The sequence below is a fragment of the Crotalus tigris genome, unplaced genomic scaffold, assembly GCF_016545835.1.
Source record: "Crotalus tigris isolate CLP2741 ecotype Arizona unplaced genomic scaffold, ASM1654583v1 scf7180000018395.510130, whole genome shotgun sequence".
Taxonomy (NCBI): Eukaryota; Metazoa; Chordata; class Lepidosauria; order Squamata; family Viperidae; genus Crotalus; species Crotalus tigris.
Window position 1 is genome coordinate 267,051 of NW_024096979.1, and position 72,089 is coordinate 339,139.

At 41.9% G+C, this 72,089-nt stretch overlaps 1 protein-coding gene across 4 annotated transcripts; it reads left to right on the plus strand.

The window, feature by feature from the left end:
- Positions 1-1,721: 1,721 nt before the first annotated feature.
- On the plus strand, positions 1,722-48,129 carry SENP5 (SUMO specific peptidase 5). 4 transcript variants are annotated; one of them, XR_005557765.1, is made up of 11 exons: positions 1,766-1,898; positions 12,035-13,569; positions 22,179-22,284; positions 22,404-22,551; positions 27,674-27,721; positions 28,999-29,076; positions 38,302-38,439; positions 39,896-39,979; positions 41,988-42,103; positions 47,094-47,144; positions 47,263-47,333. XR_005557765.1 is itself a non-coding variant. In XM_039351997.1 (10 exons), exons 2-10 carry the CDS (start codon positions 12,066-12,068, stop codon positions 47,371-47,373), a joined length of 2,268 nt encoding a protein of 755 aa, XP_039207931.1. In that variant the 5' UTR covers positions 1,722-1,785; positions 12,035-12,065. The 4 variants fall into 4 exon arrangements, 3 of the variants coding, with proteins under 3 accessions (XP_039207931.1, XP_039207930.1, XP_039207929.1); XM_039351997.1 differs by lacking the exon at positions 41,988-42,103 and having other exon boundaries at positions 1,722-1,785; positions 47,263-47,373; XM_039351996.1 differs by lacking the exon at positions 41,988-42,103 and having other exon boundaries at positions 47,263-47,373.
- The last annotated feature ends 23,960 nt before the right edge of the window (positions 48,130-72,089 follow it).

The window sequence follows — 72,089 nt, forward strand, 5'->3', positions numbered from 1 at the left end:
TGTGTTTCCTTGACCTGTAACCAAGTCTTAGTTGGCAAAACTGAACTAATCATATATTCTCCCTCCATCTCTCCACTATTGTCAGACCTTTGGATAAGAAATCCTTTCTTGGATTTCAGACAACATCTAGAAATGTTTTTTTTCCTAATGTCTAATATGTCATCTAAACTCTTGTATTCCCAGAACATACCTAGCCCTGTTAGTAAAAGCAATATTGGCTTCACTTGCAAAACAAGCTAAGTTTGGCTAGTGTTCCTCTAAATTTGTCTTTGCGTGTAGTTAGTGGGTGATATAAAACCAGACAATTTGATTAATGTATGCTTTGGTACATTGCATCACTCCAGAAACTGGGTGAACTAAAAACCAGGCTATTCACACCAGAGTCACAAGCTAGCTAGCGACATTCAGCTTGGATTGCTGTGTGACACAAACCCATTTAAGTCGATTTCTGGTTTAAGGGGTTGTGCAATCCTTGGATGAAGTATATGAACATTGACTCTAATGATTTAAATGACGTTAAATATATAAATATATAATAATAGGGCTAGCCCTGGTTCCCAGAAGTTAAAAACAAAAGAGACTTGCTGCATAAGACATTCTGGTTTGTTCAATGACCAAAGTGCAGGAGAAGTCAGAAAGATCAGATCTGCCAGAACATCATCCTCTCCGTTCAGGTTTCCATACAGGTTATGCTCACCCCTGAATAAATGTTTCTAGCTTCTGCATCTTCCAGGTTCGAGGCACTTTCTGCAGAGCTGCTGCTTTGGGTGAATGAGAACACACAGACATATCTCACAACCACCACAGACCTGGTACCAATACAAATCAGCTGTCCTTTTCCTGCATTTCAGAGAAACCTTTCGCTATTCCATACAAAATTGGAAACATTGAAGTTCCTGGTCCAATTCTGTGGAACTGATAAAACCACTTGTCCTTCCTTAAAAATGTGACTTGAAACAAAGATTAGCCCTTAGGTTAATATTTTACTTCTAACTTGGGGTGTCATGGCTGCAGTATTTCAGACTCCATTTCAAGAGTCCTGATTTATTTACTGGTTGAATTTATATCCCAACAACCTTATAAGGTAGGTTGGGCTGAGAGTGGCTGCCAGTTTCAAGCTTGAGGTCAAATAAGGACTTTAGTGTTTAACTTAGCGTTAAAGGTCGAAGTCTTCACCTTTAGAAAACAATGCCCTTAAAGGTTATTTCCAAACTTTCTAATAAGCAGAGTTCAAATGTTTCTACAATGAATCCATGAACTCCCTCTGCTGACGTTCAAACAAATACGCCATCCCTCATTCAGACATTCAGCAGAAACACGTAACTAAGGACCGTTAAGCGCACAAGCAGAATGCCCCGCCCACAAACAGGGACGGGGCTTCCTCTCTTGCCCTCTTCTGTTTTCTTATTGGACATCCGAAAGGGAGAGAAAAACCGCCTATATCCTAGCAACGGGAAATCAATCGCGCAGGCGCACCGGTATCTCAGTCGCCAAAAGCTGGATTTTCTCGCGCAGGCGCCTTACTTCCTCTCCCCTCTATGAGAAATGACGGGAGCGCTTCCTCCTTTCTTCTTTCTTCAGTGCCCCGCCCCCTACCGAATCCAAGTTCCTCCTCCCTCCCGCTCTCTTGCGCAGAGACGCCTGCGCAGAACGCCCCTCCGTCTCGCCTTCCTTCTCTTTTCCGCCCCCCCGCCCCGCCCTTCGCTTCCGAGGTTTTGTCGCTGAAGAATGACGTAGGCCGCTGGGGCCGGTCGCTGCCGTGTAGGTTGTGGGAGCCTGACCCACGTGAGTCGTCGTTGCCGAGGCGGTTGCCGGGTGCTGTCGCTCAGGGGAGGGGGGGAACGGGAGCGGGGGGAGACCAGCCCTTCTCGGAGGCCGGGATGCGCCCAGCGACGAAGGTACGCGCCGGACGGGCAGCGGGAGGGGGCGTGGTGATCCGGGGGCTCGCGTGCCTTCCTCCCCCGCGCCTCCTGGGGGGGGGCACCGGTGGGTAGGGTCGGCTTTCGGCCAAGTGGACGTCCGTCCTCCGGCATATTAGACGGAATCCTCCTAGGGGCGGAGGGGGGGTTTCCCGTGGGAAGTGGGGGTCCTGCTCCCCGTGAGGGCCTAACTTCGGGGGAGGGATTGGCTGAGAGGGCGGCGGGGCTTCCTGCGAGGATGGGCACCCCACGTCCAGTGAGGGATGCAGGTGTCTCCTGGGGGGGTGGTGTTTCTGTCCTCCCGAAGCGCCTTTATTCGGGTCATCTCCAGGCTCATCTCGGCCTGTTTCTAATTAAATCTGTCTTGACAAGAGCCCCCCATCCCGATGAACTCGGTAACCCGGAGCGCGGGGTGAGTGCAACCCATTTCCTTGGTTGGATTTTAAGGTGCCACCAAAAGCTCCGAGGGACTTGATGCAACAAACTAACATGGCTTCCCCAATGCAATCTCTCCCTCTCTTTCTCAATAGAATCCGAAGGTCCAGCCATTAGAACCTGATGCAAAAGTCCTAACGCTCGTGACCTCTGTTTATTTGTGATACTCGCTGCCAAATAAAACCCCAACCTGCGAAATTTTCATGGTTTTTTTTTTTTTTGTGCTCTTAGAGGTATGTTTTGGTAGCAAGAACTGGTTGGAGCTCTTAACACAAAACACTGCTGGTTTAGCTCTGTCCTCTCTCTCCTTCAATAATATTACTTTAAATGAAAAGGCAGGTTTTTTTTCCTGTTAAATAACTGGCGGTCAGAATTTCTTCCGTAGCAGTAGCACTTAGACTTATATACCACTTCATGGTGCTTTACAGCCCTATGCATATCTGTTTCATCCATTGATCTGCAGGAACTGGAACTTTCCCATAAAGGAAAATTATGCATAAGAATGTGTGAGGAAATCAGAAATTGACAGTGAAGATTAGAGCTCCAGAAAGGAGTGACTGCATATGCATGCTGGGGAGAGTTAGGGAAAACTAAAACAGATTGTGAATCAGTGTTTTCTACTGAGATTACTTTTCTCCGAAGGTGTGGAGAAGATAAATATGGAAAGGGGAGTGAAATTAATGATATATTTAATTTCATAAAGAAGATTCAGAGAATGTAAATACATGCTTTTATAAAAGCACATTTTCAGTAATCTAACAATAAAAGAAATGCTTATCTAAGATTTTCCAGTGAAAATATCAGAATAGGGAGTAGTTCTATATTTAAGAAAGCAGGGGTGAACATGATAAGTTGCTGCTGCCAAGCAGATTTTTTTTAACTTTTCTGCTGAGAATTTTTCACAAGATGTGTGAAAAGGCTATTTAGAAGTACTTCTTGTATTTTTTTTTTCAAAGGCAAGCACTTTATTCCTCTTGGCTGCAGGGAAAACACAGAACTGTTAAAAGCACTTCAATATATTTTGGTATAGTTACATTCAAGGAAGTACTAAGATCCAGATCCTATCCTCATAATGTTTGAGTTATTAAATAAAAGTGATGATTAGGGTTGAAATCAAATTAAATCAGACATTTAATTTATGGAACGTGCTTCCACAAGTTATGCTGACAGTTGCTAATAGGTGGATTTAAGGCGGATAAGACGACCTGTAATGCTGGTAGAAGCTCCTAGTCAGGAGAAATCTCTTTATGTCTTCTTCGTGGTTCTCAAGGGACACCTGATAGATCATTATGAAGTTGGTGACTGATGTTGATCTTCATGGATGGTTGGTCTGATTCCACAGATTTTACAGTGCTCAGAAAATGTCAAAGCCATTTTCATATTTCAGATTTTTTTTTTTTTACCGAATCCGATGTGAAGAGATAGAACTGATGTAATGGTCACTGGTGACTATGCATGCTTGTACTAATTGTACTGACATACTTAAGAAGCTGAATAAGAATAAATGGGTGAGTGTTACATTGGCAGCTTATGCTTACATGGAAACAACTGTTTCTTGGTCTTGTTTGTTAAATGGAACTTACATGGAAACAACTGTTTCTTGGTCTTGTTTATTAAATGGAAGGATAGGAAGCATAAAGATTTTATATTATAAAATTCTGTTAGCCAAAGAACAAAGCTATTTTGTAGGTAGAAGAACTAGATGTGCTTAGGGCCTGGCTTAGGAAATTATTTTTAGGGCAGTCTTTCTTTCACACTTAATTCTTTTCCCCTTGCACAAAGAAAAGTCTGATTAGGAGACCCAGACAGGGACTTACCAGACACTGATCAGTTTAGGTCCAAAAACATGTAGATTTTCAAGTTCATAGTCAGTGCATTAAATCAGTGGTTCTCAGCCTTTTCTTCACCACGGACCCCCTTTAAGTACCTTTTGTGGCCATGGGTCATGGCCATGGACCCCCAAGAGTTAAGATTTAAATCATAATATTTTTTCGAGCCTTTGCAGACCCCTTGTGATGACATTGTGTGCCCCTAGGGCTCTGCAGAGCACAGGTTGAGAACCACGTCATTAAGTTAAAAGCAAAGAACTGCACCCTACTCTATGTATGTTGAAAATGGTATTGCAGGGAAGAGCACAACGCTGGTAAATTCATTGCACTGCTTGCCTTCATAATCTGAGGTCTGGCATGTACTTACAAGTCAGATTTCTCTGACTTTGGGACAATGTCTATGTTGCAGCATATTTTAGGGTGTGACAAACTTGTAATTTAGCAATTTTAAACAGGTTAGTATTTAACAGATTACTTGACAGCCATAGGCAATTGGGAAAGTGATGCAGGAGAGTATACGGAGCTCCATGTTGATGACTGAGTTGGCTGGAAAAACAACAGATCCCTCCTCTGGTTCCTTGCCATCTGCAGAGGGAGAAATTCTCCTGCTTGAGCAGGGGGCTGGACTAGAAGACCTCCAAGGTCCCTTCCAGCTCTGTTCTATTCATATTCTCTCTGCAACCAGCAGAGAAAGATCAAACATTCCATCCTTCAGAGGTTGACCATTTCTTTATGGACAAGTAAACCTTGCAGACTATAAATCTGTTATCTGATTTTTAAAGTTGAGTTTAGAATTTTGGCAGAAAGCCTTTCTGTTCAAAAGGTTTTTTGTGGAGCAGGAGACAGGCCTATAATATTGAGGTGAGGGGTAAGAAACCCGAAAGATAAGGATCCTGGTTTATGCAAATTTTGAATGTAGCCTATTTATTACATTGCTGGAAAACTAGTGTATTTAAAGGCCAGGATGGCTTGAATTTAATTTTACAAAGGATGAGCTGGTGCACAGACAGAGCTCTCTTTTCTAAAGGAAGTGATGAAATTATCCTTATTTACAGTTGAGAACAATGAACTTAAAATGCGCAGTTCTCTCTCTGCCAGTGTCTTATTTTTGGAGGATGAACTGAAGGTTTTGACTTGTGTGCAAATTTTTTAAAAATGGTTTCGAACAATAACATCTCAGATACTTTTCTTTGTTTCTGGGTAGATCAGACTTCTTCCATTGGATGTTTTTCAGATATTTTGGCTTTAATTTCTGCTTACAGTGCAGTCTGAGCAGATTTGAAGGGCAACAAGTCAAAAAAGGATTTTATAAACCAATATTCCAATTTGTTTTTGAAATGCATTTGTTTTCCTTCTGAATTTTAGAGCAGTCATTTTCAGTGACTATCAGCTAGACTAAAGTGGAAGAAAGTTAAGTGTAGTCAATCTCTAGTCATTCTTTTTCTGTGCTGTTTTACCTCTCCAGAACGTTGTGCTGCAATATTGCTTCAGTACTTTTATATTTTAGTGATTGTCCCATGTAGCAAAACTGCTTAGATAACTAGAATTCTTTTGCCACATTTTCCAGTAGTTCCCTGGCAATGAGTAATTGTCCACTTCTACTTGTGTTGCTCTTGTTACTTGCCAATATGTGGTCAGTCAGTAACTATTTACACAAGAATAAAATATACAATTTTACAAGAATGTGCAAGTTAGTTCAACAAGAGATTACTAATAATTGCCCTTTAAATATATAAAGCATGCAATGCCATGGCTGGTCTTCTGATATTTTGGGCCTTTGAGAAATAGCTTGACTCACTACCAGGAAAATGTATTAGAGTGAAACCTTGGTTAAGTCTGAGCTGAATATGTTTCAGAATTTCTACATTTGCAGTTCCTTGGAAAACAAAAGCAAGTCAATGCTACATTTTATCTAACATCCAACATAAGCATTCCGAAACAAAAACAAAACTGCGTGCTTGATCAAATTTGGGAATCTTCACATATTCACCTGATTGATTTATCTATTCAGGGATAGGGCCTCAAGTCATAATTGTCTTTTCAGATGAATTTTCTGTTGCCTTTGATTAGACATGCCAGCGAATAACAAAGCAAAGATAAACCAGAGCACAATAATAATAATCAGAATATTAAAAATATAATACTCATACTTAGCCAAGATAGGCACCCACAACCAATTCAGGCTGAAGGCATATTTGAAGCATGCTCCAATCTGTATGGAGCCTGATTCTCTATGGTCCAGATCCCACGTAATCATGGGGAAGAAAAGTTGCAGCAGATCCTCTTCAGGTGCTTGGGGTGAATGGACAGAATCAACTTTTTTTTGTAATATTTTATTTTCTAATTTTACATTTAAGTATTTAAAAAGCAACGTGGTGGCTGGGTTAATAATTCAATAACATACAAAAACCTTTAGTACAAATCTCAAACTACCACATCAAATATTTCCTCTCCTTTTCCCTTAATATCTGCTGTCTCATATTTAAACTAATACAATTCTTATTATAGCCATTAAGTAAAGATAGCATTGTTACATTTATCAATAAATTTTAGCTTATACATATCCTAGTTACTTTAGCATTCAATCTTTATAAACAGTCACTGTCCCTTAGTTTTTCCCAATTTTTAGTTTCCCGTCAATATTTAAATTTAACATTTGATATTTATAATTTCCAAATTTTTGGTAACCAAAGTTTCCTTTACCACAATTCTTAACTGTCAGTGCTTTTAGGTCATCAACTAGATCTCCCTCTGTTATTATATATATTATTTGAAATAAAAGAAACCATCCAGTCACCATTTTTTTGGAAGGGCTAATAAATCGTCTATTATTCCAGATCCCCATAATTGTCCTGGTATGTTTATCTTCCCTTCGGTCTGTTCTTCTTGCTCCTCAAATTTCTTCTGGTTTATATAGAAAGTTTTCCATTTTCAATGTTGTCAGACCCTTTTCTGGACTTTCCATTGACTGTATTTGTTGGTCAGTTGAATCCTCTGTCATAGTATTTAATTGTTGTACTTCTTCTCTTCTGTTTTGTGTAGTTGATTCTTTAGTTGTAGTCAAAATCTGAGTTCGTATATCTAGGCTGACATCTTGTTCTTTTCTGTAGCATCTTATTTCATCACAAGCTGAAAGAATGGTTTCATGTATTGCTTTTAACATCAGGAGAATCTGTTCCTGGTCTTCATCCATATTCTCTTAGTAGTGTATTAAATTAAGAGCTTTAAAGTCAGAGAATGAAAATAATTTTATAACTGAGTATGGAACACAGCTGAGCTTCTCACAGCTGATAATTGTCAAGGTTGAAAAAGTCTTATCTGTAGTCTGGGCTTCCAGCCAAGCCTCCTTTAGATAATAACAAGTTATAATATCAAACTTAGCCACAAGATGTCATCAATGCCATTTAAGTTTTTTTAAGTTTTTATAATCCCTTTTCCTATTTTATTTCTTTTTTGTAAATAAAAACCAAGGTCTTTGATAAGGATAAGAAATCTATTGGTCTCCAAATTCTAGAAGCATATAAATCCAGTTAGATTTAGGTTATTCTTTCAGTGTTTTAACTCCCCTGGATAGTCAGTCGCCGCTATTCTTCTTTCCTCACGGGGGAAGATACTTTGGGCAGCTTTTGCAGGAGGAAAAAAAATATTTGGGATTAAAGATCTGACCCAGTCTCATCTGCGCTGCTTTGGAGAGCCTGGTGGGAAATTTGACTTCGGCTGTCTGCAACCTAGTGACGAGCTATATTTCTATGGCCAGTCTTTTGTCCGCCGGTTTGGAGGGCTTCCCCGGATCGAGCGGGAGGGCTACCGTCCTCCCGCGATCAAGCGGGGATCCCCTCCTTGCTGGTTGCCCCTACAGGACGACTTTTGACCCTTTCCAGGGTCTCCCAGCAGTGCGAAATTGAACACGGAAGACGGAGCTTGCCTTCCAGCGGCTGCAGCGGCTACAATAGCAAACCGGAAGTCGGACAGAATCAACTTTGCATGACAACTCCTGTTGTATCCTAGTGGAACGTGGTAACAATATCTGTAGTAGTTTATTTTGTTAACATTTCTCTGCCACCTATCTCACCGTGGGGCTACTCTAGGCAGCTTACAATAATAAAAAGGAAGAAAAGGAAAGAAGTAAACAGAACTAAAATAATAGAATAAAATAAAGCATGACAAAGGAACACAATGGGAATAACACAATATTTATTTATATCCCGCCGTTATTATTTTTATAAACAATGCAAGGCGGCAAACATATTTAATACTGCTTCCTCTTCCTATTTCTCCGCAACAACCACCGTGTGAGGTGGGTTGGACTGAGGGAGAATGACTGGCCCAAACGTACCCAGCCAGCTTTAAGGCTTAGGATGGGACTTATACTCACAGTTTCTTGGTTCCTAGCCTGATGTCTTAATCAGCACATTTTGCATTTAGAACAGTGGTTCTCAACCTTTTTAATGCCGCGACCCCCAACCGGTTGTAAATCGAGGACTACTCAACCGGTCGTAAGTCGAGGACTACTCAACTGGTGCAGCACCGTTTGCAGAATGGGACTTTTGGCGGGCTCAGCAGGGCAGAGACAGCCTGGACAATTCCTTTTGGCTTTTGAAAGCCAATAGAATTGGACTCTATTCAAGAGAGTCTATTCTATTCGCTTTCAAAAACCAATAGAATAAAAGGGAGTAGCACAGCTAAGGAAAAGGGGGAAAAAAATGGTGGGCTGCGTTGTTTGGCGACCCCCGTGAAATGGTCGTTCGACCCCAAATGGGGTCCCGACCCACAGGTTGAGAACCACTGATTTAGAACATTCTTGAAAACAGAAACTGTTAGGGGAAAACAGTGCTTCATTATAAACCTTGGACTTCTAACTTCCTTTAAATATGTGCAGTTTCTCTGTAGATTAAGGCTAAAATACCATGGAGCAGCCTGCCTATTTTTGTGGTGCTAAAATAGAGCAAGAGGAAGCAGCGAAGTGCTGCTTTTAAGTTCCTGTTTTTCATGTTCGTATCCCTTTTGAACATTTGAGGTACTTTTTTGAGTTTTGTTCGATAAACACACATTCAGAAAAGATTTGCTTCATTTAAAGCTCAGAACATAACACTTTTGGATTCGGATCTTGTTACAAATGATTTAAATATATATATCTCAGTTACAGCATTATTCCAGATTGGAGAAATAAGCATCAGACGTATTGGGGGAAAAAAAAACTTCACGATTTTTAGAAATCTTGTACTACTGAACAAATATGATTTTGTAGCCTGTGATTTGTGTACGTCCTGGATAACGTTGCAATTTTGCAATCCTCCATTGGCTGCCTTCAGAGGAATTAAAAGGGATGTTCTTTTTTAACTTACCAAGCATCTGTCCTCCATAAGTCTTTAATTTTTGTAAACCAGTTCAGAAGATTTCCTCAAAATAAATACATTGTATAGGTACATTTTTTTTCTGTCCATCAGTCCTTTTTCTGCATCTTCTCCCCCCCCTCTTTTTTTTTTTTACTACTGTACTGCAAGGTGGAGTTGAACAAGCTCTGCACTATTAGCTCTCAGTGGTAAAGATGACCTTGATAGGACAAAAGCTGATTGCTTCAGTCACCTGCTGTAATAAAAGATCATCTCACCTGTGTTCGGCTCCTACATTTACATATCATCACCGTATCAGTACAGATGGCTTCAAGATTGGCTTACTGAGGTGATGCCTTCAAAGGATGTGATAGTTATACACAAATGGCAGTGATTGAGTTATATAGGCCACAGTTACGAAAGTGGTCTTCAGTATAAATGGTGCAGTATTGGGATTTTCCGTTAGAACAGCTAGTTCAGCTTTTGGTACCCGATTAAAGGGTTTAAGGAACAGTGATCTGAAATATCTGAAAGGCATCGGGGGATGGGGGGGCAGGGGTGTGGATGGATAGTTTAGGAGAGACATCACTAAAGAAACACGATTAAAACTGTTTGGGAGTGAGATTGTATTCGGGTCATCATTGATAGAACAGATGTCAAATGTTCAAATCAAAACTCTTCCCATACTTCTTCGAATGGATAGCTCAGTTCCCCACTTGTCCCTGTAATGCAGACATGTCAAACACAAGGCCCAAGGGCCGGATGCGCCCCGCGAAGCCATCCTGGAAACAGGGAACGGCCCCCCGTTGCCTTGGCTCTGACCCAGGCCGGCCTGGAGCCAAGGTAAAATTTTGTGGTGGCCATCTATGCTGAAACGCATTCAGTCTTAGCTTCACAAGGCCGTCTGGAAACAGCGAGGAACCAGCCCCTGCCACATCGGCCCCGCCCCCTGGGTGCATGCTGGGGAGGTGTCACCCTTTGTGAGGAATGAAGAAATGGACCATGCCTTGGCGCTTCCCCTGTCCCGCCCCCTTCTGCCAGAGACCCTCAGATCTGTCCCACTCCTGCCCAGGCCCCCACAGGCCCCCTTGACGCGAACGATGTAGAGCTGGCCATGCCCACCCAGTAGGCCACTCCCACTCCCTCCACGCCCACCCAGTAGGCCAAACCCACCCTGGCCACATCCATCTGGCCCCCCAAGGGCAACTGCAATGCTGATGCGGCCCTCAATGAAATTGAGTTTGACACCCCTGCTGTAATCAGTTACTGTGAATAACAACTGTTGTCTGGATGCACAGTGGTTTGCCTAAGGGTGCCTAGTGATTTCATGGCTGGGGTATTTGAATGGTCTCTTCTTAGCTATGGCCCTCTTAGGTTTACTCTTGAAATATGTTGCCTCACACCCAGCTAGGCACGTAGTCTAGAATAGGGTAGAAGTCTTTTAAGATGGTTTTTAATATTTTTGGATAAACATGAAGATATAGAGAAAGCATCGAGGGCCAAGATAGTGAAAAGAAAATTATTGGGGCGAAAAAGTCAATGCTTCTGTGAAAATAGGGTGAAGTTGGGAATTGGCATAAAGCAGAGAAAGGGATTAGGTCTTGTGTTTCCAGTATTCTACCAATAAGCAGGGTGCAAGGCTAGTTGTGACGTATTAGTGGGTTTTATCAAATAGCAATAGCACTTAGACTTATATACCACTTCATTATGCTTTACAGCCCTCTCTAAGCGGCTGACAGAGTCACCATATTTGCCCCCAACAATCTGGGTCCCCATTTTATTGACCTCGGAAGGTTGGAAGGCTGAGTTGACTTTGAGCCGGTCAGAACCAAACTCATGGCAGCGGGCAGAGTTTGCCTGCAATACTGGATTCTAACTGCTGTGCCACCGTGGCTCTTCCTTCTTTAGAAAGAACTTTAGAAAGAAAGTTATTGTGACTCCACCTAGCAAAAGTATATTTTTCTTTTAGGGAGCAAATTCTAAGCCATTACAGATGGTTGTCAAGTTACAGCAGTTTGTTTAGTGACCTTTTGGTTACTACAACAGTGAAAAAAGTTTTTTCACACCTACAACTGTTGCAGCATCTCCATGGTCATAATTCAGATTGGCAACTGGCTCATGTTTATGACAGTTGCAGCGTCCCTGGGCCACATGTTCACCTTTTGCGACCTGCTGACAAGCAAAGTCAATGGGGAAAACAGATTCACTTAACAACCGTATGACTAACTTGACTGCGGTGTTTACTTAACAACTGTGGCAAGAAACGTCATAAAATGGGGCAAAATTCACTAAACAAATGCCTCACTGAACAACAGAAATTTTGGGCTGAGTTGTGGACTTCAACTCCCAGAATTCCTCAGCCAGCGTGCCTGGCTGAGGAATTCTGGGAGTTGAAGTCCACACGTCATAAAAAGGCCAAGTTTGAAGACCCCCCTGGCCTATACATTACTGGAGAATAGTCAATGAGACAACCTGCATCTATTCTCTTGTGTAATTCTGTTCCTCTTTTTATTTGCAGCTGCACTTTGGGATCATAATGCTGCAGAAAAATGAAAGAGCATAGTCAAAACTTGCAGTGGAGAAGTCGGTTGCTGGCCAGTCGTCGAACATGGACTGCGGGACTTTGGGGGCCGAGGCCACACTGCTTCCAAAAGAGGCGTCCTCCTCTACGTAGAAGAAGGAAGCAAAGCAGTCTGACATCTTTCAGTGTGCAACAAATTAAACCATACAAAAGGAGGGCTCTTCTGTACCAGAGAAGCTGGATTCCTGATGAGTTTTTTAATATAAATCTGCCAGTTGGACTTATTCAGAATTGTACCTGTCCACAAAATAGATTCAAAATCCCTTTCTCCCGCTGTAGAACACCCTATTCAGGGTCGAGGGGCCTTGGCCGGACACCTTGCCAGAGTGAGCTTCTGGCTAAATATATTAGCTTAGGGGTTGAGTCAGAGGTTTGTCAAGACAAGCAATACAGCCCTGAGGCCAGCATTACTGGTTTGTCCATTAAAAGGGGACGTCGCGTTCCGAGTGGGGGAGGCCACCATCGTAATGGAGGCAAAAACGAAATCATAATTCTAGATAACTCTGCAAGGAAATATTGTTGTCGAGGACTGAAGCCAAATGGAACTTGCGGCCTCTTGAATGTCCGAAGGCCTACATTTAACCAGCGTACTTTAAAAGGAGTCCTATTTATGATGCATAAAAAACTTTCTCTGGTTAAGTTTCGAATTAGAATTGCGAAATCTCCTCCCCAGCTTCGGAGAGGCAAACCGTGTAAATTGAACAAAAGCAGACCGAGTTGGGCGGCGAAAGTAACAAGAGATTGGCGAGAGGATCAGCGCTCGGAGGCCTTGGCGGAGGATCGCGGGGCCTCGCTTCCTTCTCGGAAATCCAAGCGTAGCTCTCCTTGGGACCTATTCTGCTTCTCAGATATGAACAATAACATGCCAGGACCACTTATTGAGGAGAGTCAAATGTGTCGACCTGATGCTTGCCTTATGCAGGAGAGACTGTTTCACGGTAGGGAGCTCCATTACAAGAACCTTGCGCCCCGAGACCAAAATGGTATCGCGGAAACCTGCCTGCTGCCAGAGTCGCACGGAAGTCCCTCAGGGACAGAGGCCGTGCCCAGGGTGGACGCGGGGGAGATGCCATCCTTGGACCGCTCTCCCGAAGACATTTTCATCTCCGTGACGGAAAAGGAAATCTCAGTTTCAGGTCACGAGGAGGAAGAATCCAACCAGGTTATGGGCGCTGATGAGGTGGTCCTTCAGCCTTCCAAGTTGGCTTTGGGCACAAGTGACGATTGCACTAACGGGCCTGTCACGGAGTCGGTCCAGAACGAAGACTGCCGTAGTCAGATGGAAGTGGAAGGGCCTATCGGCACGGACGTCTTTGGCGCAGAGCTCTTAGATCACCTGTACTGTAAGAGCCCTCTTGACGAGCCTCTGAGAGGAAGCACGGGACAGAAATCAGGGACTCCCAAAGGTGGCAAAAGGAGCAGTCAGAAAGTGTCTTGTGTCAGTGATGAGCAATTGGCTGCGTGGCTCTGTGGTACTTGCCTACTTTTTTATTTTTCCTTACGTGATTGAGTGTTTTGCTAGGTCAGGGGTAGGCAACCTCGGCTCTTTTGTGACTCATGGACTTCAACTCCCAGAATTCCTGAGCCAGCATGGCTCAGCTTGGAAACCTTTCCCTTTCCCCTCAGCATGGCTGGCTCAGGAATTCTGGGAGTTGAAGTCCACGAGTCATAAAAGAGCCAAGGTTGCCTGCCCCTGTGTTAGGTGTAGTCATTGTGGGATGAAGTTCAGACGCTGCTTGTAGAGCAATTTATCCTCACTCTATAACAGTGTTTCTCAACCTTGACAATTTTAAGGCATATGGACTTCAACTCCCAGAATTCCACAGCCAGCATTGCTGGCTGTGGAATTCTGGGAGTTGAAGTCCACATGCCTTAAAATTGTCAAGGTTGAGAAACACTGCTCTATAAAGAAGGATTATCCTTTTTTGTACAGGTAGTCCTTGGCTCCCGACCACAGTTGAGCCCCAAAATTTCTGTTGCTAACCGAGACGTTTGTTCAGCGAGTTGTGCCCCATTTTACAACTTTCCTTGCCACATTTGTTAAGCGAATCGCTGCAGTGGTTAAATTAGTAAACTCAGTTGCTAAAGGGAATCTGGCTTTCCCATTGCTTGTTGGAAGGTCACAAAAGGGACTCCCATAACCCCCGCAACTGTCATAAATATGAAGCAGTTGTCAAGCATCCGAATGTAAATCATGTCACCCTGGAGATGCTGCAGCGGTCATAAGTGTGAAAAACGGTCATAAAGTCACTTTTTTCAGTGCTCTTGTAACTTTGAACAGTCACTGAATGAACTGTCAATAATAATAATAATAATAATAATAATAATAATAATGGACCTTGGAGGTCATCTAGTCCAACCCCCTGCTCAGGCAGGAAACCCTATACCATTTCAGACAAATGGCTGTCCAGTCTCTTCTTAAAATACTTCCAGGGTTGGAGCATTCACAGCTTCTGGAGGCAGGTTGTTCCACTGATTAATTGTTCTAACTGTCAGAAAATAAGTCGAGGACTACCTGTAATTGGACAGTAATGTGGATGTGCTGTGCTTTTCATCTGAAGTCAAAAAGAAGGCATAGGTATGCTACCAATAACTCCTTAAATTTAAATGGTATTTCTCTGGGAGCCTGGGAGAAGACACAGTTTATTTAATGGGGTGCCAATAGAATGTCTTCGTGTCTGTTCAAAGCCCATTTTCGACTTTAGATCCTATTTGTGGTGCGTCTGTCGTCTGTAAATGTGTGATCTTACAAGCCATGTTGTATATCGGGGTGTACTTATCAAGCAGATGAGCAGTAATCAAGCACTGGAGAGTCCATAAATATGGTTACTGGATTGTCTTGAATTTGGTGAATTGCAGATTATATAGAGCTGCCTATATGATAGTGCCAATCACTTGAAGTCTAATTATTATGTACCCGTGCTGAAGATTTTAACTATATTATGTTAAGTGTGGGAAAAAATAGATACAGAGAACTGAACACAACATTTAGATATAGTTGCTCTTTGGAACATTTCATCTGCTCCTTGGGATCCCAGAAATAGAGCATAATTTACTGTGGAGATCACACACAACCAGTCATGTGCAAAACTGTGTATAGGTATTCCTCAATGTACAGGTTGTCCTTGACTTAAAGACCACAATTGAGCCCCAAAATTCTGTTGTTAAGTGAGACATTTGTTAAGTGAGTTTTGCCTCATTTTACAATCTTTTTTGCCACAGTTATTAAGTGAATCACTGCAGTTGATAAGCTAGTAACCCGGTCGTTAAGTGAACCTGGCTTTCCCATTGATTTAGCTTGTCAGAAGGTCACAAAAGGTGATCCCATGACCCCGGGACACAGCAACGGTCGTAAGTATGAACCAGTTGCCAAGTATCTGAATTTTGATCATGTGACTATGGGGATGCTGCAAAGGTTGTAACTCTGAAAAACTATCGCATGTCACTTTTTAAAGTGCCATTGTAACTTTGAACGGTCATTAAACAAACTGGTTGTAAATTGAGGGCTACCTGTACAATGATTGGTTTAGTGACCATTTGACATTACAATGACTCTGAAAAAGTCACTTACAAGCAGTCATTATACTTACTTACGAACACTGCAGCATCCCCAAGTCACATAGTCAAAATTTGTGTGTTTGGCAACCAGCATGCATTTATTTATAATGGTTGTCGGTCGTGTGTGATCACTGTTTACAAACTTCCTAGATAGCTTCTGACAAGCAAAATCAGTGGGGGAAACTGGATTCATTTAATGACCGCATGATTGTCTTAACATCTGCAGTGATTCACTGACCACAACTCAACATCTGTCTTGCTCAGCAACAGAAATTCTGTCCAATTGTGGTATTACGGTCATAAGGATTACCTGTACTCTACCCCTACAATCGTTCCATATGGCTATTCGGGAATTTATCTTTTTCTGTAAGTGAATCCTTTGAAGGGATCGATAACCCCAGAAAACTGATGATGTTATCTAGTTAGGGTAATGAAAGGTCTGCAAGAAAACAAGCAAGCTCAGAGAGCACCAAGGACCCCTCACAGCTGAATTGGCACATTAGGGTGGACAAAATGCCAGAACGTTATGAGGATCATGATCATGATCAGAACATGAAGCTTTGCAAGCAGCTACTTATAACCCAATTAATGACACACACAGCCCCTTTCAGTGTAGAAACATTAAATAGAATTCAAAGTTTAGCAATATTTCCATTTTAAAACAAGAGGCAAATATATATGATGACTGTCTGCAATACAGAAAACGAAACAGCATTTTTGAAATTTATAAGGCTTTTGTTTTAGAGGTTTTACAGTGTACTGTTGCAAAGAAGTATGTATTTGCTGACCTTGTGATTTAAAAAAAAACATTTGACTATCAAATTCAAATAACTAAGTTCTGGTGTAATCTTAGGTGGCCTATAAAAATAAGCTCAGATCTTGCTCTTGCTGGGGAAATATAACTTTAGGGTATGCATTTAACAACCTTTATGAAATATTCTGCATTCATCTTCTATGCATCCATTGTCACTCTTTATTTTGGAGCATTGCTCTCAATAGTTGCCAAGTCCTACAATACAGCCGTTTTTCAGGGAATTCATTGATCTATCGTAACCTTTCCATATCACTTCCATATTATTCTTTATTTACGTCATTTATGCACTGATATCTTCCCTCTGACACAAGGCAGCTCACAAGAATAAAACATCATCAAAGCAAAATGTAAAAAATAAAAACTGTCTGAAAGCTAACATAATAAAAACAATTTCCAATGCATTTATAATAAATCACAGATAAACCATTCTCTGGTACTGTGATGTAGATAACATGAGAAGTGATATCAACCCTACTTCTTGTGAGAAATACAGTTAACTGGTCTTTGCTGGTTATGGAAGATACTGGTCCAGCATTGATGTAGGTTGTCCTCAACCTACGATGACAATTGAGCCCAAATTTTCCGTTGCTAAGTGAGAGGTTTGTTAAGCGATTTTTACCCCATTTTACGACCTTTCTTGCCACAGATGGTTAAGTGAATCACTGCAGTTGTTAAGTTAGTAACATAGTTGTTAAATGGATCTGGCTTCCCTGTTAACTTTGCTTGTCAGAAGGGCGAAAAAGGCGATCACATGACCTGTGTCACTGTGACCGTCATAAATATGAGCCAGTTGCCAAGTGGCCAAAATTTGATCCAGTGACCATGGGGACAATGCAGGGATCATAAGTGTGAAAATGTTGATAAGTGACTTTTCCCAGTGCCATTTTAACTTTGAATGGTTATTACGGGGTTCTTCAAACTTGGCCCTTTTATGACGTGTGGACTTCAACTCCCAGAATTCCTCAGCTAGGCACGTTGGCTGAGGAATTCTGGGAGTTGAAGTCCACACGTCACAAAAGGGCCCAGTTTGAAGACCCCTGTTGTAGAGAATCCACTTGTATTAAAGCTAAATTCCTAGAAATTGTGACTGACACCCTGCCGTCCGTCTTTCAGTTCTATCAGCAGATGCCTAGCAGAGACACTAAGAAGCTCTGACATTTCCAGCTTCAAAACATAGATCTCCATGCCAGCTTGAATGGGCACGTTTTTCATATGTCGGCCTCAGGTGTTTGTACTCTTGGCTGAATTGGCAACCATTCTCTTCCTACCGTCCTAAAACTGTACTGCACAGAATATTAGCCTTTGTGTTCAAACTAGGTCAGGGACTGCAGTTCAAAGACCTTTCTGATGCTCACCATTTCTGACTGAATCTGGCATTAGCACACGTATTATCAACACCAGGGGTCTTCAAACTTGGCCATTTTATGACTTGTGGACTTCAACTCCCAGAATTCCTCAGCCAGGCACTGGGAGTTGAAGTCCACAAGTCATAAAAGGGACAAGTTTGAAGAGCCCTGGGTTACTAAATGAATTGTTTGAGTTGAGGATTACTTGTACAATGGTACACATGGGTGACTCAATGCCTATTCAGGTTTTGCTAGTACAGATGCTCTTGACTGAGAACCATTCATTTGGCAACCATTCAAAGTTACAGGGGCACTGCAAAAAGTGATTTACAAAGGTGGTCCTCGCCCTTACGACGCTTGTTGCAACTGGCACGATTTTATGACGTTTGCAGCATCCCAGGGCCACGTGAGGGCCATTCGTGACTTTTCTAGCCAGCTTCCAGCAAGCAAAACTGATGGGGGAAGCCAGATTCGCTTAACAACTATGTGGTTCGCTTTACAACTGCAGTGCTTAATCGTGGCAACAAAGGGTGTAGGACCACTCACCACCTGCCTTGCTCAACCACGGAAATGGTTCCAACTGTGGTTGTAAAGTGAGGATTATCTGTATATGAACTTGGAGTAGAAAGTACAGATTGATGGCGAAAAGAGCGCATTATACTATATTATATGAGGCAAGTGGGGTTTAAGAGCTGAGAATTCAGGTTACCATTTCGTAGCAAAAAAGATAGAAATTCTAGGGAATATTTAATCCTGCCTGCCTCCCGCTTGTTCCTTTCCATTGAGTTGCTTTATTTGCAGATCTAGTTAGAGTAAAACAGAGGTTGGTATTTCCAACATAGTGTCAGTGGATTTCAATACAGGCAGTCCTCTATGTATGACCACCATTGAGCTCAAAAAATATGTTGCTAAGTGAGGCATTTGTTAAGTGAGTTTTGCCCCATTTTAAGACCTTTCTTGCCACAGTTAAGTGAATCATTGCAGTGACGGGGTGGTGAGCACAGCACAAAACATCGTGGGCTGTTCCCTGTCACCACTAGACGACATCGCTAGGGCCCACTGCCTTGGAAGAGTGAGGAAAATCCTCAGGGGCGACTCACACCCTGGTGAGCACTTCTTCACTCTCCTACCATCAACAGGAGATATAGAAGCGTAGCCAGCTGCACCAACAGGCTGAAGAACAGTTTCAACCCATGGGCTGTCAGGCTCCTGAATGGGAAATAACCCCATATATGATAGACTCGCGGGGCCGGCGCGTTGTGCAATAAGTTCACGTGGTGTAATAAGCTTGTGTGTTGTTGTCACTGTGAATTGTGTCGGGGGGGGTGCACGAAGGGAAGCTTAGCCAATCTCATTGTACACATGTTGTACTTTGACAATAGAGGTTGATTTGATTTGATTTGAATCTGGTTTCCCCATTGACTTGGTCAGAAGGTTGCAAAAGGGGATCACATGACGCGGCAACCGTCATAAATACGAACCAGTTGCCGAGCATGGGGATGTTGCAACGGTCATAAATGTGAAAAACGGCCATAGGTCACTTTTTTCAATGCTGTTGTAACTTTGGTCACTAAATGGAACTGTTGTAAGTCAAGGACTATCCGTATGTCTAGGAGCACCTCTCCTGATACCAATCTAGTTTAGGGTTGTTTTTTTTTTTAAAGATTATTTTACTTTCTTTAAAACAGAACTTTGCAGGGCTGCCAACAAAGAGACAGCCGCAAGTATGATTCGATTTCCAGTAATGTGTCTCCACCTCCAAGATTCTAGATGCTTTTTGTGTTAAAAAGAGAGGGGAGAAGTTATTAGGGGTGTTTTGTTTCATGGTTTGCCCATTTGCCTTTTTTATATTAAAAAAAGCAAAGCATTAAGAAAGCATTGTCACTTCCTGTCAGTGGATATTTTACGTTTGCCATGCTTATTGCGGCAGTTGTCCCAAAGGTGCTTTTCTTTCAAAAGGCCACTGGACTTTCTTGTTTTGCTAGAAGGCGTTTCGCTTCTCCTCCAAGAAGCTTCTTCAGTTCTGACTGAATGGTGGAGAATGGAAGGATTTATATTCCTTGCAGTCATCTGGTTGCATGTCCTCTTTCTCAGAGTCGTTGAGGCCGCTTGGAGGCTTATCTGTGCCCTCAGGGTCACCTGAATCGTATAGTCCAGTGATGGCGAATCTTTTAGAGACCGAGTGCCCAAACTGCAACCCAAAACCCACTTATGTATCGTCAGGTGCCGGGTGGGCATGGTGCATTGAGTGGGTGTGGCCAGTTGGGTGGGTGTGGCCCATTAGGTGGGCGTGGCTGCGGTGGTAACGGCAGATTGGGTGGGATTAAAAAGTTCAATCAATCAATTCCAACTTTGCAAGACCTTTATTTCCCACGAGAAGTTGAAATTGATTGATTGACTGACTGAAGCTTTTTTTTTTTTTTTTTTTGCACATGGTGGCAGAGGCCTAAAGCGAAAAGGTTTTATAAAACCCAGCTGAAGGCCTAGGACTGGGGCGATGGCGCTCGTGCCCACAGAGAGGGCTCTGCGTGCCACAGGTTCGCCACCACGGCTATAGTCTGTTGTGGCAGTTGTTTTGTGAATGCTCTTAATAACCTTAATTTCCAAGGGTGTTGGTAGCTTAGTAGGATCGGAGTCCCCGCAGTATGCAGGTGGATGAGTTGAAAAATAATCTCAGCTGATGAGACATGTGTTTGTTCAATTCTGTCTTTAAAACACAACAAAACCCTGTATTGCATTTTATGGGAGAGAAGTTGGTTCTTGTTTTAATGCAGATCTATCTCAGTATATGAATCCAAGTAAAGCTATTCGGCATTTGCAATTCTCACATTTATAGTAATATATGTACTACTGTGCAAACATGAATATGTAAAAGGAGAGAAAGAGAGAGAGAGACAAGTAGAACTGTGTTCAGAAAGGAATATATTAGCAAAAATAACTGAGGACAAAAAAGTATACAGTGGGAGAATCATATATTAAAATGCATTTATTCTTTCACGAATATAGAAATATAAAATTTTATTTTTTAAAAGGCAACGCTGAATGTGGAAACAATTCAGGATGGATTTAGGATGGGAAAGTTGATTTATGTTTGACCATCTAAATCTGACTAAATTATACACACATGCTTTTAAAATGCTTATTGTGGTGTTAATGTGTTCATGTCTGCTTCAAAGTCTTTAAGTGGCCCCAGTTGGGTTTGTGGATGGAACAAATCAACAAGGAAGCCACAAAATCAACTTAAGATAAATTGCTGAAAATAGTAATGGATGATGATGCCTTGCGCTTCTAGTATTTCATGAGTTCCAGAGATAGAAATGGTGTAAAGTAAACATCATTGATATAATGAATGGCTTTGATATTTTAATAATGAAAATTCAAACAAATGCAAACAAGGTTTTTACTAGAGACTGCTGAATAAATCTGGTATAGATTTTCATGACTGTGTCTTGAATATCACATCAGTTGGAGTTGAGAGCAATTTACCCATATAAAACCAGTCAAAATACCAAATACTCAAATATTTTTTACCTGCTTCTCTCTTTCCTTTATTTGTTGCTCATTTATTATTTTTTATAAATAACTCAAGGCGGTGAACATACCTAATACTACTTCTGCCTCTTATTTTACCCCCACAATAGGTGAGGTGAGTTGGCCTGAGAGAAAGTAAATGGCCCAAATTCAGCCACCTGGCTTTCATTCCTAAGGTAGAATTAGAACTCATTATCTCCTGCTGATTGGCCCAAAGTCAGCTAGCCAGCTGTTATGCCTAGGGCAGGATTAGAACTCACAGTCTCCAGTTTCTGACCTGTTGCTGTAACCACTTAACCTTAACCACCAGACCAAACTGGCTTTTTAATGGTTATTTTACAATGAGTGTTTCAAAACAGATTGATTGGAGTGATTGGGCCAATCACTTATCCCTGCAATTGTTAAGTCAGTAACACGGTTGCTAAGTGAATCTGGCTTCCCCATTGACTTTGCTTGTCAGAAGGTCACAAAAGGTGATCACATGACCCCGGGGCAACGGTCATAAATATGAACCAGTTGCCAAGTCGGTGATCTGAATTTTGACCACGTGACCATGGGGTTGCCACAACCGTTGTAAGTGAAAAATGGTCATAAGTCACTTCTTTCAGGGCCGTTGTAACTTTGAACAGTCACTAAATGAACTATTGTAAGTCAAGGACTACCTGTACCGTCTCTGACCAACGATACTCATCAGTTAACCGTGTGGGTTAATTTTGTGCTGTATTTTCTAGGTGAAAATGTGGTTTATTGAAACTTGTCTGTGGAAATAGATTAGCCAGCGCTTTTGTAATTAATTCTGCAACTTTTTAATTTACAAATCTTTTCCTTGAAGGATTCCTAGATGAAGTAATAAAGAAATACGGCAGCTTAGTTCCGCTTTGTGAAAAAGATGTTATGGGAAGATTAAAGGAAGTCTTTAATGAAGATTTTTCTCATCGGTTAGTAACTCTATAATTTTCTGCTTTGCTCATTCCAGATTCCATGTTTATGGGTTTAGGTACCTGTATCTCACAAGTACTGGGATTATTTAACATTGACTGTTTTAATTTTGTTGCAGAAAGCCATTCATCACAAAAGAAATCATGAAGTATCAGACTAGGCATCCAAAATCTCCCACTTGCAATTTCCGGGTCTTTTATAATAAGCACATGCTGGATATGGATGATTTGACAACGCTAGACGGTCAGAACTGGCTAAATGACCAGGTGAGACTCTGCTGTAAAAAGCCAGTAAGATGCAGCTGCTTGAAATGGTGCTTGCTGACGACCGGGGTGGTTGCATGGGATGCTGGCTTCTTTGGAGAACTTCCTAGGAAGCACCAAGCAATGATGGAGGGGAGCATTTCGGTGGATTTGTATCTTGTTGCTGACCGTGCCTGATTATTAACCATTCTGTGAAAGAGCCCATAAGACAGTCAAACTTTTGTGTTCACTTGTCCAGAAAGATGGAGGGCCTCAGCTTGTACGTATTAGAAGAATTTGCAGGAAAGAATTGCTAGTGTTACACAACTGAGGCCTTTCTAAAGTGAGGATTCTCTAAGTTCAATGAGATAATAGTAGTAGTAGTAGTAGTAGTAGTAGTAATAGTAATAGTAATAGTAGTAGTTGGAAGGGACCTTAGAGGTCATCTAGTCCCAACCCCCTGCTCAGGCAGGAAACCCTATACCATTTCAGACAAATGGCTGCCCAGTCGCTTCTTAAAAACTTCCAGTGTTGGAGCATTCAGTGCTTCTGGAGGCAGGTTGTTCCACTGGTTAATTGTCCTCACTGTCAGGAAATTTCTCCTTAGTTCTAGGTTGCTTCTCTCCTTGATTAGTTTCCATCCGTTGCATCTTGTCCTGCCTTCAGGTACTTTGGAGTCAATAGCTTGACTCCCTCGTTCAGGGAGCGGTGTGGTGGCCTAGTGGTGAAGACGCTCGCCTTTCTCTCGGAAGGTTGAGAATTCAGTCCTAAGTAGTGGCAGATTTTTCTCTCCTAAGGCGCAAAATAAAAATATCTGCTGTGAACTCCCGTGTGGCATCAGGAAGAAAATGAACAATGCCAACAAAGTCGAAGTGCTTGGGTATGGTTAGGAGGGCACTTACTTTTCTAGGCTGCCCTATCCATGTTTCCTGCTAAAATACATGGGAAAATCCCATTGGAGGAAAATTCCACTTAGGGTTAGGGTTAGGTCAGCATAAACTTGGAGAGGAAAATGGACATCGCCAACAAACTCGGAGTGCTTGGTTATGGTTAGGAGGACACTTACTTTTCTAGGCTGCCCTATCTATGTTTCATTGTAAAATACATGGGGAAATCCCATTGTAGGAAAATCCCACTTAAGGTTAGGCTTAGGTCACCATGAACTCGTAGACAAAAATGGACATTTCCAAGAAACTCAGATTGCTTGGGTATAGTTAGGAGTGCACTTACATTTCTATGCTGCCCTATCTTTTTTTCCTAATAAAATATATGGGAAAATCCCATTGGAGGAAATTCCACTTAGGGTTAGATTTAGGGCACCATGAACTCGGGGAGAAAAATGGACATCGCCAACAACCTCGGAGTGCTTGGGTATGGTTAAGAGGGCACTTACTTTTCTAGGCAGATCCCTAATTATGTTTCCTGGTAAAATACATGGGAAAATTGCATTGGAGGAAAATTCCACTTAGGGTTAGGGTTAGGTCAGCATAAACTCGGAGAGGAAAATGGACATTGCCAACAAACTCGAAGTGCTTGGGTATGGTTAGGAGGGCACTTACTTTTCTAGGCTGCCCTATCTATGTTTCCTGGTAAAATATATGGGAAAATCCCATTGGAGGAAAATTCTACTTAGGATTAGGGTTAGGTCACCATGAACTCGGAGAGGAAAATGGACATCGCCAACAAACTTGGAGTGCTTGGGTATGGTTAGGAGGGCACTTACTTTTCTTGGCTGCCCTATTTATGTTTCCTGGTAAAATACCAGGGAAAATCGGATTGGAAGAAAATTCCACTTAGGGTTTGGTTAAGGTCAGCATAAACTCGGAGAGGAAAATGGACATTGCCAACAAACTCGGAGTGCTTGGGTATGGTTAGGAGGGCACTTACTTTTCTAGGCTACCCTATCTATGTTTCCTGGTAAAATATATGGGAAAATCCCATTGGAGGAAAATTCCATTTAGGATTAGGGTTAGGTCACCATGAACCCGGAGAGGAAAATGAACATTGCCAACAAACTCGGAGTGCTTGAGTATGGTTGGGGGGGGCAGCTTCATTCAGTCACCCTGACTCTACCCTGACTAGGGTCTTATAAAGGGAGTTTGATGAGATATTTTCAGCCCAGCTAACAAAAGAATATCCACCATAAAGATATATAACAAATCATCAGAATGAACTCTTATAATTTAGATCTGAACATACCATACAGACGATACAGTAAACTTAGAATAAACAATAAATGCCCATTCAGATTATTATGAGCCCACTGATCTACAAGATAGGTGACAGCTATATTTGAATGAATTCCGAATTCATGTTGGATAGGTTGTCTTGGTGGGAGAAGATGGCTTGATCTATATAAATGTGATTTCTGAATTAACTGGCCAACCGTGTGGAATAAAGGGAAATGGGAGAGCTAAAATGTCAGATTCTAAGGTGGGCAGTTGAGAAAAATATGTTCAGATAGAGAAATGATTGTGAACAGATGAATCTCTAAAGAGAATAATACAACAATTCCTTTTTCCTACATTTTGAATGTAATAAGTGATGATCTCTATCTCTACCTAAAAATGGGAAGGAATGTTTTTTTTTGAAAAATATGATTTAAATCAGTGTTGGGATTCAAATATGTGAACAACCAGTTCTCTGTGTGGATGCCGCTTCCGGAAGTCCATTCTGGGCCTGGGCAACAAAAAATTACCTACCGGTTCTGCTGAAGTGGTGCGAACCAGCTGAATCCCACCACTGATTTAAATGCTTATTTGCCAAAATTGTGTATGTGTGTGTATGTGTTGGAAAATCTAAAGCAAATGATTTGATTAGTTGTGAGAATGTGTGTGGAAATAACTCACTTTTTCCTAGAATTAATGTATGCTTGTGAGCATGTCTCTATTCAAAAAATGTGTTAATTTGTGTTACATTGGGCCACTACGTGATATATTAGTTCTACAGTATTAATCCTATGAAGGACAGTATCTTGCTTGTTTCTGTAGAACTCCAGTTTAGAAGTAGGGAACCTCTCAAAAGAAAGATACTTTAAGTTTTAGCTAACTGATAAAAAGTTCAGTACAAAAGATTCCGTTCAGAACACATTTTATTCTTATCTGTATACTGTTGCTCAGCTCAGAGAAGGCCGGAGAAGTAAACAGGTTATTTATCTAATTTTTATCTTGCATTTCCCCCCCCCCCCCAAGGAGTTAAAAGTGGCTTATTTGTTGCTGGGCAGAGTTCCTTTTTTTTATAAGATTGTTATTGAAACTTTCAAAGAAGAAGATTTAAAAAAAAAAAAGAACTTGGCGATAATATAATTATAACTGCTGTGAAGAGGCAGGGTTTTTCTTTCCTTTTTTCTTCCTTATTTTACATTTGTTTGCATTCTTTGCTTGCAGAGTTCCCAAAGAATTCATTATACAAGAGTGGCCTTGATTTAGCTGCTCACAAATTGTATGAATTCTAAAAGATGCTTTAGTGTGCAAAGGCTATCATAGGTCAGTGTTTCACAACCTTGGCACTCCCAGAAGCTTTGCTGGCTGGAGAATTCTGGGAGTTGAAGTCCGCAAGTCTTTAAGCTGCCACGGTTGGGAAACTCTGGATAGCTTCTGTTGTTCTCCACACCCAACGAGTCTCATTTATTTTATTTTTAACACAACCCCATTATTTAATACCTTAAGCATGTTTTCTTGGGGGACAAAGTATTTCAGACAGGAGCAACAGGGTGAAGGCAACTTTTCAGATATAAGGAGTCCTTGAGTTATGACTGTAATGGAGCCTGCCATTGTTGTAATGGTTGTAAAATGACAACTGACTTGATTTCATGATTTATTTATTTATTTATTTATTTGTGGCGGTTGTTAAGCAAACATGACAGTTAAGCAGATGCATTGTTTGCTATGCTGCGGTTTTGCAGAAAACTGGAAGGAAGGGCTGGTTTTCAGCAAAACCATTGTAAAACAGGTGACCACAGGACGCTGCAAACAGCTGTAAATAAGGCCAAGTTGCCAAGCATCCAAAGTGTAGTCACATGATTGTGCAGGGGTCACTGTCAGAACTTCGGATCTGGGTCATAAGTCCTCCTTTTCAGGTAGGTCTTAACTTTAAATGGTCACAAAGTGACCAGTCACAAGTCAAGGACTGCCTATAAGCAAATAATTTATCTGAACCAGCAAATGTGAAATGCAGTGATTTTGTGTGGTGGACACTGGTGACTCCTTTGTGAGGTGGTCTCCCCAAAATGTTTGGCATTCACTATATTATTTATTTAGCGCATGGCATATCATAGATGGACTAGCATTATTAACATTTCACCTAGATTAGTAAAACCCAATCAAATATAAATGTTAAAAAGATCTATTTCAAATATCAATGTCTAGGCCAGGGGTCTTCAAACTTGGCCCTTTTATGACACGTGGACTTCAACTCCCAGAGAGTTGAAATCCACAAGTCATAAAAGGGCCAAGTTTGAAGACCCTGGTCTAGGCCGTCTAACCACTGAAGGGCAGCATCGTTTATATTAAAACAAAAACCAAAACAAAACCAAAACGCACATACTGGACCAGTATATGTTCTCAGCTTACAGCCGGCCACGATACAATCTGAATGATTCACGATACAAAATCTGTAAGTGGAACTTAAAAACAAATCACACACCCACACTAAACCAGACCAGCTATTCATGACAGCCTTTGATTTTAAAATCTTTTTATCTAGAGAGCTTTGAAGGGGATGCATTCGTATGCCTCATTTCAATGTAAGTGTAGAAAAATATGCAGAGTGGAGCTTTAGGCAAATAATAAACTGCTGAAGAAGTTCTGGCTTTCTTTTCTGTCATTTATGCCTGTAGAAATATTATTAGATTCAGGCACTAATATCTAATACTCTACACAAATGTAGGACATCCCAACATTTTTTGACCGCCTCCCCCCTCAACTATTACCAAGTTATTGGTATAAAAAAATAAACATTTTTTTAAATCAATATGAGATACTTGTAATTTTCTCTTTTCCTTTGCCTAGAACTGTATTGTGCATGTTTTCTGTATTAAATTAAGCATATGGAACTTGATATATACTTCTTTACGTTCCATAAAATGACTATGCATTGGACTTAATAGCCTTTCCTTTTTTAAAATATTTTTTCTAAACTGTTTCAGATTATCAACATGTATGGTGAGCTAATAATGGACGCGGTCCCTGATAAGGTAGGAATCCTTCATTTTGTCTTTTTAGGTAAAATTAGCCAAATAAGATCCAAAACAAGCGGGAAGGAGAATAAAGAACTATCTTGAGCAAAAAAATGGAGAATCGGTTTATTTATTAAACAGGATTATTTATAATCAGTCAAATCACCTGGAAAGCTGGGTGATGGTGGGGACAGAGTAGCTGAAGTGCTGCCTTTTAAAGACCAAGTGCCCAAATTGCAACCCAAAACCCACTTATGCATCGTCGGGTGCCGGGTGGGTGTGGCCCATTGGCTGGGTGTGGCCAATTGGATGGGCGTGGCTATGATGGTAACGGCAGACTGGGTGGGACTAAAAATTTCGATCAATCAATTCCAACTTTGCAAGATTTTTTTTCCCGTGAGAAGTTGAAATTGACTGATTGATTGAATCTTTTTTTTTTGCGCACGGTGGTGGAGGCCTAAAGCGAAAAGGTTTTATAAAACCCAGCTGAAGGTCTAGGACTGGGGCGATGGTGCGCGTGCCCACAGAGAGGGCTCTGAGTGCTGCCTCTGGCACCTGTGCCATAGGTTTGCCACCACTGGCCTATGTTTTGTACGTGCATTTTATGAATATTAGTTAAATGTTTATGCATAGGCTGATTACCTGGTTTATGAATAGAAGAGAATAGAAAAGAATAGAGAATTGAGTAGGAATAGAATGGAATGGAATGGAACAGAATGATTGAGCATAAAGGAAATTGTCTCTGGTCTATAAGCTGTCAATATACATACAAGCAACGACAATGATTGTATTATATATAATAGGAGGAGGTAATAGGAAAGATGAGAAGGATAATAGAAATACAGCTATATTACATGGCAAATATCCTTAGTCATAAGACAGTGTTGTGGGAATTAGGTGTTTAACAGAATGATGGCATGGGGGAAATTATGTATCCTTGTGCCATTCCATGCCCTATAGCAGCATCCTAAAAGGAGGAATTGAAACAGTTTATGTCCAGAATATGACGGGTCTATAGATATTTTCTCATCCCTTTTTCTGGCTCATGCAGTATACAGGTTCTCAGTGGAAGGCAGGCTGATTGCAATTGTTTTTTCTGCAGTCCTAACTATCTGTTGCAGTCTGTACCTATCCTGTTTGGTTGCTGTATCAAACCAGGTAGATAGATATCTAAAGATGAGCCCTTTTCCTTCTCTAGTTGGATGCAGTAGCTTTACTGTTGAGAACTCAGTTCATTATTGGAATTAAGAATTCTGATTGGACCAGAAAATTCACTGATCACCTTGTCTTTATAGGTTCATTTCTTCAACAGCTTTTTCCATAGACAGCTGGTAACCAAAGGATATAATGGGGTGAAACGATGGACTAAAAAGGTATGATCCTATTTGCTGTTCTTGACAACCCTTGGCAGGTGAGAAGTGTTGAACATTGGAAAAAATGCATCTAAAATATATGAAGTTTATGAACTTTTTCCATTCATAAAAATATGAACAGCATACGTTTTGGTTTGTCAAAACCAAAACGTATGCTTCCAGGGTACCATTTTTTTTAAAAAAACATATTTTATTGGTTTTTTAATTCTTAAGAAAAGGTACTCAGGACACATCGTGGTGTTTGGGTAATCAGACATTCAAAAGTAATTCAACTCAATACATTCACTGTCCCCTCTTTATTTCCCTCAAATAACAATACGTTTAAAATATTCCATTTCTAAATTAATTTTCTATTACTACTAAACCTGTTTTAAAACTTTATCAGTTTACAATTAACATAATCAAATTTAACTTTAAATCAACAAGTTGTCAATTCAGGTATCCCTTCCAGATGTATTCTAATTCTTAATCTCTCTCATCCCTCATTTTATCACCAATCTCATTTATTTCTTCTTCCACTACACAATAGATATCCTAGTTAAAATAAAATATTAATCTACCTTGTACATGTATAATCTCACAATCTATCAATCTCTTTGTATTAACAAAATAATGTTAAACCTTAATTCATTTCAATTCATTACACAAACTTCAAATTTCATCCAATTGATTATCATGCCTTATCACATCTATGTTATCGTACAAAAAGGTCATCTTACTAATTTAAAACACTCCATTAATTATTGAAACCATCCCAATCTAAAAAAATCAACATTTTCTTCAATTCCAATGCATAATTTTCATGAAAATAAATCTATTATTCCAAAAAGTACATTCTTAATCTATTTAAAATATCTATTCTGATAATCACCCTCCTATATATATATATATATTTATATTTTTTCTTGCTTCTAACTCTAAATCATAATCCTTAAAACAATCCATAAATCCAACATTGCCTTTTAATCCATTACACAATTTTAAATTTCTCTTTTCAGTCTGATTCTGGCTTTTTTTCTGTGCCAGGCAGGTTTCCATAAATACGCTTCCCTTTCAGCCAGTAGATCTATTTTTGTTGCTTGCAGTAGCCTTTGAAAGGATAGGAATCCATCCTCTGCATTAGACATCTATTTCTCTCTTCCTTGAAGCATCGTTGCTTTGTAGTTTGAAATCTGAGTCTTTACTTCTGTTCTTCTAAGTTGCAGATGGAAAGTTTATAAGATAGAATACGTTTCTCTTTTATCTCTGTTGATTCCTCTTCTAGTATGTTTTGATTTATACAATAGATGTAGACTGGACATCCATTTGAACTTTTGAAGTGCAATTTCTGGATCTTAGTTCTGTAGTAAACTCTTTCATTGTAGCACATATTTCTGCAGTAGCCTCATAAATCTTTTCCAATATAAGTTTACAGTTTAATTGTGACTGAGGTTTCTCCATTTTGATAGTGATTAAAAAGAGTCTCTTTTTCCTTTTTTGTGGAGGCTATATTTGATATAAATTAGGCAATATCCACCCCCACAATTCCCACAGCTGCACAGCTTATCTTTTCTCTTCAAAGATATTTTGAAGATCAGGTCTGTTCCATCTTCAAAAGTAACCAGAAGTTGCAGTATTAAATTTTTGCCACTAGATGTCCTCAGTAGATTAAAAAAGATCTTTTCCAGACACCATTTCCTTTTTTCTATCTTTTAAAGTATAGTTCTTAGAAAGAGAGGAAATTTTTTTTTCTGTATCCCAAAAAATATAAAAATAAAATATAGTCTTTAAAATTTTGTTTTATTTTTATACAATGCCTTTCTTCCCAAAGAATGTAGAAGCTGCCTTTTCAAGCCAGGGAAATAATTCCAACAAGGCTCTTACAGGTACAAAAAACAAAATAAAATAGAGAGAGTAGCAAAGAAAAATCTCACCCGGATTCACCACGGGGGTTCTTACAGCTTAGATGTTCTTTGACTTGCGGTTTGAAGCAGCAGGGTGATCGGCCATTTTACTGGCTGATCTTCTCCGTCGGCCCTCAGAGATAGCTCGGACAGCTGGAGGAGCTGCTGCTCCTCTGCAGCCAAGCAGAGCCTCCTCGACAGAAGTCGCACCCTCCAGGGCGACTTTTGATCCGCATAAGGGTCTACCGGCGGAGGGAAGGCTAGCCGACGAGGAGACAAGTCTCCCCGTGCGACTAGGGACGCCGCGAACTGGAACCAGAAGTGCTTCCAGGGTACCATTGACGGCATAGCTGGTGAGAATATTATTCTTTGGGAAACAGACCAAGTAAAAATATTTTTTGCCTTTTGGCTAAATTCAAGTGTGGTATCACAAAAATATGATTACTTTAATCGCTCGTGTAGGCCAACTTCTTCAAATTCTTTTGTAAGTATGTATTTAGAACTATAAACGAAATGTTCCATTCTGCTCTTTGGAATTAGAAATTAAATTGGATTTTGTTACTTGACTTGTGTAGTAGAACTTTTGTTTTGTTTTGTTCATGCTTTGTGTGGAGCATTTTGAGCTCAGCCAAAAATGGCAGTTCCACCTGACTGGATTTTAATTAAACTGAGAATGTGTGCTTTTCCCTCCTTTTTTAAAAAACAAAAACAAAAACAAAAAAAATCTCAGATTAAGGGTATCTTATTTTGCCACTTCAGCTCTCAGTTACTCTCCAAGTAAGCCATAGTTAATTCTCATTGTACAATTTTTATGAGCTGGAGTGATGTAGCTCTATCTAAATGGTCAAGTTAAATTTACTATTTGAAAGCTGATTTGATTTCCAATCTTATTAACCATCTTGATCTGACTATTTTGGTCTGAACTCACTCCATTTTCTCTCTCTCTTTTTTTTAAACTGTGGTGCCCAGTATTCCTAGTAGGTACTAATCATCATCATAATCATTGGCTTAATGATGGTGGAGATGGCCTCTGCTCTGGTGGTTTGAGTCCTAGCACTGCATGGTGGGGGGGAGAGCTCCCATCTCGCCTAAGCTGCTGCCTACCTAGCAATTCGAAAGCATATTTTGTGCGAGTAGATAAATAGGCTCCACTTCGGTGGGGAGACAACCGGAGTGCTTCACGTGGTGGTTAAATCCTGCCGGCAATGAACAGAGCTGGTAAACAGGAAGCCAAACTATTACTCTGCATTAGCATTGTAGTTTCCTGGCTAATGTAACAATGCCATTATGCTAAATAAATAAATAAAATCATCATCACCATCGTCATCCTAGTGTTATTCCCACAAGTGCAAGGTGTGCTTTTTGGGACAACAAGCGCCATCTTGTGGTGATCAAATGCAGCATCCGGGTCTAACTCGCTCATTACCAGTTCACTATTGGATCTTCTTGCCCTTTGGCTTTTCTTTTGTTTCTAACACAAATAATCCTTTTTGTTGCTTTTGGTACCTCTTACTTTTGGGTCTCCTTTTAGTCTTAGGCATACTCATTTGTAGTGGGATGTCCATGCTGGATTCCTAAGTGTGTGTGTGTATGTATGTATGTATGTATGTATGTATGTATGTATGTATATTATATATATATAATTTTCCTTCACATACAGTGCAATGTCCTCATCCCTTCTGCTAGATCTTATCCTTCTGAAAAGCTGTAACCTTCCAATGCTATAGGATCATAATCCCTGTCAAGTTTATATAATGTCTTATCACAACATCTTTGTCTTCTGTTTATTTTTCATATTCTGCAATGGTGTAGAAACATCAGAGATTCTGAGTATCACCTGCCAGTATTTGTGTTGTAATACCCTACAATATGCTGAATGCTCCTCCTGGGTTTCTCTCTTTGTGTTCTGCTTTACTTGTCCTAGACCTTATCAGTATATTAGCTTCTGGGCTATTCCTATCCTCCATCTTTGATTCTTGTTTTATGCCATTCTCATAAGACGGAAAGTGCCTGCCAAACAATTTCTTCCCAATCTTCCTATATATTCACTGAAGTCCTTCACAAAGATAGTCGATTGATGTAGGAGCTAAACTCTTCTTGGTTTCACTATCTACAGTACAACAGGTGCAGTCTTGTTCTCTCTACTTGCTTGGTGACCTTCAACTGAACAGATTGATGAAAAAAAATTACTTGTCCTCCCAGTTCACTTTCCTGGCAATAGATTCTTTCAGATTCTGGTCATGCTATACCAGGGGTCTTCAAACTTGGCAACTTTAAGACTTGTGTGGACTTCAACTCCCAGAATTCCTTTGCCAGCCCTGGCTGGCTGAGGAATTCTGGGAGTTGAAGTTCACAAGTCTTAAAGTTGCCAAGTTTGAAGACCCCTGTGCTATACATTCCCACATAAATTAAAAGGAAAAGAACATTGAATAATCTTGTCCCAAAAGTGCTTTTCAAAAGTCAGTTGAACTTTCGTTGGGTTTTTTTTTCTGGGGGGGGGGGGAAACCAGGAAAATAAGTCAAGAAGCTTCTTGGATGAGAAGTGAAACATTTTCAGGGGAAAATCTAGGTAGGTCCAGTTGACTTTTGAAAAGCACCTTTGGGGCAACCATGACCTGGATGATTGAGAATCTCCATAGACATTGAATAATCTTGGTAACCTCTTTGTTCAGCTCTATAGAGATTGGCACCTGGAAGACAGCACACCTCTCATTTATTTATTTATTTATTTATGAGACTTATATACCGCTTTAAGTGCAAGCACTCTCTAAGCGGTGTACACCAGTAAGCAATGTATATATATATATATATTTACATTGCCCCCAAAAATCTGGGTCCTCATTTTACCTACCCCGGAAGGATGGAAGGCTGAGTCAACCTTGAGCCGGTGAGATTTGAACTGCTGACCTGCTGAACACAGTCAGCTAAAGTGGCCTGCAGTACTGCACTCTAACTGCTGCTCCACATGCAGACATGTGTCTGCACACAACTCCCTTGGATCCTATTAGCAGGGAATTGCTCATTATCATAATGTGGTCCTTTTTCCCTAAGTGGCTCCTGGTTTTGTTTCTTTTCTGTTTAGGATTTGGGCCCCAGGCTCTCGGGTAGCTCTTAAACTTGGGTTACTGTAGAGGTAGAACATTGGGTTCTGATTGAGAAATTCTGTAAATAGTTTCATTTGTTCATCAGCTTCTTCTGCGATTATTCCGTCCACGAGATTACAGATGCTGGTGGCGAAAAGTTGGATGTTCTACCACTTCTGTATCTTTCTCCTTCTCCACATTCTTCTTCAGGCGCCAAGACTTTAGTTCCCTGATAATCGCAAAGAAATCAGAACCAGTGTTTGGAGTTTTCATTGAGACTTCTGAAGCTGTTAAGCATATGTCCTTTTGGCTTGTTTCGGAATTCTTTCCCGGTTTTGCATCCTTCCAAACTCACAGTATGTTCAGGGTGCTCAGTGTCAGCTAATAAACAGGAGCCTACATTTTAGATTAATTAAAGCTTCATCCATAAATGGAAAATAAATCTAAGATTTATTCAAATACTTGCTTTGTTTGTAAATATGTTTCTCCTCTCCATTAAGCTGCTTGCCTTGGACATTTTCTATCTCTTCTAGGCACCTACCAGATCTTCACTCTAGTGGGTTGGGTTGCAGAATTAAAGAGTTACTTCGGCCTTTAACATCATGAACTGATGGGCATTTCTCTCTGTGGAGCACCTTGCATAAAAACACTAATTTTATACTTAACACAATCACACTGTATGCTGTCTAATATTTCTGATTTTGAATAAGTCAGCACAGGAAGATTTTTTTCACCATTTTTTAAAAAACAAATTAAAAGTTCTGATTTATTTGGGTAATTGCATCAAATAAATGACCATTGAGAAGGAATTTTGACTCCCATTTGACTGGGTCAAGGATATGCATTCTTTTATTGATGGAGGACAGTTTTTTTTATCCTTTACCAGGAATTTCACTGGCCAAGATCATCATGCAGAATGGGTAAATGAAATGGAATAAAAAATGTGAACACCACTTTAAAAAAAAAAAAATCTACCCCTTCCTCTGCCATCTGAGCCCCAGATTCCTCTTTTTATCACTTCACTAAATTTCAGCAAACATTTTTACTGATTGTACTACTAAAATGCTGGAAATGTTTAAATTGCTGTTTGGTGGCTTGACCCCCACGAATGTGTAAATAGTTGAGTGATGATTGAGGAACCCTGGGTTCAAGTACTCCCTCAGCCATGGAAATTTCTGGCAATTTCCTCAGGGGACTTGCTGCTAGCCAGTCACTCTCGGCCCAGCGTACCTCACAAGGTTGTGGTGGTGAAAAAACTCTGAGAATACTGCATTCACTGCTCGTCTTTCCTGGGGGAGAGGCTGGATATAAATCTAAAAAACAGCTTTAAAAGTTATCATTGACCCAGAACGACATGCTGTTTCAACAAGGGTCTCTCGTTGTCCTCTTGTGTGTTTGCTCTCTGCCTTTCGGAATGAAATGTGTCTAATTAATTGGAATTCCAAAAAGCGTACGGGGGGGGGGGGGAATAAATATAACGTGTTGTGTGATTTTTATTGGTTCCCTAATGTTTTTGTCAGGGATATTCTGAAGAAAGACGTGTTCAGACAGTCGTGTGTTCTCTTGCCCATTTCTTTTCCCAAGGACTGTTGGTATTTTTATTTTTCCACTGTCTCCTGTAAAAAAAAACAACCCCATCTTCAGATATCCAAGGAGGCCTTCTTAAACGGCTCTTATTTCATCAAGGCCAGAAAGAGGCAGGAGGCCACTACCATCAGCCTGATTTCAAGAGTCCTCCTTGGTTCAGACCAGTGGTTCTCAACTTTTTTAATGCCGCGACCCCCAACCAGTCGTAAGTCGAGGACTACTCACCGGTCGTAAGTCGAGGACTACTCAACTGGTGCAGCACCGTTTGCAGAATGGGACTTTTGGCGGGCTCAGCAGGGCAGAGACAGCCTGGACAATTCCTATTGGCTTTTGAAAGCCAATAGAATTAGACTCCATTCAAGAGAGTCTATTCTATTGGCTTTCAAAAGCCAATAGAATAAAAGGGAGTAGCACAGCTAAGGAAAAGGGGAAAAAATGGCGGACTGCGTTGTTTGGCGACCCCCGTGAAATGGTCGTTCGACTCCAAATGGGGTCCCGACCCACAGGTGGAGAACCACTGGTTCAGACCATATCCTTGCCCGTGATTGTGAGAACGGAAAAGAGAAAGATAGTACAGAGAGCAAAGATTCTCGGAACTTGTCGTCTACTAGTACTTTTTTTTTTTTAACCAATAGAAGAAAATATTTCTAGCTTGGGATTGAACTGTGGGATCCTTGGTGCTTTCTGAGCTTGGTGCTTTTCTTGCAGGGGTTTCATGACCCAGCTAGATACCATCGTCAGTGCTGGACGGGAGTGGGGTTTTGCTCGCCATTCCCTTCCAGCACTGACGATGTTACCTGGCTGGGTCATGAAACCTCTGCAGAAAAACAACCACGCTGAGAGAGCAACAAGGACCCACTCGTACGTTTACAAGTCGGGCACTGTTTTTGACCTGATTTGGGAGATAAGTTGGGACACATGGTGGCAGCATAAACCTAGCATCTGCCTGCAGCTCACTATCCTACCTGCAGCTGCAAGGGAGATGGCCTTGTCCATGCTCCTCTGCCTTCCAAAGTAACTTCTTGATCAGTGGTTCTCAACCTGTGGGTCGGGACCCCATTTGGGGTTGAACGATCATTTCACGGGGGTCGCCAAACAACGCAGTCCACCATTTTCTTTTCCCCTTTTCCTTAGCTGTGCTGCTCCCTTTTATTCTATTGGCTTTTGAAAGCCAAGAGAATAGACTCTCTTGAATAGAGTCTAATTCTATTGGCTTTCAAAAGCCAATAGGAATTGTCCAGGCTGTCTCTGCCCTGCTGAGCCCGCCAAAAGCCCCATTCTGCAAACGGTGCTGCACCAGTTGAGTAGTCCTCGACTGACAACCGGTTGAGTAGTCCTCGACTTACGACCGGTTGGGGGTCGCGACATTAAAAAGGTTGAGAACCACTGATCTTGATGCTTGCGCTGAATTGTTTCAGATTCTCCAATGTTGCTTATCCTCTAACCTGGCCTTCAATCATCTGCAGTACAGCTTGGCTGGTCTGCTTAAGTTTGTCCAGATCAGGGGCATTGCTAGAATCTGGGGGGCAGCCTGCGTGCAGCTGGCGCTCTTTTAGAGAGGTTAGGATTGTCATCAAAGCCGCAGTTGTCTTTGGCAAAAGAATTGCGCCTTGCAGTCCAGGCAGCTCTTCTGCCTCTTTGAGTGGGAAGGGGGGAGAGAGGCGCCGCTATCCATGTGGAACTGCTGCCCGAAATGTAGCATTCTTTGTATAGCCACTGCTGTCTTAAGAAGTAACCTTGGAGTTATTAATTTGTTCTGTCGGAAAGTAATTTGTGCCTCAACCCGTGCAAAGTAATTTGTGCCTCAACCCTTGCGTTTCCCCCTTTTACAGTCCCTGCCGTGGGGAGCTCAGGTTTGAACGCAGCTTTGGGTGGAGAATGGAAAATTCTCTTCGCAGGATCTCTGTAACGTTGCAGATAGAACTTGGCTTAAGGATGTAAGGGTTGCTTTGAGCTGGAAGCCATGCTCCTGGTTTTAACACCTTGGTCCTAAAGTCGTGTGCAAGCAAAACAAACAAACAAACAAACAAAAACTGGCTCCCAGAATCACAGGTTCCACCTTTCTGTCTATAATAAAATAGATTGGCCTTCATCAGAAATTAGCCAATCTTGGAATCATGGCTGCCTAGGATTTCCAGACCAACTGCATTTACCAATTCCTCATGGTAAATTAAAGGAGTATAAGGGCTTTGTTTAGGTTTTTGGGCTGTAAGTTTCGGTATTCCTAACGATGGTGCTGATGCCAGTTGCCATTTAACAGAGCAGGGATGCAAAATGTTATATGACCTAAGAATCAGAAATGGGGACGGTCTGTATGTGAAGGGCCAAAATAAGCCTTGCAGATACACATTTCCCCATTAAAGCCTGGCCTGCCCTGTAAACCTTGGAAAGGTTATTAAGTTGATGGAGATTCCAACCTCTGGTTTGGAAGGCAGTAATTCCTCACTCCAGGTGAAGAGGAAGGAGGCATAGTGTGTTTGTGTGGAATTGGCAGGCAGTGTACCCTGCATTTCCTCTGTCTCTTTGTCTATTGTATCCGGGAGGGCCCTGTTGGGATCCTGGTGGGGTTTTTTATGTTTCTGTAGGAATTAATGAGGCATTCAGCATTGTGGGCAGATGATGTATTGCTTGCTCCTGGTGATGGATGACCTGCACTTTTTTTTTTTTTTCAGGTGGACCTCTTCAAAAAGACCCTCTTATTAATTCCTATTCATCTGGAAGTTCACTGGTCCTTAATTACTGTGAATCTCCCTAACCGAATTATTTCATTTTATGACTCTCAAGGCATTCATTTTAAGTTCTGCGTAGAGGTAAGAGGGACCAGGGCTCTTCTAATAAAAGGTGACCATCGTTTCATACCCTAAGGAGCTTGGTCGTCCCCTGGATAGAGCTGCCCTCAGTGTAGCACAGTCATTCTGATTTATAAAACTCCAGCCATCTTTTGTTAAAGCAGTGGTTCTCAACCTTTTTAATGCCGCGACCCCCAACCGGTCATAAGTTGAGGACTACTCAACCGGTCGTAAGTTGAGGACTACTCAACTGGTGCAGCACCATTTGCAGAATGGGACTTTTGGCGGGCTCAGCAGGGCAGAGACAGCCTGGACAATTCCTATTGGCTTTTGAAAGCCAATAGAATTAGACTCTATTCAAGAGAGTCTATTCTATTGGCTTTCAAAAGCCAATAGAATAAAAGGGAGTAGCACAGCTAAGGAAAAGGGGAAAAAAATGGTGGACTGCGTTGTTTGGCGACCCCGGTGAAATGGTCGTTCGACCCCAAATGGGATCCCGACCCACAGGTTGAGAACCACTGTGTTAAAGGGATAGAGCAGGAGTTGGCAACCTTGGCTCTTTTATGACTCGTGGACTTCAACTCCCAGAATTCCTGAGCCAGCCATGCTGAGGGGAAAGGGAGAAGTTTCCATGCTTAGCCATGCTGGCTCAGGAATTCTGGGAGTTGAAGTCCACGAGTCATAAAAGAGCCAAGGTTGCCTACCCCTGCCCTAGGCCTAGGCTGCTTTATGACTCGTGGACTTCAACTCCCAGAATTCCTGAGCCAGCATGGCTCAGCTTGGAAACCTCTTCCTTTCCCCTCAGCATGGCTGGCTCAGGAATTCTGGGAGTTGAAGTCCACGAGTCATGAAAGAGCCAAGGTTGCCTACCCCTGGGCTAGACTATATTATTTACAATGTATTACAAAATATACAATGTATCCTTGGCCATATATTGTTAATTCGACCTGGGCTATACTTCTTACCACTTTTTCCTCAGTTCTTAATATCTTTTACCAATCTAGTATTCTCCAAATTTACTGTGATTGGAAGTCTCAGTGGTCCCAGCCATTTTGGCCCAAGACCAAAATAGTTAAAAGATTTTGGGAATTGTAGTCCATATTAACAACAGAGCGAAGGTGCCTGCCCATTCTTAAAGCTGTCTTAAATAACTTGCAGTTTGTGTCCGTTATTGATCCTTCTCCTTTTGGTAAAGCTCTGCAGACTACATAGACAGATTTGTGGCACAGATAAAATGAATTAAAACCCCGTGAGGTTAATTACATTGAAAGCTAATGATTCCTGCAAGATTTACCCAGGATGTTTTTAAATCATGGCCATTAAGGGAGCTTTCTGCTTCAAGCCAAACGCCTTTTATTGTATCCCACTGACTCTCCGAGGGCCCAGTGTGTGGGGGAGTGCTTGTTTAAGAAACTTACGGCTGGTCCAAACAGGCTTTAATTCATATTCCTCCTCCCATATTTTTTTTCCCTAAAAGAACATACGGAAATACTTGCTGACAGAAGCTAAAGAAAAGAATCGCCCCGATTTCCTTCAGGGTTGGCAGACGGCTGTTACAAAGGTAAGTGCTATTCATGCAGGCAAGGTATTTTAGGGGTAATACCTGGCGGAAGGTTTGACTTTGTCTAAAACAGTGGTTCTCAACCTGTGGGTCGGGACCCCATTGGGGGTCGAACGACCATTTCACGGGGGTCGCCAAACAACCCAGTCTCCCATTTTTTCCCCCTTTTCCTTAGCTGTGCTACTCCCTTTTGTTCTATTGGCTTTTGAAAGCCAATAGAATAGACTCTCTTGAATAGAGTCTAATTCTATTGGCTTTCAAAAGCCAATAGGAATTGTCCAGGCTGTCTCTGCCCTGCTGAGCCTGCCAAAAGCCCCATTCTGCAAACGGTGCTGCACCAGTTGAGTAGTCCTCGACTTAACGACCGGTTGAGTAGTCCTCGACTTACGACCGGTTGGGGGGGGTCACGGCATTAAAAAGGTTGAGAACCACTGGTCTAAAATGAAAGCTTTGCCTTGAGACCAGGAATGAACAATTGGGAGAGCTGCATTTGACAGCGGCAGTTTAGGGTCAGGGAGAGGGCCTCACTGGGCAGGGTGAAAAGGGAAGCTGGGGGGGGGGAGATGTTAAGGTTCCCCCTTCCCCACAACTTTGGAACTATTTTTTTTTTTTGTAAAATTTTTATTGACTTTCTAATTTCACATTTAAATCTTTGAAAAGCAACATGGCGGCTGAGTTTGTCAATTATTCAATAACATACAATACTTTGGAACTAATTTTTACTGTGTTGGGTCTTCTTTAGGACACGTAAGTCAGTAATCCCTGACTTAGGACAACAATTGTCCCAAGATTCCTTTTGCTAAGGGAGACGGTTGCTAAATGAATTTTGCCTCATTTTACAACCTTTCTTGCCCCAGCTGTTAAGTGAATCACTGCAGTGGTTAAGTTAGTAACAAGGTTGTTAAGCGAATCTGGCTTCCCCATTGACTTTGCTCATGAGAGGTTCACGCAAGGTGATCACATGACCCCAGGACACAGCAACTGCCATAAATATGAGTCGGTTGCCAAGCGTCTGATATTTTGATCACGTGACCGTGAGGATGCTGCAACGGTCGTAAGTGTGAAAAACGGTCGTAAGTCACTTTTTTCAGTGCCGTTGTAACTTCAAACGGTCACTAAATAAAGTGTCGTAAATCAAGGACTACCAGTACCGTATTTTTCATAACTTCCTCGGATTGAATGGTGGAGAACCACGGAGTTTTAATTAGAGAAGGATTTCAATACCTGAAAGAAAAAAAAATTGGTGTCTATAATCAGTCTTAGGGCTACTGATGGCCCAGTCCTACTCTAGACCCGGCACCTTCCAGATACTTGTGAGTGCAAGACTAGAGGGAGGTTGCTGTGATCCAGGCAACTTCCAGATGTCTGAATTTCAGCCCCAGAACTTCCAACCAGATGTTTGTCAGGCTTCCCCCTCCAATAATGTATCATTTAAAAGTGCAGCTCTGTCTGTAACGTCAAACAGAAAAATGAAAATTAGAACGTTTCAGTAGCTGAAGCAGCTCGCAGCTGCCAAAAACATAACCATCGTGGAATCGGAGTGTAACCTGCCTACCAGATCTTCTCTTTAAAAAAAATGCTTGTCTTGCCTGCAAAGTACAGCTTAGCTGCTGCTTAACCATAGCATCGTTACGCTAATTCCCTATAATTATAAAGATGGATTGAATACAAATCAGACTTATGTAGCTTGTTCAGAATATCTCTGAATTTGCGGGCTGGTTAATTTTATGTTCGCTGCTTGCAAGGAGCGGTACACATCTAGTTTGCCTGGGTGGGTGTCCCTCCCTATAAGTTGGAAGCAAAAGTCAGAATTTCTAGCCAGATATGAGAGTTCTTCCCCCTCCCCATTTAATTGAGGGGTACCTGGTTGGAAAAGGTTTCTGCATAGTACGACTCAGAGATACCTACTATTTTATTATTATTATTATTATTATTTATTATTATTATTATTAGGAAGGGAGTTGAAGGGATAGTTTGAAAGGTGGGGGAATGTGACTTTTTCCTGTAGGGTATCAAGCTGCCAGATTGGTCCAGTACAATACTCATTTGACACTCAAAGATAGTCCCAGTGGAATACAGGTAGTCCTCGACTTACGACCACAAGTGAGTCCAAAATTTCTGCTGGTAAGTGAGACATTTGTTATAAGCGAGTTTTGCCCCATTTTACGACCTTTCTTGCCACTGTTGTTAAGTGAATCACTGCAGTTGTTAAGTTAGTAACACGGTGGTTAAGTGAATCTGGATTCCCCTTTGACTTTGCTCGTCAGAGGTTCGCACAAGGTGGTCACATGACCCCAAGACACTGCAACTGTCAGAAATATGAGCCGGTTGCCAAGCGTTTGAATTTTGATCACATGACCATGGGGATGCGGCAACGGTCGTGAGTGTGAAAAGTGATCATAAGTCACTTTTTTCAGTGCTGTTGTAACTTCAGAGAGTCATTAAAACAAACAGTTGTAATTCGAGGACTAGTCGTAAAAGGGAAAGAATTTGTATGAAAGGAAACTGAGGGGTTTTGTGACTTGCATAGCTACATCTTGCAGTAGCTTTGGAAATAATAAAATGGGTCATTGAACATTAGCTGGTTTCTTAGTGAGATGCCTTGCAGATTTCTGGCTGTCTAAGAATGAATAGAATGGAATCGAATGGAAAACATTCAGAGAAGAGCAACTAAGATGATCCAAGGCCTGGAGACTAAAACATACGAAGAATGGCTGCAGGACTTGGGTCTGGCTAGTCTAAAGAAAAGAAGAAACAGAGGAGACATGATAGCAGTATTCCAGTATCTGAGGAGCTGCCTCAGATACTGGAAGAAGGGGGAGTCACTTTATTCACCAAAGCACCAGAGGGCAGGACAAGAAACAATGGTTGGAAACTGATCAAAGAGAGAAGCAACCTGGAATTAAGGAGAAACTTCCTGACAGTGAAGACAATTAACCAGCGGGACAGCTTGCCCCCAGAAATCGTGGGTGCTCCATCACTGGAGATTTTTAAAAAGAGGCCAGACAATCATTTGTCTGAGATGGTATAGGTTCTCCTGCTTAAGCAGGGGGCTGGACTAGAAGACCTCCAAGGTCCCTTCCAGCTCTATTCTAAGAATAATAAAATAATAACTTTATCGTCACTTTGAATGTACACTAATCGGCGTGCATTAAAGTGAAATTTTGTTGCATGCAGCTCTCAAAGGGTCACCACCTCTTGATATACACTACATAAATACGACAAAAATAAATAAATACAGAATCATGCATATACCCACAGATATTATATGACACAAAGAAACAACAGTCTAGTTCGGGTTATGTATACATGTACAGGGCGAGAAAAACGAATCTTGCGAGTTTACCAGACGGCATAGGGAACAAAGCCATTACAGAATTGGGTAGTCCTGCTATAAATACCGTATATGCCGGCGTATTAGGCGACCCGGCGTATAAGACGACCCCCCATCTTTATCGCCGAGCCGCATTCCTAGAACGTCGTCTTATACGCCGGAAACTACCAGTATTTCCGGCGTATAAGACGACTCGGCGTATAAGACGACCCCCGTCTTTGGCGCCGAGTTTAGCCCTTCCGGAAGTCGTCTTATATGCTGGCATATACGGTACTTCGAAACCTCCTCCCAGAGGGGAGCAACAGAAACAGACCGTAAAGTGGGTGTGTGGGGCCTCTAACAATGCTTTGAGCTCTAAGCACATAGCGCTTGTAAGCAGCATCCTGCATACCAGGAAGCGAGCTTCCTATGATCCGGAGAATGATTTTCCAGTTGTGCCCTGTTCTCGTCCTTATCAATGACCCAGTCCTTTTGTGAATGGGGGAGAGGATATTGTGGTTTCTAGGACATGTCTTGACTTCAGGGATATCAGATGGTATTTATGTGAAAAGTTTTTGGGAGGGATATAAGGGATATAGGCCACAGGACCGGGAAGGTTTTAATGTGTTTGAGCAATGTGGTGGAACTAAGGTAACACACGACCGACAATCTTTGCAAGTTTCTAGCTGTTTCGGAACTGTGGGTGAGATCGTTAAAAATCATTTGAAATTGTTCTGCCAGCAACAAGATCTGACTGCTGGCCCAGGGACGGATTCTATTGCAAATCAGGGCTCTTTCCGAAGGAGGAGAGGTCCCAGGGCTTATGAAGCGAAGGAACTGGATGAGGCTGTTGGCAGGCCCAGAGGAAGAGAGGCTTTTGGAGGAGTTGATGGCAGTGGCAGCGTGCTCCGGGGGCAAAAAAGAAGCCAGGCCTCTTTAAGGAAAAGGTGGAAGAGACAGGATCAGAAAAAGAAAAGAAGGCGAGGTTGTCATGCAGGAATACAAGCTAATTTGAGGGCTAATCCACATGGAATTCATTTCCATCTGTCCTGTTTGCCATCGTTAGCTCCCTAGAGATTAAAATGGACGATCTGAAACTTGAACTGGCCAGGTACAAGGAGTGTATATCGGAGGTGGCGACCCTTTGAGAGCTGTATGCAACGAAATTTCATTTTGATGTATGCCAATTGGTGTACATTCAAAGTGACAATAAAGTTGTTGTTGTTGTTGTTAGGAGAAGCCAGCATAGACTGGATGGGCTGATGAATATATCAGTGAATGGAAAAAGGCCAACCTAAATAATCATTATTTTCTTTACAACATAAACATTTGGAGGATTGCCTCCAGCAGAAATTAGGATCCTGGGACATACCAATGTAAAACTTAGTTAGGATGTTACTCATTATTCAGGAAGCAGGTTTTTGAAGTAAGGGTGGGCTTACTTTCTCATAGACATTGCAATTTACTGAATTCCCCATAAAAGTCATCTAAATTACTGCTCTCATTCTGTTTGATGACAGTTCATTGAATGGTGCCCTGTAAAGCAAATCTTTTAACACATCTCCTAGTTACCATACTTTCCGGCGTATAAGACGACTTTCGCAAGCGTTAAAATTGGCGCCAAAGTTGAGGGTTGTCTTATATGACGAGTCGTCTTATACACCGGAAATTACGGTAGTTTCTGGTGTATAAGACGACTTTCTAGGCATGTGACTCGGCGCCAAAGACAGGGGTCGCCTTATACGCCGGGTCGCCTTATACGCCGGAATATACGGTATCTCTCTTTCCTCACAGCCAGTACATTGTTAAGATGCTTTCATAGGGTCTAGTAAGTCTGTAATGGTCAAATGGGCAATCTATTTAAAAAAATGCCTTAATGATGCCCAAATACATTAAGCTACTAAACTGTAAAAATCTGTGTTCTGTGGAGAGAAGGTTAGGAGTAAATGTTTCCCTGAAACATTGTGTGTTTGGGCATGTATGTGCATCTCAGAATAAATTGAGCCTGTGTAATGGAGATAGCAGTATTCAAATATTTGCTTAAAATTGGAAAGAAGCTGCCCTGTCTTGGTTATTAAAATTTTGGCATGTGGTTGGGGGGTGGAATTTATTTTCCATTACAAAATACATGTGTGTTTACTTACATGGCCAAATCCACACAAGAATCTGCCATATTTTTGAGCATAGAGACCTTGCAACCACATCCTTTCAGTTGGATCACATCAGGGGAAGTGTTATCCCTAAAAGAAAGACACCATTGCAACCTCTTTTTAAAACAATGTCCCTTTCTCACTCTCATTTGCACAATTCCAAGTGAGAATGCATGTAGTCCTCGCTTAATGACCATCCATTCAGCAGCCATTCAAAATTACAACAGTACTGAATAATGATACTTATAACCTGTGCCTAAACCTATGACTGTTTCAGTGCCCCCGCAGTCACATGTATGTGGTCTGGGCGCTCGACAACCCATTTGCAGTTATGGTGAGTTGCCAAGCATCCCATAACCATGTGGTCACCATGTGTAGTCTATCCTGCTGGCTCCCCAGAAAATCAATGGGGAAGCCGGCAGCGAAGGCCACAAGCTGCTGCCACCTGCCCAGATGACACCCTTTGAATCCTGGGGAACGGCTGAAAAAGATTCCTCACAAAATCCAAACCAAGGAAATCCTGCTTGAATTTCGGAAGGGATCTTTTCACACAACCTCTTTGAGAGTAAAAACGTTTGGTGGAGAATTTCCATCCTGCAAAATCCTTCAGGCAACACTTTTGCTCTCAAAGAGGCAGAATGGAAAAGTCCCTTCATGAGATTCTGGCTGGAGAATTCTGGGAGCTGAAATCCGCCCATCTTAAAGTTGCCATGTTAGAGACACGCTGGTCTCGCTGGACTCATGCTCAGATGCTTCAACCTTCTTCTTAATCCTAACATTGTAGAACTTCAATTTTATTTGGACTTGGGAACCTCAGCCAGTGGCGATACTGACAGGATTCTGGGAATTTTGCTGGGAAGGCAGCTCTAAAAATGTGGGCAGCACCTTTATATTATATCTCTGGCTATATTTCTGCAGAAAAAGTTTCCAAGGGGCAGGAGATAGTCAGGGTGGGTTACATATGCCTTCTTAGGTCATGTGAACAGGAGGAAACAGTATGGAGCACTGAGCAACATTTGGAGCATCTATCCCAGCGGCTTTCTCATCAGGATGCCCTGGGAAATTTAGATAAGGAGACTTGCCTTATCTATATTCTTAACTTACTTCTGTGCTGCCCATTAACAGTTAAAGTCATGAAACTATACATTTAGAATCTTGACTCTCCCTCTATAAAAATTTGGGCCAATCAGAATGTTTCCTGACATCCTCCCTAGCTCAGTAGGGTCTAGTCTAGGGCTCTCCAAACTTGGCAACTTTTAAGACTTGTGGACTTCAACTCCCAGAATGCCCCAGCCAGGAAGAGCCCTGGTCCGGTCTAGCCAGCAAGACTTCTCAGTAATCTCCAAGGCTCTGGAGGGAGAAATCTTTTTTTATTATTTGCTACCTGGTTCTCTTAAACGGGTGACACAAATTGGATCTTTCTGAAAGCAAAATGGTTGGCACAGTGTTGAGATACACACCATAATTAGAGGTTGGGGGTGGTTTTTGACAGTGTGGGCTTCCTCCGTGCATTTTCCTTTTGAGCGTCAACAACCATTACGTCGGTTGCAAGTTGGCGATCTGGAAACGAGCAGTTGCAGAATGCAGATTAGTTACTTGGAATCCAGTCTGCATAGTTGTGTTAAACTCTTGTTTTATGTGGTTTTTCCAGTGCATTCCACAACAGAAAAATGACAGTGACTGTGGAGTTTTTGTACTCCAGGTAAGGCAGTACCTTTTTCAAAAATTACCGGCCTTTCCCTTTTTTTTTTGAACCTGCTGGAACGTCGTTTCTCGTCCCTGTTTCTAAGATGTGTTCCTTCTTGATTTTTCCCCCGCAGTACTGCAAGTGCCTCGCCTTAGACCAGTCCTTTCAGTTTTCTCAAGAGGACATGCCCAGAGTGCGAAAAAGGATTTACAAGGAACTCTGTGAATGCCGGCTAATAGACTAATAGAAAAGAAAAAAAAGAAAGACAGCCTTTGGTATTTTCTGAAGAGTCCCAGCTGGTGTTTGTGTACTTGAATTTTCTGAGAAGAAAGAAACTTCCGTGAATTTCAAACAAGTCTTGGTGGAGTGGTTATAGCCAACAGAATTACCTCAAGCATTTTTTTTTTCTTTCAACCTGTACCATTACCCACTGAACCTGCCGCAAAATATTCCCAACGCCACGGGGGCTTTTTTTTTTCTAATGTTCTTTCCTGTATTTAATATTTATTATCTTAACGCATGCGCATAGGCGAAGCATGCGACTAAAAGCAAAGAGAAGTATAAAACTGTAGAATTGGTGCACCTTTGAAATGTAGCTAGAAGTGACAAGAATAATACAGGTTAAACGTTTTTGTCCGAAAACATGAAACGTGCATGATCCATTTTTTCTGATGCAATAATCTTTGAATGTACAAAAAAAAAGGAAAAGAGAAGAAAATCCCAATTTCACGAAAAGAATGTCCAGAATCTTTTTCTTTTTTTAAAAAAAAAATATATTTCTCTTTTCTCCTTCCTATTCCCTTCCCCATTAAATTGGGAAGAAAGATAGTTGGAAACCGGACTCTGTATGTAGTTTGTGAAAATCCATTCTAATTGGTCATTTTATTTTTTATTCGCCAAGTGGTGGTACTAGATCACAGTCTTCGTACCATTTGGAAGGAATTCTTTGTACCACAGACTCTTAGTGCTAATAAAATAAGGAGATGCTCGTTCAGTTGGATTTGGCAGTCTTGCTTGTAGATTTACACTGAAATGTTAACATTTGCTCTCATTTGTAAGCGATTTCGGGGTCACTTTCTCAACTTGGCAGCTTCCAGGTGTGTGGACTTCAACTCCCAAATTCCTCAGCCAGCTGAGTTGTCACATAAAGTTGCCACGGCTGAGAAACTCTCATCTGGGTTCATCAAGCTGCTTAGCTAACTCCTGTTCCCTTCCCTTGCCCTGCCCTGCCCTTTCCCTACCCTAATCCACCCTTCCCTACCTTTCTTTCCCGACTCTACCCTTCCTTGCCCTACCCTACCTGCCCTTCCTTGCCCTACCCTACCTACCTTTCCTTTCCTGACCCTGCCGTACGCTATCCTATCTTCCCCTACGCTACTTACCCTTCCCTGCCTTTCCCTACTCTTCCCTTCCCTACCCTACCCTATGCTATCCCTAGTCTTCCCTACCCTATTCTATCCTTCCCTACTCTTCTCTACGCTTCCCTACCCTACTTTTCCCTATTCTTCCCTTTCCTACCTTACCCTTCCGTCCCTACTCTTCCTTACTCTACCCTTCTTTTCCCTACCCTTCCCTTCCCTACTCTACCTTACCTTTCTCTACTCTTCCCTTCCCTATCCTACCTTTCCCTTCCCTACCCTACCTTTCCCTATTCTATCTTTCCCTACTCTTCCCTTTCCTACCTTACCCTACCCTCTCTACTCTTCATTACCCTACTCTTCTTTTCCCTTCCCTTCCGTACTTACCTTACCTTTCTCTACTCTTCCCTTCCCTATCCTACCTTTCCCTTCCCTTCCCTATTTTATCTTTCCCTACTCTTCCCTTCCCTTCCCTACCCTACCCTACCCTACCCTACCGGTTGGCAGCCTGCAATCTCCAGAATAATTTTTGCTCTCTCGATTTTCCAAAGGATTTTAGACCTTTTAACCTATCATGTCACTGGTGATAAGCTTCTTGGGGGCTTAAAGGGCCAGTTATTTCGCCTTTTTAAAGGAAAAAAGGCTTCCTTGTCTCCCTCCCCCACCCCAGATTTTAAGATATTTCAGCTGGAGACTTTCATTGGTCAGGACCCCTGTTACAGTATATTCAGAAACAGCCTCCCCCATTAAGCATTTTATGGAGAAATGTCCTTCCCTTTCTATTGCCTTTGCCTTTGTGTTAATAATGTACATGGCAGGTTCAAGGGAGCAAAATCCAGCCTGCAACCTTTTTACAGTGGATGTCCCCTGGGGTAAACCTTGGATACAGGCTGTCTTCCTTCTCAATTCTGGTGTGCTTATTTTCAGATTTAGGCTCTCTTCCTCAGGTGAGGTCTCTGGAATACAAGTTTTCAACATGGATAAGCTCGTTTTGTGGAATTGCGGAACGAGGGACTGGCTTTCTAAGGCTCTTAAGGACGAAGGGGCTCAGCACTGACGTTTCCTGCTATTGGAAGGAGAACTGTACATGCGAGAGAGAGGAGGAGGAGATGATGAAACCTAGTATAAATTGGCTTCAGTATTTTGGGGCTAAATGGACACGGATGTGCCAGTTGCTAGCAGATCGCACAGTTTCACTTTGGGGCACTGGGGCATGATGTTAACTGTTTTGACAGCACTAGTACTGTCTGTATGCTGATGGCTCTTGATGCTCAGAGCAAATGGATTTATTTTGGATTGCCTAGGCCAGGGGTAGGCAATCTTGGCTCTTTTTATGACTCGTGGACTTCAACTCCCAGAATTCCTGAGCCAGCATGGCTCAGCTTGGAAACCTCCCCCTTTCCCCTCAGCATGGCTGGCTCAGGAATTCTGTGAGTTGAAGTCCACGAGTCATAAAGGAGCCAAGGTTGCCTACCCCTGGCCTAAGTCAATTTTTTCAAATGAGGTTTACTTGGGTTCCCACCATCCCTTTGGCTAGGAATGGCTTGAACTCCAGCACATCTAGATTGACAGCAGGTTGGGAAGACCAGCTAGGGCAGTGTTTCTCAACCTTGACAATTTTAAGGCATGTGGACTTCAACTCCCAGAATTCCACAGCCCACGTCAGCCCACCCAGCACAATTAAATCTTGGGGATAATGGGAAATGTAATCGGGATCATGCAGAGAAAGCCAACACCAGAGGAAGGGAAGAGGGACCAGTGAGACTGACTGGGAATTCAGTTGTCCTTACTAGAGGAGATGCTTCCCACATCTGGAGCTCACCAGTTGAGAAGTTTGCCTGGAGCCATTGAATTTGTGTCTTTGTGCATGTGTGCGTCTAGCATAGTTTTAAGAAAATTCTAATTCCTTCTTGAATTCCTTCATACATTATAAAATAAGAGATATAATTTCAACATAAGAGTTTTAGCATTTCTGTGGAATGGATTCCCTAAGGATGTGATGGCTTCCCTGCCATAGGCTCCTTTGACTCCAGTACATGTAGTCCTCAACGACCACGACTGAGGCCAAAATTGCCATTGCTAAGCAAAACAGTTGTTAAGTGACTTTAGCCTAATTTTATGGCCTTTCTTGTAAAGTGAATCCCTGGAGTTGTTCAAGTTCATATCACGGCTGTTAAGTTAATTTGGCTTCCTGGTTGACTTTGCTCATTAGAAGGTTGCAAAAGGGGATCACGTGACCTGGGGACACTGCAACCGTCGTAAATGTATGCCAGTTGCCAAATGACCGAATTTCGATCACGTGACCATGGGGATATGGCAGTGGTCATAAGCGAAAAGGGGCTGTGGGAATGCGGAGTTAGCCTGCAATACTGTCCTACTTGAAAAATCCAGCCGAGGTGGGCGTGTGAGTATCTTTTGCAAGCTATTGGAAATGCATATCTCGTTTTACTAACTCTACTTCTGGAAACGGAAGGCTTACACCGAAGGCATTTTTGGCTGCCTTCTAGCAATTCATCATGTAATCCTGGGAAGAGCAATATCCTTATTTTTGTTGCATTCATCGCTTAAAAGTGGGGGGAAAGACTGATTACAACACAGCCTGGTCTGTGAGAAAGACTGTTTACACTTTTTAGATATTTCTGACAGAGGCTCAACACTAGAAAAAAATGACGATTAAAATACGAACTATACAGCCTTGGCAGAATTCATCACTGCATTTATGTGTAATGATAATCAACATTAACAGACAAGCTGCCTTTATACTGAAGATTAACAGGGTTTACAAGGAATGATATAGGACAGTGGCGGCGAACCTATGGCACGGGTGCCAGAGGCGGCACTCAGAGCCCTCTCTGTGGGCACGCACGCCGTCGCCCCAGTCCTAGGCCTTCAGCTGGGTTTTATAAAACTTTTTCACTTTAGGCCACCGCTGCAATGTGCAAAAAAAAAAAAAAAAAGGTTCAATCAGTCAATTTCAACTTCTCGCGGGAAAAAAAAGATCTTGCAAAGTTGGAATTGATTGATTGAACTTTTTAGTCCCACCCAGTTTGCCGTTACCACTGCAACCACGCCCACCCAATGGGCCACACCCACCCGGCACCCGACGATGCATGTGGGTTTTGGGCTGCAGTTTGGGCACTCGGTCTCTAAAAGGTTCGCCATCACTGATCTAGGAGAACCTTGACCTTTGGTGTCATAGGCTAAATTTGTGATCTACAGTATGTGGGATTCCAAAAAAAAAAAAAAAAAGGTTGAGAGTATAATGTCTGATATTTTCCTTGATAAATGATCTTCTGCTTCCATTAAGATTCAGCAATATCTCAACTACATGTGTGTAAAAGGATTGGATACTAAAAATTGTTTTAAAAAGGTCCTTTCAGTTGCTCCTACCAACTTCCTCAAAATGTTCCAAGATAGGACAGAGATTCTGTTTTCCTAGCCCAGTTCTGAGACCCTAACCATGGACCCCATGATGTCTTTGTATTTGAGGCTGTGTGTTATGTGCTTCAAAAACAGAATCTTCCATAGCAATTCAGATTCTGCCTTACGGTCATGTATTTTTTTATTTTGTAACTTGGGAGGGCTATTAGTTTTGCCAATGCCTATATTTTGAGAAGTTGTGTAATTTATTGCCAAACAGACAAGTTTCTGTAGCTATTGCTAGTAATGAAGGCAAAGGGAGGAAACTGCGATCCTTGTCTTGATTTCACCCCCTTCTCAACACACGGTACAGCTCTTGTAAGCTTTACATTTATATTCATAAGTATCCCAAGCATGTTTTTTCAAGTCTGCAGTTCTTGAGGCTGGATGTTCTACCACAGTAAGGAATGCTAAAAGACAGGATGAGATTTGGGCAACGTGGGGTCCCAAAATATTCCACCCTCCTGCAGTTGGGATCAAAAACTACCAGGTCATCAACTAGAAATGCAATATAATAACTAAAATGTAAAGCATAATAAACATTTTTACAGTTTTCATATGTATGCAAAGTTACCGCTGCAAATGGTTCTTCTGTCCTATGCTTGTTGGAATGTTTACAGACCCAGGAAACATGAAGAAAAGTAACAGAAGGAAACAGGGCAATTGCAGAAAAGATTCCTAAATCTGAATAACAGTTGGAAGGGACCTTGGAGGTCTTCTAGTCCAACCCCCTGCTCAAGCAGGAAAACCTATACCATTTCACACAAATGGTTGTCTAATCTCTTCTTTAAAACCTCCAGTGTTGGAGCACCCACAACTTCTGGGAGATGAGGGGATGTGGAAATGGGGGGAAACCCCAAATAACTCCACCTTAACTATATTAGGTATAAGTTGACCTGGAGAACTTTTGATGGGCTTCTCTTGCCTTGCCATATTAGCAATAAAGTTCATTCTAGAAATCCAGGTGGTTCTTATATCCTGAGTTTGCCAACTTTGAGGTTCTTGACACCTTCTCATGGACTTAGCAATTTTAAAGCCAGCAAAGCTGGCCCATCTGGTCCACAATTGCTTTTCTGAGGATCTTCCTCTAAGCTCCCATTCCTGTTGTACATAGCACCACCTTTCATAAATGAGCAACAGCTAGACCGTGGCTCTTTTTATCTGCCTTAACCCCTTTCTTGCATTAATCATACCATCTTTCTTGTTACACCAATAATTCCCAATGGGGGAACCTACAGGATCTTCAAAGGAGATATTTGAGAAGAATGAGTGTCTTTGGGGAGCCACAACTTAAATGTTGTGCATATCCCAGTAACATCATCTATTATATATAGGATCCATAGAGATCTGCTTTCCTGTCTGAGCTTTGAACTGCCAGCTATGGTGCTGATTAAGCCTGTGATATGGAAATGTTAACTGTGCCAGAGATTGGCTATTTTGGTATTCCTAGCTTGTACAGAGGCATAAACCTGTAACTGAAATACAGTATATAGCTTCATGCATATATGCACGGTGTCTTGGTTTTGTTTGGACGTGGGAGCTAAGCAAGGTTAAGCCTGGGAAAATGGAAGACCACTGGGAAATCCCAAGCCTGTGGGCTAAATTGGGAAAATAAATGTAAAAAGACCTTTCCTTTAAGAAGGCGATGGAGAGCTAGTTCTGTAGGTTTTCAAGAAAAGTCCATAGATGTATCTTATTTAGGAGATGAACAGAACTTAAAGGAAGTAGATTGATGCTTAATTTTGACTTTCTTTTTAAAGAATATTATTCAAAAATTCACCTTTGGTAAGAGTAGGGATCTAATCATCTATCTGTAATCAGCAAACTATTTTAGGATCTCCAAGATTTTGCCAGAAGTGTGAAAAATTCTATTCATCACACAGCTTGCTTGCTTTGCTTATGTGCCATAAAGTTGAAGTCAACAATTAGTGGCCACATAAATCAATATCCTCCATGATGACCTGAAAGATCTAACTTGGTCTTTCAGGTCTTCTGATGGTGCATCTCTCATCACTATAACTGAGTCTATCCACCTTGCTCCTGGTCATTTTATCTTTCCTTTCATTTAAATATGAGCCAGCAGTATACTGCAGCTGCCAAAAAGGTCAACACAGTGCTAGGCTGCATCAACAGAGGGATAGAATCAAGATCACGCGAAGTATTAATACCACTCTACAATGCCTTGGTAAGGCCACACTTGGAATACGGCATCCAGTTTTGGTCACCAAGATGTAAAAAAGGTGTTGAGACTCTAGAAAGAGTACAGAGAAGAGCAACAAAGATGATTAGGGGACTGGAGGTTAAAGCATATAAGAAATGGTTGCTGGAATTGAGTATGTCTAGTTTAATGAAGAGAAGGACGAGGGGGGACATGATAGCAGTCTTCCAATATCTCAGGGGCTGCCACAAAGAAGAGGGAGTCTAGCTATTCTCCAAAGCACCTGAAGGCAGGACAAGAAGCAACGGATGGAAACTAATCAAAGAGAGAAGCAACCTAGAACTAAGGAGAAACTTTCTGACAGTTAGAACAATTAACCAGTGGAACAACCTGCCTCCAGAAGCGGTGAATGCTCCAACACTGGAAGTTTTTAAGAAGAAACTGGACAGCCATTTGTCCGAAATGGTATAGGGTTACCTGCCTGAGCAGGGAGTTGGACTTGATGACCTCCAAGGTCCCTTCCAACATATTATTATTATTATTATTATTATTATTATTATTATTATTATTATTATTATTATTATTATTATCATCATCATCATCATCTTTTCCAGCATTGGAATCTCCTCCAGAGAAACAGGTCTTGTCATAATTTGTCTGAACTAGAGTAATTTGAGCGTGGCCCTTTCTGCCTTGAGTGATAATTATGGAGTGATTTGTTAGATGGTCCGCTGGCTTGTTTTTTTGGCTGTCCATGCTATTCTCAGGAGTCTTCCAACACTAACGTTTAAAAGCCTCAGTACTCTTCCTGTATTACTTCTTCAAAGTCCAACTTTTGCTTCCAGAGAGCGTCACAGGGAATACCATGGTCTGTATGAATCTAATCTTTGGAGGTATAGACACGTTGCAGCATCTGAATACTTTTTCCAAGGCCTTCATAGCTGGTCCACAAAGTTCTAGTCTGTGGCATATGTCTGGATTGCATGTTACTTTATTGATGGTTGATTCTAAACAGCTACCCACTTTCTATTGAACACTTCAATGTCTCATTGCCAAATCACATTACTTACGATGGATTAAGGTGGTTTTCTTCCATGTGAAACTTATCACCATGGATTTGGATTACAAAGCCCATAACCTTTAGCCAGAACATGTAGAAAGTTGTTTAGGACTAATGGCAAAGATTAACATTATTTGTTGGATGAAAGCCACATTAGAAAGTTTTTCAGACTCAGGCTGTCTATTTTTCATTTTTCTGAATTTAAAATAAGAAACAAATGAGACATTTTAGGCTCCTATTCCAGGAAAAAGGGTGATCACCCTCCAGACACTTTGTCCCCAGTCACTATTAAGCATGAATTAGAAGAATTAATGTTTTACAGGAACTAGAAGATTCAAATCCAGCCAGGAGGAGAGCGGTGAATTGTACAGAGAGACATAAGGTAATTTCTAAGGAATCCAAAATAAACGTGTTTCTTCTAGACTTTTGGTAATTCTCTGGCACAATACTATTTTAGCAAATATTAGTCTATGTGATGTAACTGTTGCCTATCCTGGCTAAAAAAAACCCTTAACAGATCATTGTAGAGCATTGAACCCTTCAATTTTGATTTCTGCTGAAGTCAGGATCTTAGAAGAGACTACGTTTTTCTAATAGGCTTATTTCTAATTTACACAGGAGCAGGGATCCACATTGCTGAAGGTGAACTTGTGTAAGTAAACCTGTAGGAGCTGTCTCAACAAAAGCTGGTGGATATTAATACAAATTAAACACAGAGAGACCCGGTGTCTGGCTTTTTTACACTGATCTGATCAACCTCAGAGGTCTGTTCTCAAGTAGGTGCCCTCATAAGGCCTAGAAACCAAATTGTAAAAATTAAAAACCCTGGATTCTCCAAGAGGAAAATTCTGCACAGTATTATGTTTTATCATGTCTTTATAACTATGGCTACCACCCATAAAGGGTTTTCTTTGAGCTTTTTTTTTTTTATTAGAGCAGGGGTCTGCAATCTTGACAACTTTAAGACTTGTGGACTTCAACTCCCAGAATTCCTCAGCCAACTATGTATTAGAGCAGTGTTTCTCAACCTTGACAATTTTAAGGCATGTGGACTTCAACTCCCAGAATTCCACAGCCAGCATTGCTGGCTGTGGAATTCTGGGAGTTGAAGTCCACATGCCTTAACATTGTCAAGGTTGAGAAACACTGTATTAGAGCATTCTTTTTAAGATATTGAAATGTTAGATTCATCTTTCCTGATATGCCTAGAGCAATGGTTCTTAAAATGATGTAATTGCAGCATATTTAGGCATATCCTGAGGAAAATGAAGCAATTTGAATTGACTACATTTAGTCCTTGACTTACAACCACCCATTTAGTGACCATTCGAAGTTACAACAACATGGGAAAAAGGGACTTCTGGCCATTTTTCACACGACTGTTGTAGCATTCCCATTTTCATGTGACCACTTTTTGCGACCTTGTGACAAACCACGTCAAGGGGAAAGCCAGATTCACTTAACAACTGTTACTAACTTAAAAAGTGCAATGATTCACTTAACAACTATGGCAAGAAATGTTGTAAAATGGGGCTAAACCTAACAACTGTCTTGCTTAGCAATGGAAATTTTGGGCTCAGTCGTGGTCATATGTCGAGGATTACCTGTATCCAGTTTGGGATTGCTGCTCACAAAACCCTTGTTTAAAATAAGACACAGCCTTTTTTGAAGGAGTATTAGGTCTTGAGCAGGGGTCTTCAAACTTGGTCCTTTTATGACTTGTGGATTTCAACTCCCAGAATTCCTCAGCCAGCATGCCTGGCTGAGGAATTCTGGGAGTTGAAGTCCACAAGTCATAAAAAGGCCAAGTCTGAAGACCCCTGGTCTTGAGTTACTTACAAATTAACTGAGGCAAGATGAAAACCAAATGAATAACTAATGAAATAAATAATTACATTATTTGAGTGTAAGAAAGACAGGGTAATTGGGTCAAACAGTTTAGAATCACTGGTCTAGAGACTGTTTCGTTGCATGACATTGGTGATGTCCAGGGATGTGTGAGGGAGAGTCAAAAACATTCAAGATGGCAGCTACTGCTGTGAGGTCAGAGCACCCATCCCTTTTTTTTATGAGCATTGACAATCCTGGATAAGGTACAGCTTGACTTTTTGACACACACCTCCTGTGAGTGCCAGTTTGTTGTTGTCATGATTTAAAGGCCCTGGGACAGGAACTGGGATAATTCTAATCCTGCTGCCTTAGGCATGAAGGCAGCTGGGTGACCTTGGGGCCAGTCATTCTCTCTCAGCCCCAGGAAGGAAGCAATGGCAACCTCTTCTGAAAATCTTTGCCAAGAAAGCTGCAGGGCTCAGACCAGGCAATCTCCAGGAGTCAAGAGTGACCAAAGACATGCATGCATGCACACACACGCACACATACACCTCTTTCCTAATAATACTACTACTACTAATAATAATGATGATGATGATGATTGTTCTGGACTTAGCATAGACCTACGTAACTCTAACTAGGGAGCATGTGTTAGTATGTTAGAATATCTGACAGTTATTGGGTTAAATGCTGGGTATGTTGATGGGTCAGTGGGAGGAGTCAAAAAGGGTCATTGGGAGACTTCCTGGACACAAGCCAGATGGAAGCCTTTGTTCATCCAGCCACATGTGTTTTGCCAACATGTGACTCTCAGCAGAAGAAGAGGGGAAAATTCAATATTAAATTATCTATAGGAATGAACAAATATGGAAAACCAGATGCATCTACAGCATAGTAAGTCTCTGCTTAGAATCCCTGGACAATAAATGTTTGTTTAAATCATTTCTATCGAGTTATCTGTCTGTTTAGATTGGATTCAGAGCCACGAGTCCCCTCTGGGCAGAACAATGATGATGATGATGTTGGAAGGGACCTTGGAGGTCATTGAGTCCAACCCCTTGCTCAGGCAGGCAGGAAACCCTATACCATTTCAGACAGATGGCTGTCCAGTCTCTTCTTAAAAACTTCCAGTGTTGGAGCATTTACCGCTTCTGGAGGCAGGTTGTTCCACTGGTTAATTGTTCTAACTGTCAAACACATTTGGGCAGCTGCACAAGGAGGAATGTCTGTGCAAGGGGCAAAGACGTTTAGAATTTCCCCCCAAAATGAGACTGCTGTTCCTCAAAGAGGACTTCCATGTTTGCAAAAGCAAACAGTTGCCCATAAATTTCTGCATTTCCCAACAATGTCCATTCATCAGAAGAAACCCTCTTGCTCTGCCTGGAAACTTGCAGACATGAGTTCAATTGCCCTGTGATGGCCTCCATCTTGACTGTTTTGGACCAAAAGGGCCCTGAATAATCAGGGGGTTTTCTGGCCTCTTGAGACCTATCTGATAACATCGCTGAGATTTGCCAGCAAAACTCCCCAAATCCTCAGGGAGCTTTTCAGCTTCTTTGAAGTAGGAAATGAATAAGCTAAACACAGGGCAGGCTTGTGTAATAATGTAGACAAAGGTTAGGTCATTTGTGATTCAGAGTTATGGAAGTCAGCCAGCCTGTTGGCAGGGTTGTGCGCCTTTTATGTTAAACCGTTGAATGGTTTGTTTGTTTATTTCCCTAGAAAATTTATATGTCTGCCCATCTTAAATAAATTACTCTGGGTGCCTAACTAACCAGTCCACAAGAAAACAAAGGAAGAAAGGGGGAACAAAACAAAACAAAACAATAACATATAAACAAAGCATAATCCTCACACCAGAACATTCGTTCCAGGCAGAAATGACCAGGTTTAAATTATCCCATTTCGGACGCGTTATGTGAAAACCCAGCATTCTGGAGAAGGTGTTGATTTTGGAAAAGGTAGAAGGAAAGAGAAGATGAGGAAAACCAGAGCAAGATGGACACAATTACAGTCTTGATGGCTGCTCTGTTGCAAGACTCCGAAGGACCAAGTTAAGGGCAGATCATGATGGGAAAAAAATCTATGTGGTTACTAAGAACCAACACTGACTTGATGGCAGGTAATCAATAAATCAATGTAGTTTAATATATTCTGAAAGCAATTCTCTCTTATGGTAAAGATGGGTCACTTCAAGTGGACAGCTGTCCAAACCATAGAACATAGAATCTTAGAGCTGAAAGGGACCTCAGAGGTCTTCCAGTCCAACCCCCTGCTCAAGGCAGAAGATCTTATACCAACCTAGTCAAAAATGGTTGTCCAGTCTATTTTTGAAAACCTCCAGTGATGGACCACTCACAACTTCTGGGATATGAATAGAATAGAATGCTTTATTTGGCCATGTGATTAAACACACAAGGAATCTGTCTCTGGTGCAGAAACTCTCAGTGTACATACTACGCAACAGAGCAATAATAATCATAATGATACCAATAAGGGGGGGTGTCAGGTGTTAAATTCACAACGGTGATAGGTGCAGGTTGGTCATATAATCACTCGGAATTGGCATTGAGTTGAACATATATAAAACAAAATGCACCTTTAAGAAGCAATAATTATAATACAAGAACCAAAGTGTGACATAACAAACTCATAACAGCACCCTAATCCTTTCCCCAGTCTTTGTGGTCTTCTGGAAGGTCTTGGGACCTTCTGAAGATCACAAGGGTGGCTGTTCCATAGGGAAGATGCCAACCCAACTAGGTAGATCACGCCAGAAAATCAGCTGCATGGAAAGACCAGACTTCATTGAGATAGGTTACAATGAAGAATTTTACAAGGCTGTGTGATTCACTCCTTCTTTCTTCTATCCCAGTGGTTCTCAACCTGTGGGTTGGGACCCCATTGGGGTCGAACGACCATTTCACGGGGTCGCCAAACAACGCAGTCCGCCATTTTTTCCCCCTTTTCCTTAGCTGTGCTACTCCCTTTTATTCTATTGGCTTTTGAAAGCCAATAGAATAGACTCTCTTGAATAGAGTCTAATTCTATTGGCTTTTCAAAAGCCAATAGGAATTGTCCAGGCTGTCTCTGCCCTGCTGAGCCCGCCAAAAGTCCCATTCTGCAAACGGTGCTGCACCAGTTGAGTAGTCCTCGACTTACGACCGGTTGAGTAGTCCACGACTTACGACCGGTTGGGGGTCGCAGCATTAAAAAGATTGAGAACCAGTGTTCTATCCCAATGAATCAGGGAGATGTTTGCCTGATCCACTTCTGAATATTATCTTCTCCCTAGCACTTTTAAAGAATGTTTTGGTCTCTTTGCCAAAGTTCATGTTTCTTGCATATCAGAGAAGGAACATCTCACTCCCTCAAGATAACATTGTTTGATGGAGAGGACCTGGAACAGGCCCACCTTGTCAGATCCAGAGCCTGAGTAGAGAGCCTTGGAGACAGGTAGTAACCTGCTAGTAACCTGGCTCTGTGCCATGCAGGGCTTCAAAGTTGGTAAGATACACCTTGACTTGCACTGGAAGCTTACTGGGGTTCACACTGATGAACCTCGGTGTGTGCAAAATCTACTGAACAGCTGCACTCTCAGACTTAAAGTTGGCAAGTTTCTCAGGCTTGCCAACTTTAAGATGTATGCAACTCCCAGAATCCCTCAGCCAATCATGTTGGCTGGGGAATTCTGGGAGTTGAAGCCCTTGCATGTTTAAGTTGCCATAGTTGGAGAACCCTGAGCTAAAACTTCTGAATGTTTTTCAAGGGTAGTCCCATGCAAACTGCAGTACAGGTAGTCCTCGACTTACGACCATTCATTTAGCAACCATTCAAAGTTACAACTGTGCTGAAAACAGTGACTTATGGCAGGTCCTTGCACTTATGACCATCACAGCATCTCCCCAGTCACGTGATTTTGTTTTGGGCATTTGGCAACTGGGATGTATTTACAATGGTTGTGGCATCTTGGTGCCATGTGATCATCATTTATGACCTTGCCAGTCAGCTTCTGACAAGCCAGGTCAATGGGGAAAGCCAGATTTGCTTAACAACCACATGATTTGCTTAACAACTGCAGTGAAAACAGTTGTAAAACTGGGCATGTTCACATGATGACTCCCTTAGCAACTGGATGAATCATTTAGTGATGGAAATTCCGGTCCCAATTGTCGTTGTAGGTTGAGGATTACCTGCAATCTTTTTATTGGGCATAACAGGTTCTATGAACATTGGTTAACATTTGGTTAAGGTAGGTCTAAACCAGGGGTAGGCAACCTTGGCTCTTTTATGACTCGTGGACTTCAACTCCCAGAATTCCTGAGCCAGCATGGCTCAGCTTGGAAACTCTCCCTTTCCCCTCAGCAAGGCTGGCTCTGGAATTCTGGGAGTTGAAGTCCACAAGTCATAAAAGAGCCAAGGTTGCCTACCCCTGGTCTAGAATTTGTTACCTATGTTGTGCGAACATAGTTATACTTAAGTAAGCCCCGTCCAGCCTCCTCCCAGGTTAAAATATGGAAAGTCTTTGAATGATGGTAGACAATCTACTTCCCCATCGTCACAACTGACCTGTGTCACGATATGGGGATGTGGTCTACACACGTCCCATATGGCATCACCTTGCCTGTTTCACTTCAGCCTCAGTCCTGAGACGGAAATATCTGCAGGGTATGGTAAAAAAAGTCAAGATGGTGGCTACCATGAAACTCTGCAGGTTTTTTTTAATAACCATTGCTTCAGATCACACTGGGGCAGCTGCCATCTTGATTTTTTTAAAATCATATCCTGTGGTGGTCCCTGCCCCGAGAGCTTTTGAACAAATTGCATGGGGGGGGGTGTGTCAAAATCCAGGTCTCTCCTCCCCCACCCCCTCAGTCATGTAATGTGACCTCTCTGGTCACATTAAGTATTTGCTTTGCAGGCCTGGGCAGACTGCCATACAATTGTGCAGGCCTGCACTGTGTAACACACAAATTGGGCCTCTGAACCGTAATCTTCCCCCCCCCCCCGCTTGTTTTTTTTTTTTTTTTCTTTTATAAAGTACAAACACAGGAGCAGCTGCTTTGAATTCTGGATGTGCACAGAGCTTTCTTTACAGTCTCGCTGCTAAACTGAGGCGGGTTGAAGGGAATTGATAAAGAGGGTTAAGACGAATGCAAATCACGGCCTTACCTCGAAAGCTGAAAGATGGCAAGACCTGGAAGAGAAAATAGTCATGCCAACAAATTGGATCTGTTTCTTTCAGTCAAGCTGTTCAAATAATTGGGGGCTCGGCTTCCTTCTTTGCAAATGGACTTGGGGGGGGGGGCGAGGCAAGCTCTCCCTTAGCCAGGAGGAGGGGAAAATCAACAGCGTTTTCATGGAAAAATGGGCCTACAGACGCACATTTTCAGTGATCCTGGCAGGTTTTCTCTCTTCCCTCGTGGGCTGTTTTTCATATAATCATAAAATTCTATTGATTTTTTTTTAATTTAATACAGAAGATTTACAAAGCATCTTGAGTTGAACTGAGCTGGGGCTATTCTTTAACGGCTCAGCCCAAGTATTTGCTTTGGTTCCAGAATGACAAACAGGTTACATCAATTTTATTTATTGTTCCCTAACATCTGGCATTTAAAAAAAAGAAAAAGAAAGAAAGCACTTAAGTTTCCTTGTTAGGAAAATACATTCTCCCCCTTCTTCCCAACTGGGGATGAAAATGTGCATAGCCATATAAGGGCAACATTATATTAACATGGTTTGTTCGGCTAGTCTTTCCTTATTGTAGGAACACTATTCCTGGAGGTCTGCAAACCATGGTTTGTGATTTATGGGGTTCAAACCCACCAATTGTGGCTTAGTCAATAAACCACATTCAGACAAATCATGTTTTAACATGAAGTGCAAAACTCTGTTCTTTTTCCCTCCCAGATTAGGTATTCATCCATTTTAATTTTATTTCTTGTAAATGGGCCACTATACGAGTGACATTATGTATGTGACCTCAACATGGCTGTTGGATGCCTATGGGCCCAAGGGGGGTCTTTCTTGTTTTCCAAAGGAAATGAGGCTATTTCTATCAACTAGACAAGCCATAATCTGGCATCTGAGCCAATAAACCTGCTTTGTTTTTCCTTTTCAGCCTCAGTATAAAATGAGTCAGTGATTAGAATAGAATAGAGCAGGAAGGGACCTTGGAGGTCTTCTAGTCCAACCCTCTGCTCAAGCAAGAGACCCTACACTCTTTCAGACAGGTGGCTGTCCAGTCTTTTCTTAAAAACCTTCAGTGATGAAGCATCTACAACTTCTAGAACAGGGGTAGGCATAGCTGACTCAGGAATTCTGGGAGTTGAAGTCCATGAGTCATAAAAGAGCCGAGGTTGCCTACCCCTGTTCTAGAAGCAGGCTGTTCCACTAGTTAATTGTTCTCACTGTTAGAAAGTTTCTCCTTAATTCCAGGTTGCTTCCCTCCTTGATCAGTTTCCATCCATTATTTCTTGTCTTGTCTTCTGGTGCTTTGGAAAATAAGTTGACCCCCCTCTTCTTTGTGGCAGCCCCTCAAATACTGGAATACTGCTATCATGTCATCTCTAGTCCTTCTTTCCTCTAAACTAGCCAAATCCTGCAACCATCTCCAGGCCTTTAATGATTTGTGTTGCTCTTCTCTGCACTTTTTCCAAGGTCTCAACATCTTTTTTTTTTTAATGTGATGACCAAAACTGGATGCAGTATTCCAAGTGTGGTCTTACTAAGGCTTTTTAAAGCAATACTAATACTTCACATGATTTTGATTCTGTGCCTGTTTATGCAACCAAGGATTGTATTAGCTTTTTCAGCTGCTGCTGCACACTGCTGGCTTATTGGAGCACGTTGATGCTTTATGTAAACCCAGAGAATGGATTTAATTTCTCAGCTAGCTTGTGTGAACACAGCCTCAGAAATGTTTTTCTTCCACTCAGTCATATCTGATCCTCGGAGATTGCCTGCACTTGTCCCTGCATTTTTCTTGGCAAGGAAGTGGGTTGCCATTGCCTCCTTCCTGGGGCTGAGGAAGACTGGCTGGCCAAAGGTCACTCAGCTGGCTTCAGGCCCAAGCCAGGACTAGAACTCACAATCTCCCAGTTTCTTGCCTCAATGCCTTCACAACTTCACCAAGCTGGCTTTCTTAGCCTATCTCATAGACATAGATATAGAATCGCAGAGCTGGACGGGACCTTGGAGGTCTTCTAGACCAACCCCCTTCTTGAGCAGGGGACCCTATCCATTTCAAGTGGCTATCCGGTCTCTTCTTAAAAGCCTCCAGAGATGGAGCAATCACAACTTATGAAGGCAAGGCACTCCCCTGGTTAACTGTTCTCACCATTACCAAATTTCTCCTTAGCCCCTTTAGAAGACAAATAAATGAATTCAATACCACCTTTGTTAATTTTTGAAGTTTTTTTTTTATAATGATCTTGTAATTTTAAATTTGGAGCAAAATTATCCCAGCGGGGGCAAGGGAAACCTTAGATGTGATGCTTTAATGAGGGTTCTGTCTTTCTTCATTTATGTGCAAATGCAGTGTTTGTGTGTGTCAGAAGTAAGTCTTCATCCTGGTTCATCCAAGCCGGGGATAAATAAGCAACATGGCGACTGCTTTGGGAAGAAGGTTACAGTTTATTGCAGAAAGATGGTTCTTCAGGAAAGTGCAGAGGAGAGAGAAGAACAGCAAGCTGAACACATGGGGCAGTAGGCTTTTATACCCCCTCTAGCCTTGTTTGGAATAGTTTCCTGTTCCTGTGGCATGAACCTTGAGGCTATTTCTGAGTGTTTTTCTAGGCCTTGATATCTGTGGTTTAATCCTATTATCATATCCTGCTTCCCAGGTGATGGGGCTCATGACTCCTAGAGTTTGGGTAGGGCATGCAGATTTTCTCTTTGTCTTCTTGATTGCTCTGGCTTCAACTTTCTGATGGTTTTACATCTGCACTTGTATGGGGCTAGTTCTTGCTTGGGACAGAGAGATCGATTTGGGGCCAGTTTGGTTTTAAAAAATCCTTTTGAGGAAAAATATATTTTTCTGCTCTTGTTAATATTTCCTTCTCTGAGCTAACTTCCCTCATGTGTATGTGATGGACTCTAAATTTCCCCCCTGACAACCTTCCCCTAACCGGTGGGAAAGCAGAAGAGCTGCTTGGCCTATTGGCCTACAATCTGGAGCAGGGTTTCTCTACCTTGGGAACTTGACAGTGTGTGGACTTCAACTCCCAGAATTCCCCAGCCAGCAAGGGAATTGAAGTCCACACATCTTCAACTTCCCAGTGCAGAAACACTGATCTGGAGGCTGCAGTTGGTTCAGAATGCAGCCGCAAGAGCGTTTGTGGGTGCACCAAGGTACACCCACGTCACCTATCCTCCGCGAGCTGCACTGGCTTCCTGTGGGTCTCCGGACGCAATTCAAGGTGTTGGTTGTCACCTTTAAAGCCTTTCATGGCTTAGGACCAGGTTACTTACAGGACCGCATACTGCCGCATAGTTCCCAGAGACTGGTGAGGTCCCACAGATTGGGCCTCCTTCAGATCCCATCGGCCAGACAATGTCGGCTGGCGGGCCCTCGGGGAAGGGCCTTTTCTGTGGTGGCTCCGACATGGTGGAATCAACTTCCCCCCGAGATTTGAACTACTCCCACCTTGCCGGCCTTCAAGAAAGCTATTAAAACTCTCCTGTTCCGGCAGGCCTGGGGTTGATGTCCCTGGGGGGGGGCAGGATACGATTGGGACATGCTGTATGAATGCACTTATTTTATTGTTATATTTATTGTTTTAATTTTGTACGCCGCCCTGAGTCCCTAGGGATTGGGCGGCATATAAATTTTACTAATAAACAAACAAACAAATAAATAAATGTTCAACCTTCAGGCTGCAGATCTTTTGTTCGAGAACTTTCTCTTGGGGGAAACCCCACCCCAAACCGTCCACACAAAATGTAGTGATGCCAACTGTGTGAAAGGAAAAAAGGCCCTTTTTGGCCACCAGATGTCTCCCGAGTGCCACCAAGCTGTGTTTGGTGTGAGCGTTGGGGACATGGTATTTGTCAAATGGCTAATTAACAGCAAAATCTTCTGATGTTTGTAACCTGTCATATTAATAACCAGTGTGTTCGCTCACGAAGCCTGAAATATGCAAGTCTGGTTTTGAAAACGTTTGGCCAGCTGTCAAATTCTCCAAACACACAAAGCACATGCTTGTTTTGGTGGTAAAAAGAGGAGGAGGTGAACTGTTCCAGGCCAGAGTCACGCTCTTTGTATTTTTTACTTTTTAAAAAAAATTTCACTCTCTCCTGTAAAAAAGGCATAACTGCAACTTTCCACAGGCCTTCAGATCTGTGGGACTGCCCTAACCTTTATGGGTTAAGGGGAATTGTAGTCCCAGGCCGGAGTGGGGCACCCCAATCTGCTTTTTTTTTTTTCTTTGCTGAATTCTTTGGTAAAATTCCTTCCCAAAACATATGGAGAAAACTAGGTTTTGCCAAAGATGGCTTATATAGGAGGCAGAACTGGGACTGCAGAATGCATTATTTTAACCACTTTGTAAAAAAAAAAAGGGACTTTAAGTGGATTCAAAGGAAGTTTTTTTTTTAAACAGGACAACAAGTCACTAGAATAAATGTCAACAAATTGCAAAATACGATTGATAAAAACTCTGAAATTGGACAAGATAGTTAGCCCACTTTTGGTAGATCATAGTTTGTTTGATCAAGCCCATGATTCCTGATTCAGTCCTTGGCAATTCTCATTAAAATATTTTTAATTACATAATGCATTTATATTCTACACTTCCTCTGGGGATTCAAGGCAGTACATAGTCCATTGTTTGGAACAAACTGCAAATTGCTATCTAAAACCCACTGGGACTGAGCTGGTGGATAGAATGCATGAATAAAATAAATACAATTATTTTTATTTATTCCTCATTCTGTGGCACTTCTACACAAATTTTTGCATTACTCCAGAGTCAGCTTTTTATACTGGTTGCTCAATTGTAGTGTACAGGTAGTGCTCGACTTACAACAGTTCATTTAGTGACCGTTCAAAGTTACAACGGCACTGAAAAAGGTGACTTATGACCGTTTTCCACACGACCGTTTGCAGCATCCCCTTGGTCACATGATCAAAATTCAGACATTTGGCAACCGACTCATATTTCTGACGGTTGCCGTGTCCCAGGGTCATGTGATCCCTTTTTGTGACCTTCTGTCAAGCAAAGTCAATGGGGAAGCTAGATTAGCTTAACAAATGTGTTACTAATGTAACAGCTGCAGTGATTCACTTAACAACTGTGGCAAAAAAGGTCATAAAATGGGGCAAAACATATTTAACAAATGTCTCCCTTAGCAGCAGAACTTTTGGGTTTAATTGTGGTCGTAAGTCGAAGACTACCTGTATTGGAAACTACATTTTTTTTTAAGTTGTCCATTTCTTCCATTTGCAGGAATTTTGGATTCTCCCTGTTCCATTGTTTTTGATCCTAGCAGCTCTTTCAAAGAAAGGTGGCTTGATGGCTTTGCAGCTCCCCCTCGTAAAATTTTTGCTGTACACCTCCAGACAAACACACACAGCATAAATCACAGATGTAAATAGGTGCGAACAATTCAAATTATTTCTCTTTGGCATGGAATGGAGGGAGGGCTGATGGGATTTTGGTTACTCCACAGGAATTGAAGGGTGGGATGGGACAAGGATTAATGGTCACGTCTCCCTTTTCTCATCCTAATGCATTTTGCAGAAGGGAAGACAATTGTGCCATTGCCTTCAAAATCCTTTTGAACAGTTGGACTAGTCTGAAATATTTTGTAATGTAAGAGGCCGACACAAAGAAGAGGGAGGGGGGTCAACCTATTCTCCAAAGCACCTGAAGGCAAAACAAGAAGCAACGGATGGAAACGAAGCAAGGAGAGAAGCAACCTAGAACTAAGGAGAAATTCTGTGACAATTAGAACAATTAATCAGTGGAATAACTTGCCTTCAGAAGTATAGGTAGACCTTGACTTATGACCACAATGGAGCCCCAAATTTCTCTTGCTAAGTAGAACATTTGTTAAGCAAGTTTTGCCCCATTTTATCACCTTCCTTGCCACAGTTGTTAAGTGAATCACTGCGGTTGTTAAGTTACTAACATGGTTGCTAAGAGCCCTGGTGGTGCGGTGATTAGAAAGCAGTATTGCAGGCTAATTCTCCTGGCTGCCAGCAGTTCAATTCTCACTGGCTCAAGGTTGTAAGTGAAGGACCACTGCAGTGAGTACACCAACAGTGTGGGTTTTTAGAAAGAGATTGGACAACGATTTGTCTGGAATTATGTAGAGCAGTGGTTCTCAACCTGTGGGTCGGGACTCCATTTGGGGTCGAACAACCATTTCACGGGGGTCGCCAAACAACGCAGTCCGCCATTTTTTCCCCTTTTCCTTAGCTGTGCTACTCCCTTTTATTCTATTGGCTTTTGAAAGCCAATAGAATAGACTCTCTTGAATAAAGTCTAATTCTATTGGCTTTCAAAAGCCAATAGGAATTGTCCAGGCTGTCTCTGCCCTGCTGAGCCCTCCAAAAGTCCCATTCTGCAAACGGTGTTGCACCAGTTGAGTAGTCCTCGACTTACGACCGGTTGAGTAGTCCTCGAGTTACGACCGGTTGGGGGTCGCGGCATTAAAAAGATTGAGAACCACTGATGTAGAGTCTCCTGCTTGAGCAGGGGGTTGGACTAGAAGACCTCCCAGGTCCCTTTCAACTCTGTAATCCTATAATTTGGGGGGGGGGGAGAAGAAGGCCTATTTTTTCTATTGTATGTTTGGAGCTGTTTATGTGGCATGCCTGCAAAATAATATAGAAATATAAAGAAAGAAGCAGCCACTGTATGATGTGGTCCCAAATCTTTAGTTTTATAGATTGATTACCAAACCAGCCAGATGCTTGATCCCAAGGATGATCATAGCGCTGGAAGTGGAAAGCTGTGAGTTTTCCAGATTTTAAGGCAAGCGTCGGAACCAAATGCCTTGCTGGAGTTTGGATTTACAGATCCTGCAGTCCATGACGATTAGACATCCTCAAAAGGGTGGTCTCTGAGGTGTGAGAAACCAGGAAGTTTGCAAAAGGTGGGGAAAACTTTTGCTCGCTGAAAGAATGGATACTCAGACAGTGTCCTTGCCCTCGTGTGAATAAGAGCAGGACAAGGACCCTCCATTTTAATGAAAACGGGAAAACAGTTTCTTTTCTGCTTAGTTGGACGCAAGCGATCAGTAAACAGAAATGAAATCTTCACATAAGTGGGGTCATGAGATCAGTGGAAAACCTTGTTGCACACTGTACTCGGCTTAGTTAGCCCTGACCTTGGATTTTGAGAGGGGGAATACAGTATTGTGCAAACACAGCTTGATTAGTTTAGAGTTCACTCTGTTGTGAGAACCAGGAGGAGGGTTAATCCATGAATCAGGTTAAAGGTGCTGTGTGAATGGAGTTCTTCATTATCCGGCTTAATGAGAACCAGAAGGTTAGCTAGATGGCCTGATCAGAAGCTGAGACAGTCTTTTCTGTCTTTATCAGAGGATAACCTCAGGACCGGCTCAGTCTTGCCTAGTTTGCAATACCAATAAAGGAGAATTATGTGTAGCTCAGCGTTGAAATGAGGGGTCCTTGGTGCTCTCTGAGCTTGCTTGTTTTCTTGGAAACATTTCATTGTTCATCACTGATGAGGTTACCTAGTTTGGGGAATGTAATGTTTACAAGAAAACAGCCAAGCTCAGAGAGCACCAAGGGCCTCAGGTTTGCATGAGGAAAAAGTCTGGGAAACAATGTTCTAATGTTACATTCTAGCTCCCTTCTTTCCACCATGTCTAGTCATCAAATGCAACAGTCACAAGTTCATTTTCCCCCCCAGTTTCGGTAAAAAGTCCATAAACGGTTTCTGGTCACTGACAAATGTAGTTATTGTCTTTTTTTCTAATCAAAGAAGTCAATTTTGCCATCTCTGCAAATTCTGTCCTCTTCATCAGCCGTTCCTCCATTGTGGGTAGTTCCCACTCTTTCCATATAATAATCTCTCTGCAGTTATCATGTGTAAAAGCAATCATCCAACTGGTATTTTCTAATTATCTTTCCATTAGTCCTCATGATTTGTGAAAAAGATGGGTGGTTTTTAAATTTGATATATAAATAATAAATATATAAAAATGCTCACGTTTGGTTGGAGTTAGGTCTCAATTGTGGATTGAACCTTAAGAAATGAGTCAAACTCATTGCTGGTTTTAGTAAGCAACCTTACACTACACAACTATGTTCATCCAACAACAAACAAAACATGGTATAACGATGATGATGAAGATAATAACAATAATATTACCAGTAGGAATCTCACCAAAGATAAGAGGGGTGGACAAAGATGCCTTCACATTTTATAGTTCTCTGGACGTAGGGAAAAAAAAATGATGTTAGAATAGCCAAGTATCGGATTTTATAGCAGACCGTTGATTCCAGTGAGGAGTGTCAAAAAATCAAGATGGCAGCCATAACAGTGCAGTTGAAGCTCCACCTGGTTTTATGTGTATTTCTGCGCTTGGTTTGATTGGTTGTGGCTGCCATCTTGACTTTTTGGACCACACCCTGCAGATAATCTTAGTTCCCTTTCTGGGGAAACTTCTCTGTGTATGAGAGGCTAAAACAGGGTTTTCCAACCTTCGCAAGTTTAAGATCTGTGGATTTCAACTCCCAGAAGTCTTCAGCTTCCAGAATTGGACGACTTCAACCCATGCTAATTGGGGAATTCTGGGAACTGAAATCCATGCCGTTTAAGGTTGCCAAGGTTGGGAAACCCTGGGCTAAATCACCTAAGCTTGCTATAAAAAGAAAGAAAAGCTGTAATAAAAAGAGAACAGTGAAACCTTGTCAAGCTGAGCATACACACAGGTCAGCATATTCTGCGTTAGAGCAAACAGTAGGTCCATTTAAATTCTGGTCATTATTTGCAAAATATCACCTCTCTCTGTTGAAGGCCTTTTCTTGCCCTTAACCTTGGCACAAACACACCCTGTCAGCTTCTTTCCGCAACAGACTCTGGACTTTGCTGCGCCTTGTTCCCATCACAGAATGGAGACAAGCTTCAGCCTTCCTTAACGGTGGCTTTGTTAAAAGAGCTTTTTCTCCTCTCATTCCAGCCCTGTCCAAGGTTAGTTGCACAGAATATGAAATGTGTTCAGCTTTGTCACCCATTCCTCTGACAGCTATCATGTCACCAGGACAATTGAACCGGGGGAGGATAGGCAATGGAGAAAGAAACACATTTAATACGGTACCAAGTTAGGGTTTTTTTTTTTTTGCTGATTCCGGGATGGATGGAGAATACTGTATAAGCACGTAGAAAGTGCAATGCAAGGAGACCCACAGGTTGAGCTTTGCAGCACCACCCCCCACTCTCTTCCTCAAATGAACAAGAGGACATACCCAGTTCTGGGGCCAAGGGCCACCTGTCAGGGCTTAAATTAGTAAAAACGGCCCACGTGTTCTGCAGAAGGTGAGGTAAAACCCAAGACTTACACAAAACATATTTTCCGGTAAATTATTCATTCGTCAACCCATCTTCAAACTCTCCAGCGTGAGTATAACTGACAAGGGTAGGAGAAGAGGATTAAGAGAAATTCTTTTGAGCTTCACACTTATGCAAATTTTATTCAGGTTTTTCTACCCCCTCCCCCTCTTCTTCTCTAGGCAGGGCCCTTCCCCCAAATCCAGGGCGCATATGTGCAATGTGGTTTTGCGGGCTCTTCTTGCAAGATGGGCTGCAGCCCTCCAGATGCACACATGGTGGGGCTCTTGCCTAGCCTGAATTCTACTCACTGGATGCACCGAGGTGCACGTGCTATCATTGCCACAGGATGGACAGGAATTGAACTGCACAGGGGTCAAGGCTGCCCACAGAGATGTGTGCTGTGAGTTTTCAAATCATTCCAATTTCTTTCTTTTTTTAAAATAATTTTTATTTTTTTATTTTTCCAAACTCTCCCCCATACATATACTGTGATATTTATCAAATGTTAACATACATTCTTTTTACATTCATATATAAGATACTTTTAATAAAATGAAATAAATACATACACATGACTTTTGGTGTTGCTCGCCCATTTCCCCTTTC

What these genes read in the sequence shown, in the direction of transcription:
- SENP5 (XM_039351997.1), top strand. Translation starts at nt 12,066, where the DNA reads ATGAAAGAGCATAGTCAAAACTTGCAGTGGAGAAGTCGGTTGCTGGCC. An exon ending in TGAAACGATGGACTAAAAAG is followed by an intron (nt 29,077 to 38,301) that starts GTATGATCCTAT and finishes TTTTTTTTTCAG; the next exon opens with GTGGACCTCTTCAAAAAGAC. An exon ending in GTGGAGTTTTTGTACTCCAG is followed by an intron (nt 47,145 to 47,262) that starts GTAAGGCAGTAC and finishes TTTCCCCCGCAG; the next exon opens with TACTGCAAGTGCCTCGCCTT.